Below are 69,218 nucleotides of genomic sequence, written 5' to 3' on the forward strand. Positions count from 1 at the left end.
TGAAAACAATTGAAAAATATGGAATCATTTTATCAAAAAAGAAAGCTAATCTTTTTAAAACAAAGATAAACTTTTTGGGTCTTGAAATAGATCAAGGGACTCATTGTCCACAAAAACATATCTTAGAAAATTTACACAAATTCCCAGATACTTTAGAAGATAAAAAACGTCTTCAAAGATTTTTAGGCATTTTAACCTATGCTGAAGGTTACATTCCTAAACTCGCAGAACTTAGGAAACCTTTACAGGTAAAATTAAAAAAGGATTACATATGGGAATGGAAACAATCCGATGTAGACTATATCAAAAAGATAAAGAAAAACCTAACCAGTTTTCCAAAACTTTATCTTCCAAAAGAAAATGAATTCTTAATCATAGAAACAGACGCTTCACATGATTATTGGGGAGGAGTTTTGAAGGCCAGAACAACCGAAAAAGAAGAAATATGTAAGTATACTTCTGGAAGCTTTAAACAAGCCGAAAAAAATTACCACAGTAATGAAAAAGAATTACTTGCGGTAAAAAATACTATTTCTAAATTTTCTATTTATCTCACTCCTATAAAATTTCTAGTCAGGACAGATAATAAAAATTTTACTTATTTTCTGAAAACAAAAATTTCAGGAGATAATAAACAAGGTCGTCTTGTCAGATGGCAGATGTGGTTTTCAAGATATTCTTTCGACATCGAGCATCTTGAAGGGTCCAAAAACGTGCTAGCTGATTGCTTGACACGAGATTTTCAAAATACGTAAACAAACACGTATTTCAAAAATTTTTCTAAAAATAAATACTTTTCATGCCTATTTAAGGAGCACATACCCTTCAAACTAAAGGAATCACCAATCACTTTCACAAACAGAAAAACTTTTTTTTTTTTAAAAATGGAGAATTTAAAGGCTTTACGCCTAAAAGAAAAAAATTCTTTTGATAGAACTAAAAGCTATTCGAGATCAGATAGCTCTCTATGACGAAAGTCTAGAAACAACTGCTAATTCAGAGCAGGAATCCGCAAGGAAACAATCTGAATCTATTCCCCCTCAAACGGCAAAGGGTAAAGAAAATCAAGTCCGTTCACTCCTGTTGCTTTGGAAAAAAGCAAAAATAGAGTAAATGAAGAACTAAAATCTTCATCTAGCCCAGAAGCAAACGACTCTGGTAAAGGCACATCAAATCCGTTGATGGCTGACAGTTTGCCAAAAACTGAAAAGGTCTCTCTCAGACCAAGTTACTCCCAAGTCACACAAATACCATTTTTGATGGTGACCATAGAGGAATTTATGAAGATTGGGCCATAGTAAAAAATTATGTTGAAAAAACTGACTATCCATTCAAAAAAATTGGGTCGTTACTACAAGCCCAACAAGAAGCCACCCGATATTCAGCAACCTGCGGGAAAAAGGAAATACCTTTAAAGGTGCAAACCCAGAACTAGTTTCTCTAGCATTCTCCGCTGGATTAGCAAAGTTCATCTACCCTTCTCCTAATTTACTTGAAATAAGTAATCTATCTGAAGGAATGAAGAAAACCATCAAGAATTTTCGAAAGAAAATTTCCGCTGCAAGAGATGCAAACATCTTCATCAAGTGTAGTTCTACACTCCCTGACTGGTACCAAGGAAAAACCTTTCCAAGTTACCATCATTTAGAAATTGGCATAGCCAAAGCAAGACGGTCAATCCTTCAAGGGTGATAAAAGAAGACTATGAAAAATGGTTACATATCAGGACTAAAGGATTTTTACAAATCCTAGAAAACCTACAGAAAATTAAAGTAGGAAGCTTTAACAAAGTAAATTATTGCAGCACTAACTGCATAATTACTAGCTATAGTGGAACTCCTTTACCACTACATGAAAAAGAAGCTTTAGAAAGGATGGAGCAACGCATCATCTTTAATAAAGTAGAAGCAGGCCCAGCCACTAAAGAACAACTTTGTCAAAAGTTGCAACGCATCTTTGAGAACCATCAGTGCGAATACTGCAAAGCATCTTCTTCAGAAGAAAACAAAAACCCCACTGAAAAGGACAACTACTTTTCAGATGAAGACACTCGAGAACTGGACCCAAAACATGGGTACATCGATTGAATAAACGTCATCCATGACGATTGATTAAGGGCTATAATGGTCTTTTGTAAAATTCACTTCTATTATATAAAGAAGTTGAATTCCTTTAGTTTAGGCAATCCAATCCCCCATCCCCTTCTCTCGTATCATTTTCCTTTTCCAACTTTTCCTTTGTAACTAGTATGTGTGTTAGTGAGTAATTTCCTTGCTAAAAGAGAATATTATGTAAATATCAAGAAGTTCTTCCTTAGGGAAGAACAATCATGAATAAATATCAGTTTCCTTTTTATCCCTTTGTTCATCTTTAAAGATTTTTGCAAAACCTGGAGCCCTGGAGCCATAAAAGTACCGTTTAGGAAGGAGGCCGCGTAGGGACGAATTGGTTGGGTTGGTCACTTGGAAAAATCAACTTAAAGATTTACCTAGTCAAATAAAAAGGAAAGGTATGTTCTATTCTAACTGTTAAATTACTTCGAAATATTTATATTAATATCTCCTTAAGCATTTTTAAAAACAAATGTTTTTACAAACAAACACAAACATAATCGATTAACCAATATCGAAATCAAATGATTTATACTATCGCAAACAAATGATTCTTGTAATCAAAAAAATCTAGTCAACAAATGACTACTAAAATGGATTTCATTTTCCAATTCAATTCATCGACGAATTGTGTCGACAATTGTCATGTAGATCAAAAATTACCTACTACATCAAAAGTTTTTGTCATGGCATCTATTAACAATTATTTAACGACCTATTTTTTGTCGTTCAAACCAAAATTTACTACAACTATTTGTGTAGTAACCAAAAATTGTGTAGTAAACAAAAATTTACTAATGAAATTGTTAGTCAAAATGACAATTCATTTCTCGACAACTTACAATAAGTTTGTCATCTATACCTTGGTATGGCATCTTTTGGCAAATACCAAAATTATGAACGACATTGTTTGATTGAACAAACCTTCTACTACACAAAAGTCAACAAATGAGGACTATGTTAGTAATAAAAAAATTACAACTATTTGCTAGTAACCAAAAAATTACTACAACTATTGATGTAGTAAAGAAAAAATTACTAAAACCATTCCGCGTATCAGAGCCGTTAAAAAAAGAGTTTAAAAAAAGAGTTTAAATAAAATTACGGTGGCTTGTTTAAATAAAAAAAAAAACCCATCACAACGTGTTTCTTGCCCAAACAGAGATGCAGAAGCGAGAGCTAGGTAAGCAAGGCGGAGGTTCCGGCGGCTCCGGCACACCGGCGGCAAAGAGAGGCCGTCCGGTCGGCAGCACCGCCAGCAATCTGGCGGCGGCGGCGTTGGCCGAGGCGGCAGCACCGTCTACACTCCTTGGTCCGTCGCTCCAAATCCACTCTTCATTCGCTGGTCAGTAATTTCCAAACCCTAATTTTGCTATTACTCGTTTATTATCATTGAAACATTAAAATTGTTTAGTTACTGGCTCTGTAGAGTAAATTGACATAGATTAGGTTGCTAATTTAGCTTTAGAGGTTAGTAATTTGTGGTCATTGTGTTGTTTAAGTTATATTATGTCTTTTTTAGTTGTTTCACCTGCAAAATTTATCTGATTTTTATGCAATGTGCCATAATTATTATGTCTTCTTGATTTGAAAGTTTGTAGCCCTAATTTTGTATTATAAATAGTGGTCTTTAGTGGCCGTTTGGCAACATCTGAATGGTTAAGTGCTGAACCAGTAAGAGGTCTGAACCATTAAGTGCTGAACCAGTAAGAGGTTTGAACCATTAAGAGCCTGTATAATGCTTAACCGTTCAGAGGCAAATGTCTTTCCAATTCAGATTAGAGGTCTTAACCATTCAGACTCTGTATGAATCTTAACCATTCAGAGGCAAATGTCTGAACCATTCAGACATCTGCTCGTGAAACAAACAGTCTGAACCATTAAGTGTTGAACCAGTAAGAGGTCTGAACCATTAAGAGCCTCATTAAGAGGTAAACAAACAGCCCCTTAGCCTATGTAGTTAATATCACCAATATATCAGTGATATATTCTTTATCGGTCTCCTGGTGAGATATCTGTGCAAAATATCGGTCAGAATATCGGTACCGATAATATTGGCAATATGGACCGATTTTCCCGATATAAGTACCTTTCTTCTTAGTTCTACCATTCGTCTTTCTTCTTATTGTAGCTATTAGTGTTTTAAGTCTTAATTGTTAGTTTTTAGTGTTTTAAGTCTTAGTCAGTTCCTACTTGGTACAAGTGTTAGTGTTTTGCAAGTTGTAAAAGGTTAATTTGTTAATGGTAGGAGAGTATACTGAATTGTTAGTGTTAAATTGCTATATATGTAAATTTAGCATGATATTAAAATTACCAGTATCTCACCGCGATAACTGATATCTCAAATATCGGTCATTGACCGATATCCGATATTTTACCGCATTAACTACTTATCTTAGCGTTGTGATTATGTGAGCACCTAAATAAAAGAGTAGCCCGTGGACGTAGATTACACCAACCGAACCATGTTAAATCTCCATGTCTCTTCTTTTTCAGTTTCTTTGTTTGTATTCGTGTTGGTGTTTGATTCCTAATCCTAACATATAGGGATGTTGAATATGGAGGATCAACCGACCTAAAGGGGAAGCCTACCCTACAATAAGCCGGCATTATCCTTGCCAACCATCGACCCTGATTTGAAAGTAACTCAAGTTGGCTGATTTCGTTTGATTTGAATATAGCCGACTTATCTTCTAAGTTTTTCGGCAATCGGTTTGAGTCTAATATGGATTGCTAACTGTTTGGTTTGATATAAATAGCCCTCAGTAATTGTAATTTTAGCACCGTATCAATAATGTCGACTTGCTAGTGTAGCCGGGGATGTAGGTCAGTTCAGACCTAACCACATATAATCTTGTGTGAGGTTTTTTTTTTTTTTTTTTTTTTTTTTTTTAGAGTTTTTGTGTGAGTTTGTTTTGCGATCCGAGAGTTCCAGTTCTGTTTTCTGTTTGCGCCTATCAGTAGTCAGTACCACTGCCCATGTTCTGTCGCTGCTCAGCCGTTAACAACCGTTTACTGTTGAGTTTGTGCCGTCAAATTGAAGCCAATCAAAATCAGCAGGTTGCTGCTCATTTCAGTTGATCAGCAGCAAATTAACACTGCTATTCGACAGCTGTCTAGTGTCTAGTTCTGTTCAGTAGTGATACCTCCTAACAAGTAGCACACGACACAACTCCTGCTTACTTGAGGAGTCTCTTCCTCATTTGGGATGAATATATTGAATAATTATGTGGTGCCTTAGATCCATCACTGGTTTAGTTGTTTATGGATCATTTTCGATTAACAGCAAGTGAAGTTGGGAATTTGAATATAATCGTTCTTCCTCTCATGCAGACCAAAACACCAAAAGGATTGTTCATGCTCTTCAAAGTGGACTAAAAAGTGAGCTAACATGGGCACTGAATGCCCTAACTTTACTTTCATTCAAAGAGAAAGATGACGTGCGGAAAGACGCAACTCCACTTGCAAAGATACCGGGATTGCTCGATGCCCTTCTCCAAGTTGTACGTGACCACTACATCTATCTTTATCATTTTTAGTTTTCATATAATGTAAAAAAACTACTATTTTCCTTACATATACCTTGTATGACAACGACAGATAGATGACTGGCGTGATATCGCTCTCCCAAAAGAGCTCGTAAAGACACCAAGAACAAGATCACTAGGTGTTAACGCCATTGTTACCGGATTCGGAAATGACATACCCCATACGAAGTAAATTTCATGTGACAAGTGAACAATTTTTTTCTAGAGTAAAATGCCATTTTTGTCTCTCGAGGTTTGGCTACTTTTGCGACTTTCTTCCAAAGGTTTATTTTTCCGCATCTGGATCCAAAAGGTTTGAAATCTTGCCATTTTCATCTGACTCGTTAACTCCATCCATTTTTAACGTTAGGTCAGGGGTATTTTTGTCTTTTTAGACATTTTTTGTGATGATTAAAAGGGTTTGGGTGTGAAGAAAGTTAACAGTGGTGGATCTTTATATCTTGTAGTGTTTTTATTTTAATAAAAAATGTCTAAAAAGACAGAAATGTCCCTCATTTAACAGAGAAAAGTGTATGGAGTTAACGAGTCGGTTGAAAATGGCAAATTTCAAACCTTTTGGATCCAGATGCGAAAAAACAAACCTTTGGACGAAAGTCGCAAAAGTGACCAGACCTCAGGGACGAAAGTGGCATTTTACTCTTTTTTTATGTTCTGATATTACGCAACCTTCATATTTGCTCTTTTTATGGCAGCATAGGATCTGGTTCGGTTTCCGAGGTATCCCTGCAGAAAAAAGCAACTAAAGCTCATCCGTCAGAATGGTGGCTTGCGGAAGACGGTCTGTTTAATCTGGATGATGAAGGGCGGGCTGAAAAGCAACTTTGTGCTGTTGCTGCATCAAATGTTCTTAGGAATTTTTCCTTTATGCCGGAAAATGAAGTCATCATGGTTCAACATCGCCATTGTCTGGAAACAATCTTCCAGTGTATGGAGGACCATGCTACAGGTAATCAATATATTTTTATAATCGAGTAAAATGCCATTTTCGTCCCTGAGGTTTGGGCAGTTTTGCGACTTTCATCTAAAGATTTGTTTTTCCGCATCTGGATCCAAAAGGCTTGAAATCTTTGCCGTTTTCATCCACCTGACTAACTCCGTTTGTTTATTCTGTTAACTTGAAGGGTATTTTAGTATTTTTAACTAAACTACAAGTTTATGATGCATAAGGTACATCGTCTCTGCTTCTCTCTCTCTTTCTCTAGAGAGTGCAAAGAGAGAGATAAGCAGAGATGATGTACCTTATGCATTATAAACTTGTACCTTAGTTAAAAATGCTAAATACCCTTCAAGTCAACAGAATAAACAAACGGAGTTAGTTGAGTGGATGAAAATGGCAAGATTTCAAACCTTTGAAATCCAGATGCCGAAAAACAAACCTTTGGACGAAAGTCGCAAAAGTGGCCAAGCCTCAGGAACGAAAATGGCATTTTACTCTTTATAATCTGAATTACTGTTTTTTAATACTTGACAAAAAAAAAGATGAGTAAATTACTTTTTGAGTCCCTGTGTTTTAGTGGTTTTAACCACTTGAGTCCAAAATCAAAAAGTTTAACGCCCTGAGTCCCTAGCCATTTATTTTAGACATAGTTAGTCCCTATGGTTTGCACAAAGTAACATACTTAGGTACTAATAGTTTAAAATCACATTCTAGGGTACTAACTTTTCATTTTGTAACGTTTGGAGGTATTAACGTTATTTGTAGGTTTAAAATCACATTCTATTAGTACCCAAGTATGTTATTTTGTGCAAACCACAGGGACTAACTATGTTAATACCCTAGAAGTTAATACCTCCAAACGTTACAAAATGAAAAGTTAATACCCTAGAAGGTGATTTTAAACTATTAGTACCTAAGTAAGTTATTTTGTGCAAACCACGGGGACTAACTATGTAATTAACTCTTTATTTTATAACGTTTTGAGTCCAATTTTTTTCATTTTATAACGATTTGAGTCCAAAAAATTGGACTCAAAAGGTTAAAATTTGGACTTAAAAGGACTCAAATGGTTAATGAAAATGCTTATAGGGACTCAGGTCGTTAAACTTTTTGCTTTTGGACTCAACTAGTTAAAACCACTAAAACACAGGGACTCAAAAAGTAATTTACCCAAAAAAGATATTTGTTTATTTTTCTGGCTAGTAAATTAGTAATGCATCTTCATTGTTGACAGAGGATGAAGAACTTGTAACAAATTGTCTTGAGACAATCGTGAATTTGGCTCCAATGCTTGACCTTAGAATCTTTAGCTCATCAAAGCCTTCCTACATCAAAATTACGTAAGAATATATATAGCTTTATTCTTGTTTTCCTTTTTTTTTGCTTGAAATAATTTATTTTCGTGTTATTCGGAAAAGGGAGAAACGCGCTGTTCAGGCCATTTTGGGAATATTGGGATCTTCTATTAAAGCTTGGCATTGTGCGGCTGCAGAGTTACTTGGGCGCGTGATAATAAACCCCGACAATGAACCGTTTCTACTTCCTTCTGCATCACAGGTTTATATGGTTGCTTTTAGTTATGAGTAAAATGCCCTGATAGTTCTTGTGGTTTGTCAATATTTCACCTTTAGTCCCCAATTTTCTAAAATTACACTCGTTATCCCTGTGGTTTGACAAGTTGTTACTCGGATAGTCCCTGAAGTGGAAGGAGGTTAGTTTTCTCAGTTAAGTGGGTGTGAAATGACTAAAGTACCCTTATTTTAAAAGAATTAAAGCATTAAAAGTTAAGTGGGGCCCACCACTATTAAAAGTTAGGTGGGGCCGCCACTATTACTTTTTTAAAGTAAGGGTAATTTAGTCATTTCACACCCACTTAACTGAGAAAACTAACCTCTATCCACTTCAAGGATATCCGAGTCACAACTTGTCAAACCACAGGGATAATGTGTGTAATTTTAGAAAGTTGGGGACTAAAAGTGAAATACCGGCAAACCACAGGGACTATCCGTGCATGTTACTCTTTAGTTATTTTGTATTTTGGTTGAATACTTTTATCTGAATATTTAAAGGTTGGGCTTGCAGATTTACAAGAGGTTGGTTGATCTTTTGAGCCTGCCAGCTGTCGATGCACAAGCTGCTGCGGTCGGGGCGCTTTATAACCTTGCGGAAGTCAATATGGATTGCCGATTGAAGCTTGCCAGTGAAAGATGGTAAATGTTTCTTTCACTATGTTTCTATTTAATAGAACCGCCTTGTTTCGTTTTTAAAGATCCTTACTAGGGCTGCAAAGAACCGTACGTTTAGCGAACATTTTGTGAACCGTTCGGCGGGAAGTTCGTTGGTTTAATAAATGAACGAACACGAACAAGAAATTCCGTTTGTTTAGTTAAATGAACGAACATGAACAGAGGCCGCGTTTATTTATTTATATTCGTGAACGTCCAGTAACGTGTTCGTTTGTTTTCGATAGCTCATTAGTGTTTCTAACTTTTATATTTTATTTAACTACTTCAAAATGCCAATCTGTTCATGAACGCTTGTTTGTGTTCGTGAACGTTTGTTACCTAAAATTAACAAACTACCACGAACACGTTCATTTCCTTAACGAACGAACACGGAAAAAAAAAGTCTCGTTCAGTAAGTGTTCATGAATAGCTCGTGAACACATATATCTCCTTAACAAACGAACACAAAGAAGGTCTTGTTCGTGTTCGTTCGGTTCGTTTGCAGCCCTAATCCTTACGTTTTCTTGTATTTAAATGGGAAAATTTTAATGTGGCAAAACGGGCCAAGTCGTTATTGGGTTAAATTAATTGGTTATTAAAAGTTAAAACTAACCGTGTGCATTAATCTAAACTGGTCAGGGCGGTTGACCGGTTGCTGAAAGTGATAAAAACACCACACCCTGTACCAGAAGTGTGTAGAAAAGCCGCGATGATACTAGAGAGCTTAGTTTCAGAGCCACAAAACAGGCCTGTGCTGCTAGCCTACGAGAATGCGTTTGCGGAAATACTGTTTTCTGATGGAAAATTTTCGGATACATTCGCTAGAATATTGTTCGAGTTAACATCAAAGCCCAACAGCAAAGTGGCTACCGCTCGCGGCATTTGGGGCATGTAGCCTTTGGATTTTTTAAATGAAAACAGGTATATTTCTAAAATGTACCTCTACTGCTTGTAGTTTAGGTTAAAACACGGATTTGAGTAAACGTTGTGAATCGATTCAAATGGCGTTATATAAGTAGAGATCAAGACCTTGGGATTTTAGCCTTTGTGGTAATGTAATTCAGCTGACAATAACTTTTATTGCATGTTTAGTTTAAAAAACATTTCATCTTTCAACGTATCGGTGTCGTGAAGAAAATGCAGGGGTGTGCATTTATGACACGACAAGAAAACATGAATACGGACCTAATTTTAAATTCGCGGGTTTGGATTTAGTCTAAGCATGTTCAGGTCAACCATTTAACTTGTTTATTTCTATAAAATTCTTAGCTAGGCTTGTGAGTAGTTCTAAAGCTTAAGCTAGGCTTGTGACTAGTTTTCAAGCTCAAGCTTAGCTCGGGCTTGGGCACGACTCGTTCAATATTTATAAATATATTTTTAATTGTAGTTCTTGTATAAATATATTTTTAATTGTAGTTCTTGTATACAAGTATTGTATATTATTTTATTATAAGTGTATATGTACTTATTGTTATTGTGTGGTGTATATATTCGAACAAAATCATACAAAGTTTAAACTTATCTAGTCGTGGACCTTTGTCAAGCTTGATACTTGAAAGCTTGAGCTCGGTTAAACTTGGCTTGTTTCGAGCTTATCTAGAGTGGTTCATGAGGGCACTATTTGTTTTTGTTTACACGCCTAATCAAGTTTTATAATTTACATATTATGATATTGGTTCTGAATTGTAATTTTAGAGTATTAATACAAAAAAAAAAAACAACATAAACTATTTTTTTCCTGTGTTAAACTAGTCGTGTGCATGTCAACATATAAAAGTTCATGCCGTGTGTGTTCAGATTTATTTGTCCGGCATGGGTTTTGGGTTCGTGTTGGCTTCGACCTGTCGTCAATCCAATAACACAACTGATTTAACCATTTAACCCCAATTTTGAAGAATTACAATACAGCTGAGAACCTATTATGGGAAACATGGTAATATGCGCAGTGGTGGACCCAGAAATTTTTTCATGAGGGTGCAGAACATTTTTAAAAATTTTAGGCCCCAAGGTATATAAGTAAAAACTATTTGGTTCGTATCGGGTCGGTTCGAGTCTGGTCGGGTCATGTAAAACAAAAAAAATCAAACTAAATGGTTGATATGGTCCTCTTAGTAGATATGCCCTTCTAATCTCATCTCGTTGATTCACGTTATATGATTCAATCGGCTTGCGATTATAAGGATCCGAAGAAAGAGTATCCACATCAACGAATTCGGAAGATGTATCAACTTTCCTCTTGAGAAATCGCGCCATAACGTCCCTACTCATGGTTCCTATCGGCTATCACAAACAAATTGATCTATAAGTTCATGGCTCCATAACATATTACATAATGTAACAAGTATTCAAACACTAGAAATCATAATGTAAATCACACTAAAAATCATCTAAACATTATATACACCATTAAAAAAAAACCCAAACATCAGGTCTGATCGTATATAACCCACCACAGAAAAGACAAAATATCATCATCACCACTAACAAAATATAAATATATAACCCACCTCAAAATAAAATATTGTTGATTTGTTGGGTTTGTTTATTGGGATAAGACTTAGTAGTGGGCTAGTTAAAGGTATTGGGTATTTGAGTTTAGTTATTTAGATATTAAAAGTTATATAATTTAGGTAGTGTTTTTAAAAAATAAGAGTTTACTAAAAAAATTTTAAAATATAAATTGATAACACTTTTTACCTAAGGGGTGCGGACAAAAAATTCCAAGGGGTGCGGACGGAAAATTCCAAGGGGTGCGGACAAAAAAATTCAAGGGGTGCGGACGAGATTTTCGACGGAACTTAACACTAATTTTTTTTTTCTCCGGGGGTGCGCCCGCCCACCTTGGGCAACCCTTAAGTCCGCCCCTGAATATGCGCGGAGGGGATGATGATGATACGTGTGTCGAGTTTAACATTGTTTTATATTCATAATTCGATGTTTTAAATGTTTGTTAGTTTTAGTTTCATGCTTTCTTTCTGGTCATCATGACAAATCTCTTTACGTTACGTAGATGGGACTTGTATTCTTCTCTTAGGGTGCACGGGGTGCCTTCGGCAACCCCATGCGGTGACCCCTTTTCCCGCTCGGCAAGAACACCGCCATCCATGCGGTGAGTAGAGAGAGGAGATAGAACCGGTGGCGGCTCACCGAAGAGAGAGGGAGGAGAGAGAGAGGGAGTGACCAATCAATGCTTTTCTTTCTTTTTTTTTTTTTTTAAAATAAACCAATTCACCTAAGAGGGGAGTGCCGCCATCAATTTAGGGTGTTAGGGGAGTTTAAGAGGGGAGTTGACGTGGCACACGAGGATTGGTTGGGCGTAAGAGAGGGGACTCACCTCTTAGGTGAGCACCCCTTACACCCTTTATATAGTATAGAAAAGTTGAGTAGTTTCAACAAATAAACTACTTTTTTCATAAATGTTACTTTAATTGAACAAGTCACAACTTTTTTTTACCTAAAAAGATTGCAACCTCAAAAAAGCCAACGTGTTACCCATTTATTTGGGTTTTGAACAGTTCAACCTCAGTTCTATTTTTAGATGTGTCTTAATAATTACTAAAAAGTCACTGGTCTGTTATATTTTTGAAAGAATTAAACTTTTTCAATGTTTAGTTGATAAAATTTTCTTTGTAATGTTTTTTTTTTTTTGAAAGAAAATGACCGTTTGTTAATCTACTTATGCTCCTTTCACTTATCAGTGGCGGACCAGCAATTATTTATACACGGTGCGAACGAGAGGTTCGACTATATTTTTAAGGGGTGCGATCCTGATTTTTGCCAGTAAAATTCACTAATTTTTTTTAAAGGGGGCGCCCGCCCGCCCCTGTCACTTAGTCAACTTAAAACTCTATGACTTAATCGGCATAGAGGCCATCCGCCTTAGACAAATCCAAAAGTTGACATGTCAAGGCGGGAAGAGGGCCACATACATGTCACTTCACGTCGAAAACAAGAATGAAAGATACTGTAAAATTATGCAAGATCTGTTGTCAAGTTACCAATTAGCACACACTACTCGTGTTTGAGAAATCCAAGAAATATCACACACTAAGATAATATGAAGCGAAAATTGAAAATCAAGATAAAATTAATGAAATCACATATATTATGCTTTAATTTTAACTTGGCGTTAACTTTCACACTGTATGTCTTTACTTACTCGAATTCTCGAAAGACAAAAGACTTAAAAGTAATCATACGACACTCTACACGTAAATAGTTTATATGAAACATATCTACACACATGTTACAAAAATCTACAAATATTCATCTCTAGTTAATTGTGTGGGTTTTGAGATAAGTTATGAAGATTTTATATAAACGTGTTTTAGGGTTTTAGATCCCTGTACTTATATGTTTTACCATAATTTGTAAATGAACCAACAATCTTAGTTTGATCTACGTTACCGGATTAGGGTTAATTCTTGGATCTTTAATATTGTATAGATAAGAGTTAAAGTTTGGTTTTGTAACGAAAAGTTCCCTTCGTGCGACACCCTTTTTCGCACGAAGGGACAATAGTCCTTTCACACGAATGGGAGATGCCCCATTCGTTCCAAGCTCCATTCACACGGAAGGGTCATGTCTATAAATAGTAGATGTGAGTGAGAGCTAAGGTGAAGTTTTGGTTCCCAGAAAGGAAACTGTGGCGAAATTATTTTTTTCGTTTCAAGTATTTGTTTGATTACGACAAATATATGTTTTTTTTATTAATATCAATAAGGATATTGAAAGTTACTATTGAATTGATTTTCGTACTCATTACATACCTTTGTTTCAAGAACTCCAAAAAAAGCAAAAACCATGATATGATATAACAACTTGCAAGACTTTTCTCACAAACTAAAAAATAAATACCTACATGTACAAATCAAAACAATATAACAATTTAAATGTGTTCAGAAAAGACAATAACACGATCAGAAGATAAGTATCTTAACCTAGAATCATCATGACCACGAAATCAAACTTACATTATTGTTATCGATCGAGAGAAAAAAATTACCGTTAATGCCAACGTATGGTGATGGTAATAAGCGGCCATCATCGTTAAGCGAAAGTGTTTGAGGAAACTTAAAAGATACTATATATGGAGAAATAAAACATAGACCGGAAAATCATAATATTTGTTTTTCTAGAACGGCTTCTAATCCTAACTAGTTTTAAGCCCCTCGCGTTGTGGGCGGGGGACGTAAAACCATACTACCAGCGTTGGGGGTGGGAGTAGAACATTGCTAAGTAGCACGCAAACAACGATCAAAACCGAGAAAAAGCGTAAAAGAAAAACATGAATTTATAATACAAAGTAACTCACACGACATAAAACGTAGATAAATTCGCAATTATACCGACACATATTAGGATATTCATGGGTCAAAAAGTTTTTAGAAAATGGAAGGCAAAGGTGAAAAGTTTTAAATTTAAAGGGAGTAAAATAAACTTCAATAAAAAAAATAATAATAATAACTTATCGGCTAGTGGTGATGGCCTGATGGGGGATATTGGTAACTAAAGTCTTAGTGGCAGAATTGTAATTAACATCATATTATTGTCCATTTATTATACTATAGCTAAGAGTAACTCTTATCAATCAAATATAGATGAACCTTGCAAAATTCAAACTAGGACACACCTTACCATCAGAATGAATGTTCATTGTATCATTGAAGACAATTATATAATTTGTTACATTGTTGTATTTCTGAGAAAAGTGAAATATTTATATTATATGCTTTAACCTTAATAATAAGGGCATGTTTGGCTAAGCATTTTGAAACAACTTATTGACTTATTGGCTTTTTGAAGTCATAAGCTGCAAAATGATGTTTGGCAATGAAGGTGTATGTGAGGGGAAAAAGCCAATAAGTCACACCATACTGACTTTTCCAAAAAGCCAATAAGTCAATAAGTTGTTTCAAAAAGCTTAGCCAAACATGCCCTATGTATATTAAAAACCTTTTCTCGGCCATATAAGTATATTACAAACCTTTTTTCAGCCATACGTAATGGGCATTATAGGGGTATGAAAGGGTTTGATAACGCTCCCAGTAGCATCCATCTGGGTGTTATAGGAGCATGAAAAGAGAGTGGCATGTCTAGAATAATGTCCAAAGAGAAGAAAAAAAAATGAAAAATATTGAATGAAATAATCATTAAAAGGCATTAACTATTACATATTTTTTAAAGGGACCTTATAATGTTAATCTTACGAAAAATGCTCTAAAACTAGGGATGACAATTCTGACACGAACACGATAACACGACACGAACCTACACGAAGTTATCATGTTTGACCTTAACATGTTTCGTGTCTAAAACAGGTCGACACGATAAGACCTTAACAGGTTTCATGTCTAAACATGTTAAATGACCTTAACAGGTTTCGTGTCTAAAACAGGTTGACACGATAAGACCTTAATAGGTTTCATGTCTAAACATGTTAAAACCCGTTAACCTGTTAAGACTCGTTAAGTACATGTTAATAATTAAAAATTAAAAAAATATTATATGTAAGTATGGACATGGGGTCATCAGTCGTGGCACCTGGGATGAATTATTCACAAATATACGCGGTTCTTTTTCCACAATCCAAACCCTAATTTTTAAATTTCTCTCACAAACACCACCATTCCCAATTCGGTTCACAACTTTCCCAATTTGGTCGTGTTCGTGTCTTAAGCAGGTCGTATGATACGTTTGTAATTTTTTCATGTCTTAGCAGGTCGTTTCGTGTAACCTGTTTATTAACAGGTTCGTGTTCGTGTTTCGAAAATCTAACACAATAAGATTTCGTGTCATGTTCGTGTTTACGTATTTCGTATTCATGTTTTCTCGTGTTCGTGTATTAATAAATCAGGTTGACCCGTTATGCCAGACCTATCTTATACAGGTGGGTTTATGATAAAAATGTCATAGTATTCAATATATCATTACTTGGTTCAACTACCCTGTCTTTACTTCTCTGATTTAACTTATCCTTTACACGACACTACTTCCAAAAAAAAAAAAGAAAGAAAAAATATTATCCCTTTATACACGAAACCACTAACAAAAACTAAAAAATTAGTATTTTTTCAAATAACTTTTGCCAATTATTTTTCAACTACTTTTAGTATCGGATCTCTGGGCTATTTATTATTTAATACTTATTCAGAATTAAAAATGACTAAGTAACAGTGTCGTGTAGAAGAAAAATCACTCCAACTAATATAAACAATTTTTCGTAACAAACAATTCGGGTATTGCGCAAAATGGTTATATCATAAGTATTCCATGTTCGACAACATGTAAGTATAATGCTTGATGTTTGTCTTTTTACTAAAAGCTAGTTTTTGTTATTTTTAAATAAAATAAATTTAGAGTCAGTAAAAAAAATAATATAATAACAAGTGAACTTAACTGTTAATTTTAAATAAGTCGGTAAAAAAATATATTTTAAAATTTAGGCTCGAGCTCAGCGTGGTTCAAGCTTTATTTTCAAAGCTCGAGCTTGGCTCGTTGGTAATTTCTTGAAAATGATATCTGATTGTTTATTATCTATTAATTTATATATATTTAATTAAAATAATATAAATAATAGACTTGTTTAAGGTCGCGAGCTTGATAACTGAAGTTCGGACTCGTTTACCAAACAAGCTTATTTTTAGGTTCAGGCTTGGCTAGTAAACACGTTTAAATAAGCTCCGCTCGTTTGCTAGACAATTTTAAATAAGAGGTAAATGTTATTAAATATTAATAAAAACAATTACACTAGACTTGATAAGGCTCGACAAGCCTGACGAGTTTCACAAGTCAGACTCAGTAGAAAGTTAGTTATTATCAGCTTCATTTTTTCATTTTCTTTTATATGTTAAAAATTAACTTTGAAACTTAGTGATATGATCAAAACATTTTGGTTCCCCAAAGTTGAAAGTTTATATAATTATGGAATATTGGATTTTAATAATCTCAACTATTCGTCGTTGGCTGCCAACAGTCTCAGCTTCAAAAATAACAACTGGCAGTCCCAACTATTGATATATTGGCCACTAATGGACCCTGACTAACAGAACCCTAAAACCGTTAGTCTCAGGGCACCGGAAAACCGTTTTTGGCCAGAAAAAGGTTTCTAAAGATCCGATCTAAGGTTACAAAGAGGTTTGAGACAAAAATGTAGAGTTTTTCCGCCAAAAAACTGAGTTTTCCGGCCAAAAAGAAGTTTTCCGATGACTTCAATAATTGAGGCTTTTACTAGAAAAAAAGTTTCTAAAGGTCCGTAATAAGGTTACAAAGAGGTTTTGGACGAAAATGTTGAGTTTTCCATCCAAAAACGTTTTTTTTTTGACGGCCGGAGACTAACGGAGTTAGGATTCTGTTAGTCAGGGTCCATTGAAGGCCAATATGTTAACAGTTGGGACTGTCAGTGATTATTTTTAAAGTTAGGACTGTTGACGACCAACAATAAATAGTTAAGATTATTAAAATCCAATATTCCTGTAATTATATAACTTCTCTTTTTTATATAATTCACCCTAAAATTGAAAAATACAAATGTTGACAATATGACAAGGGTAGGTTATGGTTATCCATCACAATCAATATCCCACAAGTCCATTCACATGAGTTGTAAGTTGTCACAAATCAAAAGTCAAGCTGGAGTACGATTATGTTATTAATTATTAAGGCAATGTTTTTAGAACCGGGCCGTCCGGATCACCAATTGTCTACACCGGTCTAGTTGAGTGTTTTTAAACCCTTGATTACACATCAATCCGATTATAAAAACATCAGAGTTAGAAGTTGACCGAACAAAATCTGTTTTTAATAATTGAAGTATAACAATTGTCTCTTTAACCTTCTACACTAGCGTAACAACCGTATATGTATATTTTGCATATACGAAATCCACAAAATTCTAAACAATTTATAAAAATGAACCCTAATTATGTACCGATCTTCTCAATCTTAGGAACATGAACCGGGAAATCATCGATCTCATCCGTCCATGGGTTCTTCTCCTTAGTCGGATCAATCGTCCTCAACGCCTTCCACACCGCACTATTACACTTAAAACCCGACCCAAAAGCTATCTGCCAAGCCCTATCACCCTTTCGGATCCTACCCTTGGCCTCGGAGTAAGCTAGTTCGTACCACAACGAGCTGCTTGAAGTGTTCCCAAATCGATTTAATGTCATTCTCGATGGTTCCATATGCCACTCGGATAATTCAAGATTCTTTTCCATCTCATCATGAACCGCTCTTCCTCCCGCGTGTATGCAAAAATGCTCGAATGCGAGTTTGAAATCCGGGATGTACGGTTTTATTTTCATCCGAAAGACCTTTCGCCCAACTAATGTCGCGAAAAACAATAATTGTTCCGACATAGGAAGTACTAATGGGCCGAGTGTAGTGATGTTCGTTTTCAAGGCTTCACCCGCGACCACCATTAGGTCTTTCGATAGCGATACCCCGATTTTCTTGTTTTCGTCTTCTTTTTGGAACACGCAGTTGTAACACCGGTCGTCCGCACCTTTATGTGTACGGACGGTGTGAATGAGTTGGTATTTCGAACGACGACGATCAAAAGATCGATTCGACAACAACATCGCGGCTCCTCCCACTCGAAACAGACAGTTAGTGACGAGCATTGATCGGTTGTTTCCAAAGTACCAGTTTAATGATATGTTTTCCATGCTAATAACAAGTGCGTATGAATTAGGGTTCACCTGGTTGGCAAAAAACAATAATAATTAATTTATGAATTTCAATTAGAGTGTAAACGAGCCGAGACTATACCCGTCTAAGCCTCAACTCCTTTAACTTACGAAAGCTTGAGCTCAACTCGGTTAACTTACGAGAGTTCGGGCTCGACTCGTGAATAGTTTTTTTTTTCTAACTCGAGTCTGACTAAGACTTTGCTCGGTTGTTATTTTTTAATTAATCGTTTTACATTTATAACTATTTTTATATTTAATAATTATATATACGTATAATAATTATATATTATTTAGTTACTTTTTATCATAGATCTGTATGTAATTATTATATGTATAGGATCCGGTTCAATTAAGAACCACCACGAATTGTGAGAATCATGAGAACTCCTATTTTCCACGCGAGTTGGGCCACCATTTTTTTTGCACAAACGTAAATAAAAATGTTATAAACACATCTGTAAAAAAAGAACAAAAAAAAAATTGTTGAGTCGATAGTTACGGCTGATGTAAACTTATGTTTACGCTTGATGTAAACTTTGTTTACCGCGATGTAAATTTTTTACATCTGATGTAAATTTTTGCATGCAACATTTTTTTTTGTTGGAACAAGTGACTTTTTATAGATTTTTAAGATTTTTTTTAAAAAAAAAAACTTTTTGAAATGCCTAGTTCTCATGGTTCTCACAACTTAATATGGTTCTCATTTTACCCGTTCTCATTATATTAAATAAAAACTATATAAATAATATGTCCGTTTAGGCTCGCGAGTCAACTCATTTATAAATAAGCTTAGTTTTAGGATCGAGTTCATTAAGCTCAGCTCGATTCAAGTTTTTAACAAGCTTATTTTGAGTAGCTCACGAGCAACTCGACTCATTTACACCCGAACATTTATCTACTCTAATTTCAAACAGAAATAGAGACAAATTACTTGAAGAAGTTGCTTTGCTAGATCAATGGCTATCACTCCAGCACTACAACCCATTCCACTAAGATTATAGCTCTTGATATTCTCTCTAAGCTTGTAATGGTTCACAATCATGGAGCTCTGTGATGGTGTAGGACAAAACAAGCTACAATTCATGATCAAAATTCCTATATCTTTCGCTTTTAATCCGGTTTTCGCCAACAATTCATCGATGGCTCCGTAGATCACCATCTCCGCCTCGTTTCTCGCTTGCGTCATACACGGATTCGCCGGAACCTGTTATTTTTAATCAAATCATATCTACTAATTACCGTAAATTATTATTTACGGTAACTATTATTACAGTAACTTTAACTAATATATTCTCTCTAATACCTTTAACATTGCATCCGAAATTATTTATGGTAATTAATATTATAGTAACTTTAACTAATATATTGTCTCTAATACCTGTAACACTGCATCTGGAAAGTACGTTTTCTGACCTAATCCAGATAGTTCCAGAATCTTTTTCTGGAATGCTAAATTCTCTTCGGTAAACGTTCCAGCTCTAATTGACCGGTCCATGAATGTCTCTAGGGACACTATTCGCGAGTTTTCGGCTTTGTAAGTGGCGAAATCGACAAGGTACACCTTCTTAGGCCTACTCATGAAGTAAAGCGAAGCTAGAAACACTAATAACGCCAAGCTAAGCACCACCATGACTAAATTGAACCGGAGTTGGTCCCATAGATAAACTAGATCATGTGTGGTAAGTGAAGATAAACGGATTGAGACAACCGCGATAATAGGGGTTAACAAGAGGTAGATACCGCGTGAAATCAAGTAATGGTAACCTAATTTAACGTATTTCGGTTTTTGGTGTGAATTCGTCATGAGAGTAAGAAGATTAAATTAGGAAAAAATGTAGATGTATTTGAGAGATGATTGAAGAACACACACTTGAGAAATGTGATTTGGAAGGAGGGAAATGAGGAATTTAAAGGGGTGGGGTTGCAATATATTTTAAAGAACTTTTATTTTATTAGTTTTTTTCACTTATCTTTTATTCGTCATAATATTTTAAATATCTACGTAACATCTTAGAGTCAGATCGGACCAGTTGGATCAGGAACCGTCTATGCAACCTGCCCGTTGAGTGTTTTTGAACTGTGTTCGTTAAACCAGTCAACTTTGGGTTTTTCGATAGTTTATGTACGATTTAATGACCGTTTTAGTTATGAAAAATTTCTAACAAAATCTGATTTTAAAATCAAGTATAAAACCCAATGCATCATAAGGTGCCCCAAATTTTAAAAGTTTTATATATTTTTTAGTTTTCTCACTTAATTTTCAGTCATGGTATTTTAAATATCTACGTCACATCTTAGAATCAGACCAAATAAGTTGGCTTAGGAACCATCTATACAACCTGTCTATTGAGTGTTTTTGAACTGTGTTCGTTAAATCAGTCGGGTTTGCGTTCGATAGTTTAAATACAATATAATAACTTTTCTGGTTATGAATAAATTTGAAAAAATTCTGATTTTAAAATCAAGTATAAAATAAAATTCAATACATCATAATTCAAAGTCAAATGCAATTGCCTCTTTGACTTTCTACAATAACAACACAACAATGTCTATATTTTACATACCAAAATCCACAAAATTCTGAACAACTTGGTAAAATTATGAACTGATCTTCTCAATCTTAGGAACATGAACCGGGAAATCATCGATCTCATCCGTCCACGGGTTCTTCTCCTTAGCCGGATTAATCGTCCTTAACGCCTTCCAGACCGCACTATTACACTTAAAACCCGAGCCGAAAGCAATTTGCCATGCCCTATCACCCTTCCGGATCCTACCCTTGGCTTCCGAATAAGCCAATTCGTACCACAACGAGCTGCTTGAAGTGTTCCCAAATCGGTTCAACGTCATTCTCGACGGCTCCATATGCCAGTCGGATAAGTCAAGATTCTTTTCTAGCTCATCGAGAACCGCTCTCCCTCCCGCGTGTATGCAAAAATGCTCGAATGCGAGTTTGAAATCCGGGATGTAGGGTTTGATTTTCATCTGGAACACTTTGCGCGCAACTAATGTTGCGAAAAACAATAATTGTTCGGACATAGGAAGCACTAACGGGCCGAGTGTGGTGATGTTTGTTTTTAGAGCTTCACCCGCAACCGCCATGAGGTCTTTTGAAAGCGCCACACCGATTTTCTTGTTTTCGTCTTCTTCTTGGAACACACAGTTGTAACATCGGTCGTCCGCACCTTTATGTGTACGGACCGTGTGAATGAGTTGGTATTTTGAACGTCGACGATCAGAAGACCGGTTCGACAACAAAACCGCAGCTCCTCCCATTCGAAAGAGACAGTTAGACACAAGCATTGATCGGTTGTTTCCGAAGTACCAGTTTAATGTTATGTTTTCCATGCTAACAACCAGTGCGTATGAATTCGGGTTCACCTAGTTTAATGAAACAAATAAAAGTAATTAATACACGCGTATCAAATCACCATTTAATACGATTAAACCCTTGAATCAGGAGTGTAAACGAGTTTAGCCAAGTTGAGATCAGCCCTCAGCTCGTTTCGAGCTCTAGTTCTAAAGCTCGGATTTGACTTGTAAGAGCATTCACATCCAAGGAATCTAAATATGTGTGTGTTGTTTTTAAAATATAAAGAGTATAAAAAGTGGTTGTGAGTGGAGGAGAGAGAAAATGTTACTGTTCATCTATATATTTGGGGGACACTGTTCACCCCCTATAATTTTTTAATATATTTTGAAAGTGGTTGTGAGTGGAGGAGAGAGAAAAGGTAATGATAAAGGTATAACAAGTATTATTTAATTGGAAATGAGAGATAAAATGTAGTGTTTTTTAGTGTAATTTAGGGTGAAAATACGGTGGGTCCGATGTGAATGCTCTAAGTTATTTTTCAATCTCGAGTCTGCCTCAAACTCGGCTCATTTATCTTTTATCAATTAATTTATACACATTTATAACTATTTATTATATATATTTATTATTCAAGGTGTTATATATAACATAATATATATATATATATATATATATATATATATATATATATATATATATATATATATAGGGAGCCGCTAGAATGAGAACCACCTCGAGTTGTAAGAACCGCGAGAACTACACCCCACGGAGGGGCGTTCGCCGCGATTTTTTTTTACAAGTAGATGTGTGCATTATAAACACGGCCGTAAAAAATCACGTCGAACGCCCCTCCGTGGGGTGTAGTTTTTTACACCTCAAGTTTGGTGAAAAAAAAAAAGAAAAAAGAAAAAAAATTAAAAAACACCAAACTTGAGGTGTAAAAAACTACACCCCACGGAGGGGCGTTCGCCGTGATTTTTTACGGCCGTGTTTATAATGCACACATCTACTTGTAAAAAAAAAATCGCGGCGAACGCCCCTCCGTGGGGTGTAGTTCTCGCGGTTCTTACAACTCGAGGTGGTTCTCATTCTAGCGGTCCCCTATATATATATATATATATATATATATATATATATATATATATATATATATATATATATATATATATATATATATATATATATATATATATATATATATATGGGATGAGTTAAAATGAGAACCACCTTGAGTTTCCGAATTTTTTTTCTCAAAAGTCATAAAAAATCACTTGTTTCAGCAATTTTTTTTTAAAATGTCGCATACACACATTTACATGAGGCGTAAAAAAAATATATCTTCGTACAAAATTGATACCAGCGCGTAAAAAAAAACTTGCATCAGTCAAAACTACCGACTCGACAACTTTTTTTACAGATGTGTTTATACTATTTTCATCTACGTTTGTGCAAAAAATTTTTTGGCTCAACTCGCGCGAGAAAAAGAAGTTCTCACGGTTCTCACAACTCGTGGTGGTTCTCTTTTGAACCGAGCCCTATATATATATATATATATATCATTTAGTTTTTTTTATCATAATTTATACATATATTTTTTTTTTTGTTTAGGCTCACTTAGACTCGCTGTTAAATAAACTTTTTTTAGATTCGAGCTCTTAACAAACCAATCTCGAGTAGTTAACAAGCGGCTTAGCTGGTTTACACCTGTATCCTCAATTTACTTGAATTTCGGGGCGAAAAACAGAAAAAAAAAACAAAGAAATTACCTGCAGAAGTTGCTTTGCTAGATCAATAGCTATCAATCCAGCACTACAACCCATTCCACCAAGATTATAACTCATAATATTCCCTCTAAGCTTGTAACGGTTCACAATCATGGAACTTAAGGATGGTGTAGGACAAAACAAGCTGCAATTCACTATCAAAATCCCAATATCTTTCGCTTTTAATCCGGTTTTCGCCAACAAGTCATCGATGGCTCCGTACATCACCATCTCCGCCTCCTTCCTCGCTTCCGCCATACAAGGATTCGGAGGCACCTGTTATTATTAATCGAATCATATATCTTAACTATGATAAAACGATAAATATTATTTACGGTAACTGTTATTACAGTAACTTTAACTAATATATTTTCTCTAAGATCACCTGTAGTGGGACGTTATTTTTAAAAAAAATTGAAAAAAAAACGTCCCAAAACGCCCCCCCCCCCTCCACTAGGCGTTATAGGGCTTTTTTTTTTTTTTTGAAAATTTGCATGCTAGCGTTTTAAATATAACGCTGAAGTGATCAAATGGTTGCCAATGGGGAGTGGTCAAGTGTTTGACTAGCCAATGAGCAATTTCTTTGTTTTTTTTTTGGTTTAATGATTGGAAGAGGCATTATTCTCACTACACCACTTTTGCAATAACGCCCCATGCTGACTGGGATGACACGTGTCGGATAATGCCCCATGGTGGGGGTATTATTTTTCTTAACCACTACGGGTGGTCTAATACCTGTAGCACTCATATTAATTATGGTAAATATTATTTATAGTAACTTTATTTTTTTTTTGAACGGCCAACAAACTCAATCCCGAGCACTCTCGGGGCACCCACTGGACAAACGGAGTACTCCGAGAGTAAACCGAGTCCACCACCAATTCCGGGGAAAACCCGGTAACCCACCCGCCCGTAGACACGACAGTGATATTACCGGTAAAACCCGTTTGGCTCAAGGATTCAACCCGGTAAATATTATTTATAGTAACTTTAATTAATATATTCTCTCTAATACATGTAACACTCTTATTATTAATCAAATGGTATTTTTTAAATTATGGTAAATATTACAACAGTAACTTTAACTAATATATTCTCTTTAATACCTGTAACACCGCTTCAGGAAAGTACGTCTTCTGACCTAACCCAGACCGTTCCAGAATCTTTTTCTGGAACGCTAAATTCTCTTGGGTAAACGTTCCAGCTCTAGTGGACCGGTCCATGAATATCTCTCGCGTCACAATACGCGCATCTTCGGGCTTGTAAGCGGAGAAATCCACAAGGTACACCTTCCGCGGTCTACTCATGAAATAAAGCGTAGCTAGAAACACTAATAACGCGGAGCAAAGTGAGACGGTGACTAAATTGAACCGGAGTTGGTCCCATAGATAAACCATATCGCGCGTAGTGAGCGTTGATATATGGATCGAGACCGCTACGATGATAGGGGTTAACAAGAGGTACATACCGTGTGAGATCAAGTAATGGTAGCCTAATTTGACATATTTTAGTTTTACTGAGAGGAGGAAATTGGGGAGAGATGTGGCGGTAACCGCGTCCGGTGTTGGTTCGGGTTGTTGTGAAGTTGCCATGAAAATTTCACAGTGTTAATTTAGGGGAAATTGAAGAAATTTGAGAGGTGGTTGAAGAACATACAGTTGAGAAAAAAATGGATTTAAGATGTGAGTTGGAATAAGGGGGGAAATTGGAATTTAAAGGGGTGGGGTGGGGATGAGGGTGCAACTACCCCAACGAACTTTTTAATGCGTATACATGATTCTATATATATTAGAATAAAATAGAATAAAAATAAATAGTATGGTTTGTGGTTTGTTGCTTATGCAATGAATCTTGTACACTTGTTTTATTTTTTGGTTTTTTTTTTCAATTCTTATTCAGGCGAGGTTAAGTTGGCTCGAGTTTGACTCGTTTACAAACAGGTCGAGATTCGAGTGAGATGTTGGTCACGAGATTTTCGAATAGCTTTAGGCAAACGACATAATAGACCTTACTAGTAGGGGTGATCGGCTCGAAAAAAGTTATAGACAAGTTGAGCTTAAAGGAGCTCGAGCCAAAAAATCAGGTTGTTTAGCAAAATGAGCCCGAGCTTCACTTATCGAGCTCGAGCCGGCTTGCGAGTATAAACAAGTCTGTTATTTATATAATTGTTATAAATATATTAGATATATATTTATATTATAGTAATTTATGATAAAAATAGCTAAACAATATTATATATATATATAGAGAGAGAGAGAAAGGTATACACACACTATGTTATATATAGAATTTCATATATGATAAAAATCAAACTAAATGAACAGTAAATTTGGGGTGTATTAGAATATGGGGTATGGGGCATGGGGCGGGGTTGTGGCGTGGGTTGGGTACAAACGCCCAAGTCACCACCCCGGGTGGGCTTGGGTTTCGGCGTGGCCCCTTGGGCGGGGGTTTCAGCCTGGGGGCGGGGGTTGTGGCGTGGGTTGGGTACAAACGCCCAAGTCACCACCCCGGGTGGGCTTGGGTTTCGGCGTAGCCCCTTGGGCGGGGGTTTCAGCCCGGGCGTTGGACGGGACTATAAAGATGACATGGCAGGATCTCATTGGCCAAGACAAATAGCCGTTTGGGCTAGCCGTTGGCCAACGGCTATGTGTTTAAAAAAAATTATTCACTATAAATACTCACACTTCTATTCATTTTTTTACCACAACTACTCCATCTCTTCTATAATCATCTCTATCTTATTTAAAAAAAAAAAAATTCTCATCCAACCACAATACGTATAAAATCAATCCTCATAATCATGGCTTTGACCCGAACAATCCGTGGGCATTCCAAGAAACACTTAGCCCAGCATCCAATCGTCCAATTGCTCCCTTTTTAATACACTCCACGATGCCGGATATGACTGGTTACGCATCATTTATCTCGAATCGTTTGAAGAATGATGTCGGTCGAAAACACCAATGCTTTTCGCGCAACGCGCGTCATTGAAAAACACTAGTTTATAAATAAATATAATTATCTTTAAATATAAATTAAATAATAAATAACAAACGAGCTGAGCTTGAGCCGAGTTCAAGCTTAATACCCATGAGCCAAGCTTGAGTTTTAAAAACAAAACTCGAATCGCGTTTGGGCTCGCTCGTTTACACCCCTAGACTCTTTACTAGTTCGGATGACATATATTGAAACAGCCTTGAGGAGTTGAGGTCATGATAAGGTTGTTACAATATGTCATTTTGTAACACTTTACAATAACCTACATCAACCTAAAGATGATAGGCTATAGGCTAAATAGCTTGTACCAAATTGCTAATTTACTAGGTGTGGGACATTTTGGATTCATGTGAACACTGGATTCCATCAAAACTCCACAACCTTTTACATAGTCTCAAAACACTCTTAGATGTTAACTAGTTGTGAAAAGAAAGGTACACATAATTAGCCACTTACTAATATTTTAGAGAAAATCTTAGGTTTTGTTTTTGTTTTCTATAATTCCCTGAAATTGATTCGTATACAATAGTTTGTTCATACATAACAACTATAAGAACTTCAGGTTGGCTACCCGGTTTGGGTTTGCGTCAGTTTTTAGTAAAAGTTACCGTTCAAAAAAAAAAACACAAAATAACTCAGTTAAAGAATCAATTCAATTCATAAATAAAATAATTACTATAATAATAACTCAGTTAAAGAATCAATTCAATTCATTGATAAAATGATAAAACAAGAATAACTACCACAAAGATATAATAAAAAAAATTTAAGGGTCAATATACATGAACATTTAGAGCTTTAAGCAAAATTATACTTAAAGAGTATTTAACAAAACTAGTTTGATACATTTAAAACAAAACAGCATGCAAACCTTCCATTTTTGGACACAATTTACAAATCAAAAACTATTGTAACGACCTCATTTTTGCATATAATGAGTTTGGTGTATACTACTCTAAATAGATAGTTATAACTTTTGATACTTCTCATTTTTGCATATAATGAGTATGGTATCCACAACCTTTTAGTTATTATTAGTTACTAGTAATATGATCCGCGGGCGTTGCGCCGCGGATCCGTTGCAAACATTGAATGGATTAATTCAAGCGTTATGTGATACGTTAATCATATGAAAACACACGTTTCAACGTATTTGATTTAACTCAATATAACATATATAAGTATTGTGGTTGAATCAAAACGTATAGGTAATCAAAAGGAAAACTGTTATTTGTAATCAAAAGAGTTTAATTAGAGCTTTTAAAAAAGAAAAACAAAACACAAAATGACAAAAGAAAACACATTAGGTAAACATGAGTGTTTTGCGAAGTGAAAGAACCAAAGTCATGAGGTGTAATATTACTTTTTCCCGTCGCACGTTGCGATGGGGTCGAAAAGTAAAGTAACATTCATTTATACTGTCAGATGAAACGTATTATATTTGACCTCACTCGGTTTGAGCAAAATTTACGTCAAAATGTGGACCAACTGAAAACGTACATATAAAAAGTATGAAAACGTATTATATTCGACCCGGCTCGTTTAAAAAAAAAGAGTTTATGTCGAAACATAAACACACTTGAATTTATATCTACACATACATAGAAATACGCACATAAAAGTCGTATTTTTAAAATAAAGGAACAGAATGGGTAAAGTCGAAACATTATAAACTTGAGGGGAGTCGAAATGATATTTTACAAAGTTTGTAAACACTGCGACAAATTAGTTTTTGAAGAAATAAATTATCGAGCGAAAGTTATTGAAGAAAATTTATGTAAAAACTTAATAGGTTGGAAACGTATATTATATATGGTATTGAATTAAAGTTGGAATGTTGAAAACTGAATGAGTTATTTTGTAAAACTTGTAACATAAAGTAAGGGCTATGAATGATAATTTGCAAAGTGGAGGGAGTTTAAGTAAAATGAATGGTATTTTCTTAATATATGAGATAAGGTTGTTCAAAAACAAACATCTATCACATTAAATGAAGTATACTTATTTTGATATTACTGTAAAAGCAGGGGCTAATTATGAAATGTGTAGATACAATATAGATGTGCGTAGAAAAAGGAGGGGCTAATTATGAAAAATGCACCGAATTTCAGTTTTAAGATTATGTATGGGTCTACATATTCACACACCCAAGTGCCTATTCACACACCCTTATATACGACTCGTATAGGTTTATACGTCGCGTATAATCTTTTTCAATTTTCAAGAGAATTTCTGATTATGTCATATTTTGTCTTATATGACCCGTATATGCCTCGTAAGGCGTATAGGACAAAAAAAATACCATTTTACCTCTGAGTTAGGGTTAGATTGGGGGCAAAACAGGGCTATAATGGTCTTTCGGACAAAACTAGACGCCCAGTCTAGGCCTATACGGGGAGTATAGACAAGAAAGACCATTTTACTCCTGAGTTAGGGCTAGACTGAGGGCAAAACATGGCTATAATGGTCTTTTGGACCACACTAGACACCCAGTCTAGCCATGTATGCGGCGTATATTTTTTTTTGTTTTCTCTTTTTAATATTGATAACACTAATATTAATTATAAAAAAACTCATATTAATATCAATAACACTAATATTAATTATAAAAAACTCATATTGTATAAAATGTTTGTAAAAAAACTAATATTGTATAAAATGTTTGTAAAAAAACTAATATTTTTAAAAAAGTTTGCTAAAACAAATAATATTGTATAAAATGTTTGTAAAAAAACCTTATATACGCCCCATATTGGCCTATACATGGCATATATGGGGCATGAGTCATATATGAGACCTATATGAGGGGTCCTGTACGCCACGTATAGACTTGTACGCGGCGTATCCTATACGCCCCTTATAGGTCTATACAAGGCAGAGGGTGTGCAAATAGACAGATAGGGTGTGTGGATAGTTTGACCCTTATGTATAATGTAGTATATGTCTTTATGCATATAATAATTTTTTGTATGTATATAATAAATTTCTGTATAACTGGCGGAACCATAATGCAACGAGCTGTAGCACGGGCTACGGCTCAACCGTAGTGTTTTTATTTTGTTTTATACAAAGGATACCCAAAAAATACGATGATACCCTTAACAAAAAAATAGGATACTTGATATTTACTAAAGTCCCATTTTTATAAGCCCAAACATTTTACAACCCGAAAACTTATAGAATAATTAAGCCCGAATGATAAAATAAGCCAAAATTAATAATAATAGAATTGATATGAGGCTCTAAATATAATTGATAAAGTTAGCCGAAGACCCAAAACAATATTATAATTGAATAAGTGATCTTGGCCGTCATATGGTGGAAACCGGAACACAATTATTGAAAGATGTTTTTCTAAATTGAATGGGTCTGAAATATTTGAACAATGCTATGGTTTGTGAGGTCGAAAAAAAAACTTTTGATGAAGTAAAAGACGACAATGTGATGGAACGATTTCAAGCTATGAAAAAAAAAAGAGAATAAATCTATTAGATATTTGTTTTACTTATTTATTACCGTTTATATAGTATAACATGTTTTATCTTCTTATACATAAATTAACAATATACTTTAGTTCTTATCGTGTAATGAATTAAAATAAGTTGTTTAAAGGACACGAAAAAAATAGTGGTGGAGTTTGAATGAAAACTTAGTGAGGGTTGAACTCCCAAAATCCAAATAATTGGGGGCGGACTTTTAAAAATTCAATATTTTACATTAAAAAATTCGGAAATATTTGATTAAACGAACACTATGAACGAAAAATCGGTAGGGGCCAGACACCCACAACCCCAATAAAGGTTCGCCAGTGCCAGGAAATAAAATACCTTGAGAATTAACTGAAAATATGTTTTATTTTTATTTCTATTGGTTTAACCACTTATTTTATATAATACATAGTACATTATTTTCATTACCAGTGGCAGATCTAGGGGGTCACTACAAGAACCCTCTCGGTTGGAAAAAAAAAAGGAAAAATTTAGTGGAAACTTTGAATGATCTGGAAAAAAACTAGTGAGAATCTACCAAAAGGAACTCCCTAGAAAAAATTCTGGATCCGCCAATGTTTATTACCTTCCATTTTACGAAATTATGTTCAACCATTTATACAGCATTATTGTATTTAGAAAATATATCGGGTTAAAGGTTTTAAAGTTGAAACAACACGACTGATTTTCATAACAATCAGACTTATCAAGACTCAGTCGTATTTTAGATCAGAGTTGTTATCAGATGAATTTATTGCTAGATTTGAAACTAGATATCGGTTGCGACACGCCAAGAGCAAAAGAGGATGATGTTTGAATGTTGGTGAGAATGTTGTTCGAATTGGTTACGAACAATGCTGGCCAAGGAGGTAGCAAAACTTAGTAAACTAACTAAAAGATAGCAACGAGTGTATACAAATATTTGGTGTATAAAAAAACACTTTGACCGAATATAAACACCATAATTAGTTTACCAAAGAACGACATGTGGAAACCAAACACAACCCCACACACCCAACACCAAACTAGAAACACATACACAACAAGATGCTAACCAACTCCAGCGCTACACATTTAATATAGTCGTTGACCATCAATGATCTCTTTCTCTAGTGAGTAGTGATCAAGGGGAGGTTGTAAGTTTTGCTTCTTTTGGAGTTAGAAGTTCTTGGTTCAAGTCTTTAGTGATACTAACATACTAATTACTAACCCGGTTAACGACATCCTAACCGTACACCGTTACAAAATAAAAATAAAAAAATATACCCGTTGACCACTTCCAATAAATAAATAATATACATAGTGAGACTTGCTCGTGATAAGGCTATGTGTCACGATTACAATGTCCTCACGCGGGATTTGATGTGGCAACAAGGCAACACAGTGAAGACCGCGCTTATGGTTAGCGCTAGGGATAGGGCCGTTCAAATCGCTCGCCGCTCGTCGCTCGCTCGACGCTCGTTTGAAAACTGCTCGGAAAATGCTCGTTCGATTTGTCGCTCGGTTGCAAACGAGCCGCTCTGCTCGGTTCAGTTTGTAAACGAGCCAAGCATGAGCAAAGGTCCGCTCGGCTCGGTTCGGCTCGAATTATTATTTTAATTAGTATACATATACATATACCTATACACATACATATATAAACATGTATATACACACACATATATATACACAAGTATAAATTATACATAATACATACACACCTATATATGTATACACACTTAGACATACATATATACTTAAACATAAATTAAATTGATAGTTTTATATGTACCACTCTATTAGATTTTGGTAAACGATATACAAATTTACAACTATATCTATACGTACTAGCCCAACCACGCCAATAAAAAAATTAATATTAGAACTAAAAGGTAAACCCTAAACTGATAAAAGATAGTTTGTTCATCGCCTCAATGTTTCATGTCGTTACCCTAAGTCGATCATTTCCTGCTCTCAACGTAATTGTTTGTGCAATATGATCATCGCCTCGTCGGCCTCAACATTGTTATTAATAAGAAAAATAGTGTGCTATTAAATGTGCATATTTTTAAAGACATAAAAACTTGAGACCTAACATTGTCAATTTCTTTCTCAGCAAATTTAAATCGGGCAACACGGTTGTCCAAATCGCTCGAATTTCGCTCGGCGCTCGCTCGAAATTTTTATTGCTCGAAAAATGCTCGATTGATTTGAGGCTCGGTTTTAAATGAGCCGCTCCGCTCGGTTCGGTTTGTAAACGAGCCAAGCACGAGCAAAGGTCCGCTCGGCTCATGAACAGCCCTAGCTAGGGATGACAATTGAACTCGAAGACATATTTGGGACGGGTTTGGGGTTTGTTAATCAGGTTTGAGTCGGGTTTAGGGTTGGTTAATCGGGTCTGAGACAAGTTTTTATTTTTTTTCACAGGTTTGGGATTTGCTGATATACCCACTTACTCGACCTGATTACCCGATAAAGCATACCCGTTTACCCGATATAATTTCTTTTATATTTTTAAATATGTGTATATGTGATACATCCATTTTTTATACACATAGGTAGGGGCGGATTTACTTGATCATTAGGTGGTGCACAGGCACCGACTGAAAATTGCTAATTACACTAAAAATAGGCTTTATTTCATCAAAATTAAATAAGCATCAACGTGGTAAAATATAATACTTGGTCTACGTTTTCAATAGGGGTAAAGTTCGAACTACTTTACGTTTTGATGTCGTCGCAACGCGCGGTACCATTATTTAACATAAAATATTGTTTTCTTTTGTGCTTATTTTTAAGTATGTTTCATATAAATCAAAGTTGGTTTACTTTTCGTTGTAATTTTTTCTTGGTAATGAGTTAGGTCCAATATTATAAGTTTATGTGCCTATTTTTATGTGTGATTTCAGTTAGTCTACGTTTTGACGTAAATTTTGTTCAGAAACAAGTTAAGTCTATTATCTGACGGTATGAATTCGAGTTACAATAACTTTCAGCATTGTCGCCGCAACGCGCAGCGGAGTTTAAACACTAGTTCATAACATTATACATATATTAAAAAACAAAGCCAATGAATAGTAACTATCAACAGTAACTACTCCATTACATCATTATATATAATTACAGTAAATTAAAAAACAAAGCCAATGAATAGTAACTATCAACAGTAACTACTCCATTACATCATTATATATAATTACAGTTTTATTTCATCATTTAACACATTTGGGCATTTGGTAAAGTGGTTGGTATAACCTTTTTTAACACAAAAAAACGCCGGTTCGATCCCTCTTTTTCCTCTTCCCTTTTTGGAGGCCACGATGATCTCATAACACCAAAACACAGCTCTCCACCCCAGTTTCATCTTAGAAACCCTAACGGCTTTCAGAGAGAGCGAGAGATGGCAGGTGGTATGACACCACCACAAGAAACACCACCATCATCTCCAATCGCACCACCACCGCTAATTATGAAATGAAAATTTGAATTACAATAACTTGAAATTGGTGACATAGATGCATGTATGGTGGTCTAAAAGATAAATGGATGTTTCTATAAAGAGTTAAATGTCATTTTAGTCCCTGTGTTTTGGGTCATTTTATCAGTTTAGTTCAAAGGTTTCAAAGGTTCAAAAAGGTTTCACCATTGCCATTTTAGTCCGATAGGTTAGCTTAATTCATTTTCTCTGTTAACGAGAAGGGCAATTTGGTCATTTTATATGGCCGAATTGCCCTTCTAGTTAACATAATTACATATAAAATGATCGAATTGTCCTTCTCGTTAGGATAAATAGCTGACTTTTGATTTTGTCTTTTATGTGTTAAACTTTAAGGTTTTTTTATTTTTGATTTTTTATTATTTTGCTATAAGAGTTATACGAGTTTATTTTTTTTGTTAGTTTTGTTCTATGCTTTTTTTGATCCGTTCATTCGGTTGCTACTTAATGCGGTGTTTGTTGGTCACATTTGGCCCCTCAAGTTTTTTTACCCCATCAACTTTCTAATACGTGTCGGTATAAATTTAACTTCGTATACATTTTACGACATGTGAGCTTCTTGGTGTTCGAAATTCGTGTTTTTATTTTACGTTTTTCTCGGTTTTGGTCACCATTCGGTTGCTACTTAGCATGATTTTACACTCTCCCTGTAATGTTGGTAACATGGTTTTACACTCACTTACCGTAATGGGGGCCAATGACTAGTTCTAATTAATGTTCCTGTGGCATTTTAGTTGCAATAAAAAATATATGAACTAAAAGTACCTAACTCTTCTAGAATAGAATTTAAAATACCACGAGAATCATCTACTATTTTGATGTAGTCATTGACATATCGGGTATCTAGCCATACAGAAAAGAAATAAATATGAAACTATAAAATATTAAAACAACATTGAAATTATGTTTGTTGTCTTGTTACTTGTGTGCTATCTTTGTCTTCCATGCATTGTGGTTTTATAGTGTATAATAATAAGGGTAATTGAATTTTATCACCCTCAATTATTGACTATTAGCTGCTATCATCATCAACTATCACTTTGACGTCCGTCATCCCAACTTAACACTTAGTGTGTTCTATCACCACGTCTTTAACTAATCACTAACATTTGATCTTGTTACTATAATTTTGAGGTGTCCTTAGATCCCTAAAACATTCCTGAGATCCCTATGACACCCCCAAAAGTATAGTATCAAGATCAAAAGTTAGTAATCAGTTAACGATGTGGTGAAAGAACACACTAAGTGTTAAGTTGGGGGGTGACGGGCGTCAAAGTGATAGTTGGGGGTGGCAGCAAATAGCCAATAGTAGGGGTGATAAAATCCAATAACCCTAATAATAATTTTACTCGCAATATTCCACTAGAGATGAGTATGGTACAGGATCGGTAATGAAAATATCAGTATTGAAAAATAGGGAAAATGAGTATCAATACTGATATCGAATATAACTGTACGGTACTGATACCAAAGATAACCGGTATGGTATCAAATGCTCATTCCCTATAATTACATTAAAAATAACCTTTTTTTCTCCTTCATTTTCAAATTTTTTTTGAACGGCAAATTTGGATCACTAACGGACTACTGGAGTATCATTGTGCCACCAGCAAAACCACCCGATCATATCCATCTCCACTAGGGATAACGCCTATACACCAATTCAAGAGAAAACCCAATAAATATGGGAAAAACCCCCTTGTGGGAATCGAACCCAGGACCTATTCGTCCTAAAGTCTTATCCCACCACCAAGATGCCACTAGACTATAAAGCCATGGGCATAATACTATTTTGATACATTTATCATTACATTTTATCTCTCTTCCATTCACAACCACTTCTAAAAATATTAAAAAAATTATAAGGAGTGAATAGTGTTTCTTATATATTTACATATCAACAGTAAAATTCTCATATATTTTCTCTCTCTCCTCTCCTCACAACCACTAAGAGCATTCACAATGAAGTCCTTAAAAATATGTGAAGGAGTTTAGTTATATTATAAGGAATGGTTGTTAGTGTTTTTAAGTGGAGGATAAAGAAAATATACGAGAATTTTACTCTTCATCTGTAAATATATGAGAAAAAAAATCTGGAGAGTGAAAACCTTAGAAATTTTTTAATATTTTTAGAAATGGTTGTGAGTGGAGGGACAGAAAATATAATGATAAAGATATAAAAAATATTATTTAATTGAAATGAAGGGAGAAAAAATAGTTGTTTTTAACGTAAATATATAGATACGGATAAAGAACTCATTGTGAATGCTCTAACAACTTATAAATATAATTACTCTCATATTTTTAGGAGAACCAATGAGAATGCTCTAAGTACATATCTGTAAAACATATGAGATAAAATAACAAGAAAAATAATAAAAATGATGGGTAAAACATATGAAAAATAATAAAAATGATGGGTAAAACATATGAGATAAAATAACAAGAAAAATAACAAAAATGATGGAAATAATTGACGGAGACTTGAATTTATATAATTATAAGACGCAAATTTTTAGTCCACACAACAAAACTTCACGTGTCTTATCCATATCTTCGTACAAAAATTTTAGAGTAAACTGCTAAAATCATCTCTAAGGTTTGACTCAAATTGCTAGATCAGTCCAAAATCAACTTTTTTTGCTAAAACAGTCCTTGAGCCTAGTTTCTGTTGCTATTTCAGTCCAATAAATTAACACCGTTAGAACCTCCGTTAATGAATGGGTAAAACTGCTAAATTCGTCCCTGAGGTTTGATTTAAGTTGCTAGATCAGTCCAAAATCAAGTTTTTTGAATTTGTTAATTATAAACTTATTTAGGTATATAATTTTTCTAGACTTGCATTAATTTTTTGAATTTGTTAATTATAAACTTATGTAGATTATAAACTTATTTAGGTATATAATTTTTCTAGACTTGCATTAATTTTTTGAATTTGTTAATTATAAACTTATGTAGATTATAAACTTATTTAGGTATATATATCACTAGTCTAAATACCCGTGTAATACACGGGTGGCTAAAGAACAAATAAATTATACTTTGAAACGTAAATTCTTTATTACAGCTTCGTTTGAATGTTATGATATATTTTAATCTACATAAATGTAAAGTTACTACCTTAGAACATTATGATAAATGATGTCGATTGATAATACCCGCGAATATTGGAGTGTTGAACAATGACATGTTTCTTACTTTTTGAAAACAGAATATGTTGTTATCATATAAATTTGAGGTTATAATATAAAAAAAACATATTGATCGTACTACAAATGTAAAAAAAGTGGATAGATGATGTGTATGTAAGAAATATGATTCTCAGATGTCAGTATATATTTAAAATTTTTTACTCTAAAACTTATGGTTCATGGAGTTTTGTAACAAATAACTTCAAATTCGGTTTAGACCAATTGAAAAAACAATCAGTTGTACATTACTAAACTTGTAAATATATTTACAATTAGTTGTAAAAAAATTGAACATCTAATATCTAATAATCTAATAAGAGTTTTATATCCTAAAATAAACAAAACAATAGGTATTAATTTTTTTTGAGTCAAAAATATAAGAGTAAAAAATTATTACCAAACTTACCGTCCAATTACTTTTTGTTTAATAAATATTTCCGGCAAAAAAATATGAAAAAATCTTTTAACAAAACAATCATCATCATCACTGCAAATATATCAAATCAACTTCTTGAAAATAAGCTCACCTTCTTCACATGGTTCAAGACAAACTTCACCGGCGATTCGAAAAATTGGTAAAGGTATGTTCCGACTTCATCTCCGATCAGTTGTAATAACATGGTTACTTTCATTTAGAAACTAAAATTAACAACGGTATTACAAACAACTCAAGAATTGTGTTTATTTCCATCGATTATTGAAGAATTAGACGTGAAATCAGAATTAGGTTTTCATTAATTCGAAAGTTCTGTATGTTATCTGTGTTTAAGAAAGAGTATATGTATTGCATGTGTTTGAATGTATATAATTTCGGTTAATAGTTTGATTTGGTTGATAGATTTTGGTGATATTATTATGAAGAAAAAATGTTAGTTAATAGTGTGATTTGGATGATTGAATAGATATGATTATCATCTTAAATTTATGATCCAGAATTTTTTTTGTTGAATTGTATTCAAAGTAAGATTATATTTAACTCATCTTGAACACTATAAAATGATATTTTTTGGTAAAAAATAATTGACTCATTTATTTATTTATAATAATCTATATAAATGTAATGATCAGGAAAAGTTGTTTAGTCTTGTTTATATGTATATTGTAGATAATAATTGAATCAGCAAAATGTTTGTGAACATCTGTTTAAAATATAATTTTCTTATTGATATGAACATATATGTATCAATTGAAGTTCAACACTAAATGTTTATACAATATGTTGGTATAATGCAGGTTTAAAAAAATGAGTTCCTCATGCATTGCTATCTTAGAAGAGCCATCTTCGTTAAAAATTGTATGTATAAAGCTTAAAAAATAATATATATAACCTGTATTACGAATTATGTAAAGTCTAACTTTATCCGCAGGTGCTGCCAATTGATTTCGTTAAACATGTATACGGAGTATATTGGCAAAGGAAAAAAATAATCATAACTCATGAAAGTCGTGGAAGTTGGCCAGTTTCCTTAAGAAGTGTTAGTGGGGAATCTATTATAACAGACAGATGGAGTAATTTAGTAAGAGATCTTGAATTGACAAAGAGGACGATATTGCGATTAACGACAATGGAGGACAAAAGTATGGAAATCAGTTGCTTTGTTGAAAACATAAGTGGTGAATCTTTTGTAACATTCAATCGTTACAACGTTTTAAAGATAATAGTAAGTATACTATTATTTCTTAATGATTTTTTATATTGTCATACTTGAAATATAGATGATTTACATAAATATATATCAATAAACTGTTAAATTACTTTTCAGGTGCTTCCAGAAGCTTATGTCACAAAATGTTTCTCGTACGAACCAGTGAAGGACTGTTACAACATAAATGCAGCAGGTCATAGTTGGAAAGTTGAGACGGAAAAAATTAATGATAACTATGTTCTTACAAAAGGTTGTCCGAAGTTATTTCATGATCTTGGAATAGAAGAGGATGATTTACTGTTGTTCACGAAAACTGACAACGCAACATTTGATATAAAGATATATCGTAGAGGAGTTGAGTTAGATGTGAACGTCAAAGAAGAAAGTGTTGATGAATCTGTGCTGGAGATACCTAAAGACACATACTACAAAAACGTTGACTTTGTAAGTATTTTAAACTAAATTATAAGAGTTTAGTAAAAAATCCGACTTACTTACGTATGTTATTGTATGACAGACATTATGTGAAGACGATGATTCAGTTGATCTGTTTAGGTGTGAGGTAATAAGCATCCATTTATGTAGATAAATATAAATTGTAATTAGCTTTTGGGATTTTAATAAGTATAATTGTATGATAAATAGATGAATGAAAGTGGTTACAAAGATGAGGGGAGTAAGAACGTTGGTGGAGAAGAAGTCTCGAAGGGGGAAACGTCCAGTGTGATAAGAGAAGAGATAAACAAACTGCCAACAAAAAATGTAAGAATTTTATTTTTTACTACTTGGTTACTGATGTCTAAAATAAGAAATTGTGTAAACAGGTAAAGAACAAAGGAAAACGTACTGAGGGATATTGTAAGGCATACGAAGGTAAGGCGCAGAGATGCGGAACAGAAGTGGAAATGCAAACCGTTTCAACAGTTGGAAAAAGAACACGCAGTCGGTTGGTACGTATAACAACATTTTTTTATGATGAACTCAAAGAGATTAAAATATATCTTACATTTTTTATTATAAACATTATGTGTGTCTGTAATAATTAGGAAAAAGATATTAGAAAGATATCAGGCAGTAAATTGGAGATATCAGATGTTGCACCAAAACGTGTTGCAAGGAAGAATTCTGTTGATAAAGATGGTTACTGTGAATTTACACAAAAGGGAGGTAACAGAATGGTATGTTTTTTAAACACTAATTGATAAACGGTAATACTATTACATTCATAAGGCTGGTTTAATTGTTAATTATCATATTCATGCAGAGATTGCCTGCTAATGTTGTAAGAGTTGGCGGATTAAAAAACAAAGTGCACGTGTTAAAAGTGAGGAACATGAAGGGAAAAACAGTGGATATGAATGTTAGGCGCCAAAAGAACGGAGATGATGTGAGGTATGCAATCGAAGGTTGGCCAATGTTCATGAAAGAGAATGGGCTTCGTCTGGGTGACAAAATGCATTTCAAATTCATAAGCACAGGAAATCTGCTGATCTTATCAGACGTGGATCAAGTTAATGCAGGTTGAAAGGTAAATGTTTAAGCTAATGAAGAAGGTATTTTGAGTACTCGAATTCAGGACTGTATTCTGCTACTTATGTTATGGTTACTTTTGTTTTAGACATGTAATGAGTGGTTATGTTGGTGTGTTTACTTTTATTATGGACATGCAGCTAGTGGTTAACCTTAAAGACAATTAGTTATATATCTTTAAAAAAACCATATTTTGGAATGTAAGTAATGTTGGTATCATCTATAAAAGGTAGTTGATTAGTATGTGTATGTATATATATTAACATAATAAGTTATTGTTGTTTATATCTGAATCGGTTACATTATATAGTTTGAAAGTAATTAGTTTGTCGGACGGAGAAATATGGATCCTTGGAATAAAAGATCATGTACCAATATTAATACCATAAATAACTGTTGATTCAATACTACATAAGAATGTGACTATACTTTAATGCGTAAATACTTCGTTATAAGTTTCTTCGCATATAATAAAAAATGATACAAATAACGTAAAGAAAAAAAAGGACAAAAATATAAAAGTCACAATCCATTGAATATCTCTTTATATACGACATTGGTTGTTTTATTTGTAGGCCTGCCATCATTGTCAAGTATTAGTAACTTGATTCCATCTCGTCTTGTAACCCTAGATAAAGCTACGTACAATTGACCATGTGTGAAAACTGGTTGTCTTAGGTACAACCCAACCTTAGATAGCGACTGTCCCTGGCTTTTGTTAATCGTCATTGCAAAACATACAGTTATTGGAAATTGCCTCCTTTGAAATGCAAAAGGAATCTTTCGGTCCGAAGGTACCAAATTAATTCTAGGTATGAATGTCCGAGAACCAATATTACCACCAGAAATTATCTCAGCTTCAATAACACGGCTGTAAAGTTTTGTGACCTTTAACCTTGTACCGTTACACAAACCATTTCGTTGGTCAATATTTCGCAACAACATTACTGGAACGCCAACTTTAAGGACTAACCTATGATTTGGTAAACCAGACACTTTGAGACCATTGAGCACGTCAGGAGAATATATATTTTGGTGATCAACATTGCCATCTTCAGTAGGGCATAGACTGTCAGAACTAAGATACTCTTTTTCTTCACCAGGGAAAACTGCCAACAATCTGTCGTTAATCTCGTGAACAACCTCATTCTTAGGCGCAAGTATAGCTCTTGTACTAAAGTAATTAGGATCATTGTAATTATCCAAGATTGACGGATAAACAAAATCAATCAGGCTAGAAATTGGATCAGATATGCTATCAATTAAAAGCTCAGGTGGTATTTCAATTATTGCTTCTCCATCATTGGAACCACCAACATTTCCCTCGCCAACGTCCAACAACCATTTTGCAAAATTACTAATCTCCTCAACTTCAGATGATGGTCTTCCAACAGTTAACCTCATGTTTCTAGATAACGTCAACAACTTACACTTACTCCACAGATAAGAAGAACATAATGAGGCATTCACAATTTCTTGACGTCCACCGTTTGGAACAACAGGTAGTATTTGCCTAAAATCACCACCAAATACAATCACCTTCCCTCCAAATAAAACATCAGACCTGGATGGATTAGATATATTGAAAATGTCATGCATAGTTCTATCCAAAGCCTCAAATGCATGTTTATGAACCATAGGAGCTTCATCCCATATAATGAGTTTGGTCTGCTGTAGTAATTTAGCTACATCATCGTCTGGTTTTATATGACAAACGGAATCCTCATTAAGATTCAAAGGTATATGAAACCTAGAATGAGCCGTTCTTCCTCCCTCCAACAGCAATGATGCAATTCCGCTAGATGCAACGTTTAATACAATCTGACCTTTTGACCTAATTGCAGCAGATAATGTTTTCCATAAAAACGTTTTACCGGTCCCGCCATAACCGTAAACAAAAAATACTCCGCCATTGTCTCCATGAACTGCGTTCATAATTTCTTCATATACTGCACGTTGTTCATCCGTTAACAAATTCACCTGACCTTGATAAACATTTTGTAACTCAGTTCTGTCATAAGCAAGCTCTTCGTTAATCAATCGGCAGCGAAAGTTATCTAAAGATGAAGTATCCGGGTAAGGCATTGATAAAAATCTCCGAAGCGATGAATTATTCCGAGTTAAAAACTTCTCTATTTCGCATAAAACGTAGTTCTTTAGTTGCTCATCAGGAATTGATAAACCTGTGAAAAATCAAAACCACATATCAATTTAATGGTAAATTCTTTGTAACTGTCAAAAAACAATAATATGAAATTTATAATTTTACCTGAAACACGATGATACTTTGAGAATCTGTACAGAAAATCATCTGTCATATACTTCCATGTGCTTTCCCATACAACTTCAGGTCTAGATAATGTGCTTGACAGTAACATGGTGGCAAATAAATTGCGAATATAACCTGCACTACCTGATATATTTGCTTCTTTGATGGCCTCAATATACTCAGAGTCGTCATCCAACAAACCAAGCGCATAGCAAGAATCTCTAAAAGTATCGTACACTCGACCATTAACTGTTTTAATATCATCAAACGATGTTGGTCCTTTAACTTTGTTAAGAAGAATTCTTAAATAGTACGCTTCACCGGTAGAAGGAGAAACGGAATGAATTCTTCCAATTGTTTTTCCTTTTATTCTCGGAACCCATATACGCTTGTCAAGCTTCCAAACATAAAAACGCGGAAACTGTACATATGTTAGTGTACGTGCAACATGGTCGTTAGGATCTTGATTACGTTGCATCCAAGCTAAAAACATTGATGAGTTCACAGATGGTTTGTTTAGCACTTGATTAATATCTTCATCAGGACCGAAACAAACTGTTTGTTGTCCAGGAAGATGGAAAGGAAGACGCATAACAGAAGGACTCCTATAATTAACTTCATTAGAAAAAATCCTCCAAGACGCTTCACACGCAGATATATACCTACAGTCATAATACTCTTTAATTTCATCATTTTCTGGTTGTTCGTTTTCATTGTTGCTCGGAACCACAACAACTGTTGCTCTATCAGGACCTTTATTAATATACTTGAACAAATACTTTATTGACGCCGCTTGGTTGCACCATTCAACGTTTATATGCGCCTGATATCTTTTCAAAAGCTTTTTGTTATAAGGTACAACACTTCTGTTGTCTAACTGAATTTTATTTTTTAAAACGAAGGAACCGTCATCTCTTCTTCTGTATAAGGGAAATCCGTTAGAATCCAAGGTTGAGTGATCTTGAAATTTCTTGGGAAAACCTTTTGAACATTTTCTATCAACCATACATGGAGAGCTCATTCTAGCATTACCACATGGACCGTGAATCATATGGTCTTTCACAAGCGTATATAGTTCAGGGTCTTCGTTTAAATCAGGGATTTCTGCAGAAATAAACTGATCAACATGGTCTACAGTTGGAAGTTTGTAATCATTCTCCATGAATAAGCACATATGTGCATGAGGCAATCCTCGCTTCTGAAACTCAATAGTGTAAACAACTACAAAAAAAAAAAAAAACGTTATAAATGTAATTAAGGTTATTTTAAAAAAGTAAATTTATAAACATACCAGCGGAAGCTTTTCCAAACAAATCACGGTCTTTCAAATCTTTACAAATTGCATCCAGCTTTATTTTAAAAATTCGAGATAAAATATCAGGCCTATCCTCCGGATTAAGATTTGTGTCCTTAAGAAACCTTTGAACCTCCGGCCATTTAGGATTGCAGGTAATGGTTATAAAAAAGTCTGGATAACCATACCATTTACAAATTGCCATTACGTCAAGATAGTTTTGCATCATATATCGTGACCCGCCTGTAAAGGAAGATGGAAGGAAAATACGTTTTCCAACCTTAGACAAATCTTGTTGGCCGTTATATCTTAGTTTCCGGATATTCTCATATGTATCAGACCTGAGATCTTGTTGCTGAAATCTTATAAAGTTAAGTCGCTCGCTCTCAATCATCGTATAAGCATCAACCAAAAACTGTTGGAATAACCGTCGAGAATTTAGAATCAATGAAAACTGGTTACTACGATCTTGTACACGATACGCAAAAAACTCTCTCATTGTACAATTCGGACGTTTCTTGTTAGTAACATCAATGACACCCCTATGTGGTATGTCAATTCTGTAACCGTCGTCTCCATATGGGAACAAAATGGGATACTGAAGTGCAAGATAGGATGGATGCAATTCACTTATTCTTTTTAATGAACCTGTTTGTGTCTCGACAACGATATCTCTTTTCTCAAGTGCATTATCGATATCTCCAACAATAAGGGCAGCAACCTCTGAGGAAGTAGGTAAGTTATAAGTCCGACCATCTTGTTCTCTTTTGCCAATAAGGCGAAGCTTTAAAGTGGTATTAGGATTTTGTTGGAAGCAATCTCTAACCATCCTATAAATTTTCACAAGCACATTTTCGGCATCAAACATTGCTTTGATTTGTTGTATCAGCTTGTTATCGGTTTCATCTGAAGCGGATGATGAGGAAGCATTGTCTGAATACCTGTTTCATGAAATTGATATATTAAGTAAATATACACTTAAAATAAATGTTATTAATAAAATAAGTTCATGACTGGTACCTAAAAACTGATTGCCTGTTTGCCAACTCATTTTCAGTATCGTATATGTATAACTGACTAAATTTAGGCTTCCCTCCGTTTGGTGGCACAAGACTACCAATAGAATGGTAATTTTCACCACTTATTCTGTAGCAAAAAGGAGCATTACCAGTATTCACAGTATGGTCAACCTTACCACCCATTGAGGTAAACGCGAACATAGAATTGTAACGTCGAATGTTCTTCAAAAAGTGCTTGCTTTCATTGTCATTTGACATGAATAGACTTTTATAATAAGGTGTCGCGGTTTTGTAATCCGGTAAGACAACTTTGGCATAACCACAACATAACATATGACATATTTTGCCACCCTCTTTTTTTCCGCTTCCTTTCTCTGCGTCCCATAACTTTGCATAACAAACTTCACAAGTAATAACTTGATCACCGTGATCCAAATAATCTGTTAAAACAGACAACATTATAGTTATATATACAACATTCATTACAATAATAAGATATACGTATTTAAGACTTATTAGTTATACAATATGTAGCACTACTTATCAACAAACCTAACTTGTAGAAACACCTTTATAAGGATCTCGTACTACGGTTTCATCTGTGGTCAAGTCAATCATTGGTATAGGAGACGAAATACGTGGTTTGGATACCAACTTACGTTTACCAGATGATAGCCTTTTCAAATTACGGTTCAATGATGATGTGCAGGTGGTTGATGTGATGCCAGTTGAAATATTATTCCCAATAACGTTTTTTGTAGTTGTACGATTGCTGGTACTACAAATATTGTTACCTGCTACAATTGACAAAAAAACATATTAAAAATATCGATGCAAAACAATAAGAACATATTCCCAATTATAAAAAGATTAAGAAAAAGAAATACTTACTTGTTACAATACTTGAAAGACTTGAATTAACATTATTAGTCACCTCAGGAGTGGATTCAAAATTGTGAAAACCAATTTTGTTGACTATGTTATCAGATGTAACACACGGAGTGGAGGTGGAATTAATATTAGTGGAATCAATATTGAGGGATGACGATGTAGTTCCCACATTTGATTTCTTATTATCCAAGATTAATTTTCTTAATTTTCTTCTATGAGATGCCTCGTCTCGAGTAACAATTGGGAGGACAACTAATATAAAATCGTAGACAAAATGAAAAACTTATAATGAACAAACAATAACAAATCAAAATAGTTAGTTGTAGATAAGGAACAAATAATTCTCATTTTGTTAAAAAAAATATATACATAAAATAATACCATTCGTTATGCTTGATAAAGGTCTTCTGCCTCGTCGAACTTTTAAGAGACACAAAAAAAAAATGAAGAATTAATAAAAAATTATAGCGTAATAGTGAACTTAATAAGAAGGTCTAAAATAATAAAAAGGGACAATAAAATAATTAGTGCTATACCGTTAACAATGTCGGAGGATGTGTTTTCATTCCGGGGAACTGCGTATAAAAAAAATATACATCTCTATCTATATACTCAAAGAACTAAGAAGGTAAAAAAACTGTAAAACTTTAAATAACTTACCATGCTGAGTGTTTTATTTATCAACGTCATTGGATACGGACACAATTTTTGGTCGTTTAGGCATTGCTATGAATTTAGCAAAAGAATTGTTAAATTACATAGTTGGTATGTTGAAACACGTATTAAGTAATATTTAATCAATCAATCGTAAATAAAGATTCATATAAACAATTTAACAAAAATACTTACATATACAAATAAGATTCTAAATTATTAAATAACAATAGACAAAGATACAAACTGAACAAACTAACCGAGTTGAAATGTTGAATACCGAGGTTGAAATAATCAAGATAAAATGAGTGTTTTGATCAATTCTTATTGAATCATCCAATACGAAATGAAAGGGGGATTTTTGATCACAAATTGGAAGAAGTCTTTAATAATATATAGGGATAGAGATAGAATATAAAAATATGGAAATATATTCATGTAATACGTTAATTTTAGAAGTTTTTAAATTGTTATGATTATGTTTCCATAAATGAATTTGATTGCCATATATATTAAAAATTTTTTTAGGAATTTTAGATTTATAACATCTTTCAAAATAAATAAAAGATATGAACTGTGTAACTATGAAGATTGTAATTAATTACTATAATAGACATATAAAACACTAACAAAATCTAAAAACTACTACAAAATAAGTCATATTAGTATCATTACAAAAGATATAAATAAAGTGAACCATGGGAAACGACGGAAATTTTTCATGTTCATAACCACAACCAACAAAAAAAATCCATTCAAAAGACTAACAAACAACTAACCAAACCATGGCTGTTTTAAACACACTTTATAGCAGTCTTGATTATATTGAAGTTACATCGTTCAGCACAATCTTCCTCTGTGAAGTTACAAATGTGAAATGCAACATGTGTCCAAACTGCAGCTGGTTATCATCCATAAATTTCCTCCATCCATCCAAAGCATAACGTAACGTACAACGGTTTAACTCTGTCTTTGTGTCATAAAGTTCAACATCACCATTCAAGTTCTGGACAGATATAGGTTGCAATCTATCAGACAGGCCGGCTCTATTAACAACCTCCACCGGAAGCCGCTATATGCGTTGAAAGAATAAAAACTATAAGCAAATATAAACAATAATAAAAGTTTTATTGGTTGATCAGGTATAAAAGAAAAAGTACCAGCCTATATTCAGCTTTACGGCTAAAGTCGAAATATTCTGGATGAATGCCGATACGGGAAACTTTGGTTGCCTTCGTTGAACCCTTCTTTGGATGCTACACATTTTTATCAACAGTTAAACATTTCTTTGCCTTTTATAAGGAAAATAATGTAAAATACAAACGGATATTAGTACACTTAATATAAAATACATAATTTATTTAATACCTTGACAGTTTGATCAGATGTTGTATAACGTTTTCGGCCTTTGCATTGTTGGTTGAAATTATCAAGTTTGACGGATCGGTTGACAGAAAGTTTACCTTTTCCCTTTCCTTTGACCTGATATGAAATAATATAGTGAGAACATGAAATTTATTTCATTCATTTATGTTTTTATAATTTAAAGCCAAAATCTGTCAGCATCAAATTACATGTAAAAACTGTACTAATATTAAAACAAAAAAAAAGGAAAATATACATCCAAGACACACCTTCTAATTGATCTAATAAAGTTCGAGGTTATTTTTCAGACGTAATAAAGTTGTTAAATTAATTGTACATTGTCATGTTTATTTAATAAATATTTGACTTATAAACCAAAGAAATAAACAATGAAGTTCCAAAAAACTCGAATACAACTATTATGCTATTTGAAACTATTCCATGGTGTTACTGGCATGGTAAGTTATTTAAACTATGTATTTGTACAAAGAAACAAACAAACAAAGTATAAAAGTAATAATATAAATGCAACCATTGGTTTAGTATCAGTAGTAATGTTCGTATGTGTTAATTGTAGGTTGAATTCAAATAATTAGTTTTGTAATAGGCAATTGTCATAAATAAATTAATATAACAATATAATAGAGTATGTGAACTTACATCTTGTGTTGTCGTGAAATGTAAGCCATCACCTACTTTCAACGTCTCTTTAACATGAACCTTCTTCGGTGTACTTGTCGGGAATGTTACTGGTGTACTTTTAACAGATGTGGGCTGGTTATCATCTACCTCTATGTCCTGAAAAAATCATATTAAAAAAAATTAATAGAAGAATATAAATGAATACAAAGTATAATACCTAATAGATTCGAACCTCCAAAAGCGCTTTATCGTAATCAGCCCTGGATATCTGAATTACATCATCATCATCATCATCAGATTCAACCTTCTTGCTCAACCTTATCTCAACCTCGTCTCGATACACCGTTAAACCAAACATAACATCATTAATTTTTTCAAAAACCAATAAATCATCTTCTTGAACGCCAAGATCGTTGCAAAGTTGAGTCCAACCTTCTGAGAAAACATAGTTTGAATTAACCTTACTTGTTGACACCGTCCACGGAGAACCCTTATAATTAACCTCATATGACCCAGCCATTCCATCGTCTCCAAAACATTGTTGGACAAAAGATTCTTCAATCATCTACTTAATATGAAACATAACAAATTGAATGTTGACTATGTAGGTTATATTATTAACAAAGAAGTACATGCTAAATATAAAGTTTAAGGAAAACTTAATGAAATTACGTACCGTATAACCCAATGTTAGATGACGATTAATTGTGAAATAAGATTGCTCACATACGCCATTAACATAAGATGAAAGATAGAGACCAAAATGGTTCATGGGACGAAATGACAGGAGACAATCTTTCTGAAGTTTGAGATCTGAAACAACTTCTCCCCAGCCGTCAGTTAAGACTGGCATACGTTTTAATCGTTTCAACATTACGACCCAAATTTTCCCACTTGAGTGATATATACGCATCTTCCGATCGCCCCAATCCTCTCCGTAGAATTGATTAACAAATCTGATAGGGACATCCTGTATATATATTAATATTAATATTAAGTATATTTAGTATTGTAAGTTTAAAAAATAACTTAAAAATTAAATTAGTCTAGCAGCGGAATTATAGATTAAATAAAGATTACTTACTATACTCAATGAGGATGGGTTTAGAAGATACTTTACAAATGAAGTATACATTTTGATACCTGCAACAATAATTTATTTTGAAATTTTCGTAGTTTAGCAAACAATAATATATACAGTATAGAAGCAAAAAACAATATATAAATAACACTGCTTGGACTAAAAAAAATGACGACTAAAATAATTAAAAACTAAAATTTATATGATTAACAAATTATAATTTTATATGAATATAGATACAATATTATAAATAAATTTGGTGCATCAGCAATTAAAATTTTTAATACCAGTATCTATCAAAATTTAAGCAAATGATTACATACTTCTTCATGAACAAACATTTATAATAAAAAGTTAAATTGCTGAAGATAGCATAACAAAACTAAAGTACAAAAGTATATTTTCAAACAAATAAAGAATCAATCTTACAAAAAACAACAATATTAATGGTTAACTTTAGAAACACATCAATGAAGTGGTATAAAATCAAAGATGGAAAAGATTTAAATTAAAGTTTATGACCGATCACAGGAACATAAATGTTGTTACCTTTAAGTAAAGATTAGAAACCCTAGTTTCGGTTGCCGGAAACCATTATATCTGATGATTCCGGCGATAATCCGATATATAAACAACCTTATAAGTACAACAATGAAGTGGTATAAAATCAAAGATATAAAATATTAAAAGTAAAGTTTATGAAAATAACAGGAACATAAATGTTGTTACCTTTAATTGAAGATTAGAAACCCTAGTTTCGGTTGCCGGAAAAGTAGATGAATGATGATTCCGGCGATAATCCGATGATAAGATCCGGTGACAATATTGAGTTCTCCTAGGGACGATAAGAGTGATAAGAAGGATGATTTGATGGTAGAGTATGGTAAGGAGAAACTCATTATTTACAACCGCCATATTCAAATTTACATATAGATCCCCTATAGTTTGATTTATGACAAAAATAAAATTGATTTAATCTATAATTACCACAACAACCTTTTACATTACATAATAGAATTGAATAATAATTATATGTTTGTAAATATATGAAAAAGGAAGATATCACAAATAAGTAAAGTATTAAAAATAATTTATGGTAAGTGTATATTAAAAAATTTATAATTTATAAAATAAATTCCTTAAATACATTAAATTACATGTATAATAAAATTTAATTCAAATATCAACCAATAATATAATTTTACGTTATATTTAAATAAAATAAAAAATAATATAAAAATTTAATATAATAAAAAAAAATATCTAGGTTTGCCAAATCAACGAATTCTCATATTGGGTACTATATTTTAAGTAAGATTCATTATTTAAAGAAGGGATTATTTTTTAAAATATTTAAATAACGTTAAAAGTTGTTATCTTATTACTATGTTATTTTTTCTAAATACCAATTTATACATACGTAAGTATTAAATATGAGTAAACATAAAATTTAATTACAAAATAATAATGTTACTAAACATTATAAACAGATCTGGACTTAGAATCGGACTTATGGTTTCATACACATAACAATATGAAGTTTATTAAATAAAAGTAACTAAAAACATAATAGATAAACCGATTTAGTGATATGATTAAACACAAAAATGCATAACAAAAACAAAAAGCAAATAATCATAAAGAACAAATCTATAATGTTCGAAATAAAACAACCATGTTCATAAAAATCAACCACACAGTTATAACCATTGTCAAAACAAACATAAATATCCAAATACTTAAGAAAAAAACAGACGATTTCATCCAACAATGTTCGAAATATAGGTGACTACTTTTCTTTCTTTGGAATTAGAAGAACTGCATCCACACCACCATCTTTACGCGACTTCGAAGAAGACTGAGAAGATACATCATCCACGTCATACACGGTTTCCAAATTGCGCTTCAAGTCACGCTCGCTGCTCGTATCAAACTCAGCATCCATCCGATCCAACGATGTTGTAAAGCCAACTTTAAACACATTTGAGCAAGGGGTTACATCGTCTCCCGTTTGGGATATAGAATCCTAGTTAAATATAATGAATAATAATTAAGTATGAGTTTGGAAATACAATTAACATATAATGAGTTAAAGTTGAATAATAAATAAGGTAAACGATACTAAACCTTAACAGGCAAATAATCATTACGATTTGAATCGGATGGTTCGACATTGACGGCTTCCTCATCAATAGGCTGTTTTTGTAAATTATTTTAAGTTAAAACAATATATCATTTTAATCAGTAATTAAACATTGATGGAAGATTGTAATAATATTATAAGGGTGAATTGGAATAACTATACCTGAATAGTGTCAAAATGTTTATCCAGCTCGGACAAAACAACCGGGTTATCAGTCATCTTGGAGACTGAATATCCATCAGACTTCTTGCTGATGTTAAAAGAAGAAACAGCAATCTTGAATGCAAACTTCATATTGAGTAATGAATTTAGCTCATTTGGAAAGCTTCCTTCGTTTGCTAACTGTTGAAAAATAAAATATAATTAATATTTTTAAAATAAAAAAAATATATGATAAAATGAATTATTTACTACATACTTCAATGTTGTTGTCTAAAAGCTGATTAGCATTAACCTTCAAAAGCTTTGTCACCTCACGCTCAAACAATGTCAGACTCACAATACCAGTGCAATCTTGGACACGTATATAAAGCCTAATTCTGAAAAAAATAGAAATGAGATTAACTTATTTTGACAACAAAATAAAGAAAAAATGGTTAATATTTACCGTGGAATTGATGTAACGGTCCTTGTATTACAAATATCAGTCTTGCATTCTAAGACAGTAACCTCTTCAGAACCATCAGTACCATCCTGCTTTTCTTTAACAACAGTAACGGTTGAAACCTTTTTGTTGCAGTTTGTGCACGCGTTGTAAAACCACTCATTGTTGGATGCAAAACTCTTGATAGTGCCAACAATGACAACAAACCTAGTCTGTGTTTAAGATATATATAATGTATTAAAAAAATTGATAGTGTAAAACATATAAAAAGTATATGTTATCCGTGTTACCGTATCTATTGAGGTTAACGACCCAATGGGAAAAAAGGTGAGGTCAGAAAGAAATTCTTCAGTGGCAGACTTCGCAACAGAAGAACTTAGGCCAGAATAACTGGAAGACATTTCGGGAGAAAGTTTCTCGATAAATCTATTAAAAAAATAAAAATTAAAAATTTAGATTCACAGAAATGCATAGGAAATTTAAAATAACTTATTAGGATAGTGAACCTTTGTTTAAAGTCAGCAACCTCATCAATATCACTGTTAATTAAGACTCGGGTGACAGTATACAAATTTGAAACAGACAAATGACCTGAACATATATATACAATTATTTTAAATAATGCAAAGAATTATTCAAAATGTAACCATAAAGAAAAAAGAAACACAATATATTTGAAGTAATACGATACCTCCCCAGAATCTGTACTTCCCAAACTGAATTATTACGACGACATTTTTTTCACCTCGATTGTTGCTCTCATACTCCATTATTTGATCCGCATAACCGTCCCAAAGCGTCACGAAAATCTGCTTATTGCTGGACATTATTGAAATGAATAAAATCAAAATAGCAGTTCAGAGTACATAATATAGAAAAATAATATATAAACAATAAAATAGAGGAAAAAATAAATAAATACTTCAGGTCTTCAAGCATAAAGGTGACTTTCTTCTGGTTTTGTCCGTTATTAGTTTCTGTGTCTACCTCGAAGGGAAAACTTTTGACCACAAAACCGATTACATCTGTTTATAAAAATGAAATAGTGTCAATAAAGTAAAAAATGTGTTGTGTTTAGTTAAATAGTTATAATTGTATATCATACCAATTGGACTTTTAAAAAACTTGTTGTCAACTGTTGGATCCTCCACAACTGAATCAAAGGGAGTAAAATCAAAACCCCATTCAGAACCAATAGCCTCGTGGCATTCCTCAACAACGGTGTTGTTATTAAGGTTAATCTTCAAACCACCGTTAGCGTACTTACCTTCTGACGATTCTCACCCAATGAAGGATTTCTAATAGTCAAACAACGCTTTTCTTCCAAAAGATGTTGATATCCAGCTGCATTTTTAGCCAAAACAAAAGCTTGCATTTTTGTTCCCTGCCAAAACAACAACATTATTTTAGACAAATAATAAGTAATTTGACAACTAACAGTATATAAAGTTAAAATATAACATACGTATATGAACACTTACCTCACTGTCCATGAATATCATATCATAACAATACACTTTTCTAGCGTTATTGAAATCAGCTCTTGTCCACAAACGAACAATGCGTATTCTTATGGTATAGTTATCAACATTGAGGTCCAAATTATTCAACAATGTGATTGCACCTTCTTCCATTTCTGCAAAAAATTCAAAGTAAAGATTAGTAAACAAACACTATATAATAACACATTGTAATTGTAATTGTAATAAATTATAAAGCAATATAGTCTAGAAGTCTCATTGGTATTCTTACCAAAGAGTATGAAAAATGATGTAGAAAATGCTGAGTAGATAAAACTGAGTACAATTTGAAATGTTTAAAGAATATTTATAATAGGTAGACAAATTAAATTAAGAAAAGATTGTGTAGTATAAATGCAAACAATATCGAACAAAATCAATTATACTATAAGATGAAAATGGAAATATGTAATATGGAGGTGTTTTCTAAAAATAAAGTCAATCAAAATAAATTTCCAGAAATATGGTAATATGTCATTAAAAATTATAAAAAGAATTGTAACTAACTAACTTATTATACGCATTGTCAATATTAAATTCATTATTAACCTTTTATTGAATTTGAAATTAAGGAACATTTTAAAACTTTAGCAGTTTTAAAGTCAGCATTGAACTATGACATATTAAACATTGATGAACATATCCATATAATGTGAATAACTAAGTATACTACATGGTGGTGTTATTCGGTTTGTTCGTACTGCCGGTGATGCTTATTTTGTAAGTTTTCATATCATCTTGAAAACTGTTAAAACACATAAGTTTGATGCGAATTTAATTTACTTAATGAATATTAATATTAATTTTCAAAAAAATGAAAACATTTATAAATATGCAAACTAATATGTCGTACACGACTTTCGGCAATTATTATATATAATAAAAAAATTATTATGGTATGTTTAAAAAAAATGTTTATAATGTAACATCATAGTGTAATATATTAAAGATATAATACTAAGTTCATAATACTTTTTAATATATGCAGAGTTAGTTTATATATTGTTCTTTAAATATATTCAGTTGTAAAACAATAATCAGCAATAATCAACAATACCATACGTTTATCTATGATAAGATGTTCCAGTGGGAATACAAATTAGTAAAACAATAGATTATACTCTTAACTATTTTCTGACAGTGGTTAAAAAAAAATAGATCGAAAGATATATAAAATCTTGAAATAAAAGTCAAAAACCAATGTTATAACCCAAAAAAACTGCGAAGGACCAAAAAAACCTGCCATAATTGTCATATATCTAATTACTACGGTTAACGTAACGTACAACCCTCTCAATAGTCAACACCTGCTCATTTTCATCAAAATAAAAGTGAACCTGGTCACGGGCCTTAATTTGAGCAGCTTTCATGAACTTCTTCCAAGAGGTTAAAGCGTAACGATAACCACGACCATTGGGTCTTCTTTCACGTCTGGTACCGTTAGTAATCTGCTGTGGCGGGTCCAGATGCAAAAATTTTATGGTCAAATCTTTTAACCCTTCATGAAGCTTAGCCATATGTGAAACAGGATTAGGAATTCTCTGTATTTAAGTAAAATTGAATAAAAATATTAATATTCATTAAGTAAATTAAATTCGCATCAAACTTATGTGTTTTATAAGTTTTCAATATGATATGAAAACTTACAAAATAATCATCACCGGCAGTACGAACAAACCGAATAACACCACCATGTACTTGTTCTTCAACTTCATCGTCAACATCTATTGGAGCAACATCAATCTGCAAATTAATATACAAATGATGAATTTCAGGCTGATATGTATAAAACATAGAATTAAGTACATATATTTAATTACCTCATCAACATGTAACTTAGGATATGTGATTTCAACCCCGGTTTTTCCAAAGACTTTCATATAGAAAAAATGTCCAAATCCTTTGGTGAATAAGAAATAACAACCAACCTCCAACTGAAACATACTAATAATTACATCCATACCAGCGGAAAAACCGACTTTGCCGTCATTAGTTAAAATGGAAACGTTAAACATTTGGTTGTCGATCATAACCGTAGAGATTACATCATTTGACGAAAAATCGTAACTTTTGGGGAAAATACATTCAGGAATGACCTGTAGCATGTTAAAAAAAAGTAAAAAGGTTAGTATCTATAAATAAATAAATAATATTTGAATATATCAGGAAAAGAAAATCACATTTAACTTACATAAAAATTGCATGATGGAGGTTGCATATATGTCCAGAAAGACCCACGACTAACACCATCTTTGTAAGTCATTAACTTAAACGTAGCATGATCTAAAGGATTAAATACTACCAAACATCCCTGAGTTAGTCCCAAGTGTTCAACAACATTGGACCAACCACGAAAGAAAAAAAAACTTCCCTTTAGACGCGCTTAAGAAAACATTAAAGTCACGACCATCTTCACTGTGTATCATAACATTAGTAGGGCATTTGTCAACACCCCACAGTTTGGAAGCCGCATCATCCGGAATGGACTAATCATAGAATTTAAGGGAAAATGAATTGTAAATACTTTCAATTGATTTAAAAAATAGAATAATAATTATATGTTTTTAAAAATATGAAAAAGGAAGATAACACAAATAAGTAAAGTAAAAGTATCTTCCTATACCAGAATAAGTTGGTTTGCTCGATTCATTACCCTACAGAACCAGGGTCCACTGTAACCGAATTACACAATACAATGTTAATAAAATATAACACGTCAAAGGGATTGTTAGAAAATTAAAAAACTATCCACATAATACCTTGATGAACGTTCGCCCATAGTAAAAAACTGCAAAAAAACAGGTTACAATAAAAAAAAGACATCAAATCTAATATACTTCAAAAAAAAAAAAAAATAAGTAACAAACAAAGGATTAATGAATAAGTTGAAGAATGAGTTGTATACCATAAAAATAACCATACTAAGAAAATAAATAAATTGCATAAATAGTAAAATAGTTAAATATAAATTTCATAAACATACATAACATACTTTTCGTTTCAAAAAGTTGAATCAGAATTTTTATAAGACATGTATTTAGCAAAATACAAAATAGTTATTAGGGTTAATGATATCAATACCATTTGAAATATCAGTTACACAGTTAAATAGAACATAAATAATACAAAAAACACTATTTGTGGTTATATATAATAAATATACAAATGTTAAAACAGAGGTGCAATATACTTACCGATGCTTGTATTTGGAGGTATGATGATGAACAAAAAAGAGAAAACGCTTCTCAAGTGAAGGATTGCAACATTATACTAAAAACAATTTTGTATATATATGGAGTACAAATGGAAACGGTTCCAAAATTACCTAAAAAAATTAAAGATTATTCATTCAAAAAGGCAAGTTTCCATATATAATGAAGTTAGGGCGGTTAAGGAATATACAGGAAATCTGTGATGAGAAAAAGAAACAATCTGTCGACGAAGCAATCAGTAAGAGAGATTCCAAGAAACTATTTTGAGGAGTCGTTGACATTGCCGAGGAGTGTAAGAAAATTATATAGCTTAACATTTCCTGAGACTCCTTGGCAACATCAACGACGCCTCAATGTTCCAAGCAAAAAACTTTCACTGATTTTTCATTCAACATGATTTCTTATCCTTCATAAAAGGTTTAAAGGCGAAATATAAACTGCATATACCTTAATGAAGAAGGGACAGGCATAATATAAACCTGCAAAAACAGGTTTGAATGCGAATAAATAATCATATTTTATATTGAAATTCAACAGTAATGTTAATCATCATAAAGCACCAGATATTGATAGAAAATCAGATACAGGATAAAATTAATAGAAAAAATTAAAAAAAAAAACAACAAATCAAACAGATCTTATGTCTAAAAACAATATATTCAAATACTTTATGGTGCATACAATACAGAATCAATCAAAATTAAACGTTTTTTGACAAAGAACTGTGATATCAGATTATCATTATATGGATTTGAATAAATATAGCACCAAATTCAATGACAATAACATAAATATATGGAATAGGAATAAACTACAAATTTTTTACTATGAAACTCGGATATCAGCTAAACATTTTAGGGATTTTAACAAATCTAACATCAAGTTCAATAACAATAACATACAGATCTGGAATATGAGTAAACATAAAATCTAATTACAAAATAATAATGTTAATAAACATTATAAACAGATCTGGACTTAGAATCGGAATTTGGGTTTCATACACATAACAATATGAAATTTATTCAATAAAAGTAACAAAAAACATAAGAGTTAAACCGATTTAGTGATATGATTAAACACAAAAATGCATAACAAAAACAAAGAGCAAATAATCATAAAGAACAAATCTATAATGACAACCGGATCTAGGGTTTGTTGTACAGAATAACACTTTTGAAGAACCCAAAATAAAATTCAGACAAAAAAAAGGATTAAACTAAGAAATAAACAATCTACACTTACAAAGTTTCGATATGGATGAAAGAAAAGTATCAGGAATCGATTGAAGAAGATGAACTTGAAAAGGATCGATTGAAGAGAAGGCGGTGGTAAGAAACATAATTGAAGAGAGAGAGCGGTGATATTTATTAGCATTGAAGAAAATTGAAGAAAATGAAGGAATAGGGAAGAAAATAAGAATGGCGCCCAAAGTCAGAATTATCTGGCCAAAGAGACCTGCCACATCATGGTCAAATGGTCAACCTTTATTTTGCTTTAGTATAGTAGATAGATTAATATCACAAGATTATAAACTTATTTAAGGCGGGTCCAGTTATATTTATGTTCGTTGAATAAATCATTAATATCACAAGATAAAAAAAATGGTAAATGACAGGTTCTTAATGCATCAATACTTGTACCAAATGCATTATATATTTTCTTAAATGTCTTAAAATTTAAGATAAATTACAAGTCTACCCTAAATATATAATTTAAATTTGTGTTTAGTTATAAAAATATAAACAGAATGTAGCTCTTTTAGAGAGCGCAATTTTATTTGACCTGTCTTAAACACTGGTTTGACCCGAACCCGTTTTGACTCAAACCAAAATAATCTTTTTTATGAGACTTGTTCTGGCACGACATGTTGTCCGACCTCACCTGAATGATAAGTATTATTAAATAAGAAACCACTTAATTAAGTAGAAAAAATGAATAAAAGAACTTTATAATACAAATATTAAATTAAAATAATTGATAAATATTAAACATTAAATATTACAATTTAAATAAAAACAAATAAAAATTATGTTAATTTCTTAATATTTAAATTTACATATAATGTTTGTATTTTTCATAACTAAATATTGTTTAAATTAACTGTTGTCTTATTTAAATCCTTAAATAAATTCTAAATATTTACATGGTAACAACAACAACAACAACAACAACAACAACATCAACATCAAAATAAAATCAGTATTTAAGGCTGGGCTGGTTAAATTACGCTCTTCAAAAAAAGCTACATTTATATTTTTAAAACTAATTTTATTTAAATTAAATTAAGTATTGTCTTATTTAAATACTTAAGTATATAATTAGTAAACATTTAATGATAATAATAATAATAATAATAATCAAAATAACTAACAAATAATTTTTCAAAATAACTAACAAAAGGATTTTTTTTCTCTTGTGATATTAATGATTTATATACCTAAATAAGTTTATAATCTAAATAAGTTTATAATTAACAAATTCAAAAAATTAATGCAAGTTTAGAAAAATTATATACCTAAATAAGTTTATAATTAACAAATTCAAAAAACTTGATTTTGGACTGATCTAGCAACTTGAATCAAACCTCAGGGACGAATTTAGCAGTTTTACCCATTCATTAACGGAGGTTCTAACGGTGTTAATTTATTGGACTGAAATAGCAACAGAAACTAGGCTCAGGGACTGTTTTAGCAAAAAAAGTTGATTTTGGACTGATCTAGCAATTTGAGTCAAACCACAGGGACAATTTTAGCAGTTTACTCAAAATTTTATAATACCAAATATATCAGGGTGGTTCTGATATCATCATAAAGAAATTGTTGAGAATTCCAAGTTTACTATCTTTATTTAATAAAAGTGAGGAATTTGTATTTTCTCAAATTAAATTTGAGAAGCATTGTAAATTAGAGCATTTGTGCAACATCCCTAATATTTTCCCGTTTTTGTTAAAAGACCTCTTCGGAATTCACAAGAAGCTCAGGACGTCGGATAAAAAGAAGGAAGCGGTGAAAGGCATAAGACTATGGGGTATGGGGCTTGGGTTGGGGGAAAACGCCCAAGCCACCACCCCGGGTGGGTTTGGGTTGGGGCGTGGCCCAAGGGACGGGAGTTTGAAGCCGGGCGTGGGGCGGGTCTAGCAAGGTGACATAGCGGGCTCTCAATGGCCAAACCAAACTAGCCGTTGGCCAACGGCTATCTTAAATTTTTTTTTTCACTATAAATATCACACTTCAATTCCTATTTTCATGCATTGTTGGGAGATTTGTAAGTTCCATCCAAAGTGGGCGAATATCCCCAGTGGTAGCGAAACGAACACGTCTTCCAAAAGGTCAAGGGCCTCGTCCCAAGCCCAATCTGATGCACGAGATCAAGAGTTTGAGGACCTTTTGGATGATTCGCCAAACCGGTCTGAATATGGAAGAGATGCCGCAAAAAGGCGCGCTCAAAAATCAAGATCGGGTACGGCATCACCTTCAGCTGGGAGTTCGGGCTCGCGTAGGGGAATATACAGCGATCAGTTGGATGACATTGCATGCAAGTTAGATACATTCAACGTATTCCAACAACAAAGGGCCGAACTTCGAAAGAGCAAAGATGCTAGAGATGCCCTAAAACAAAAACGGGATGATTTGAAATTTCTATCCCAGCCCATTGATCACCTAGAGGGTGACGAGTTGCAACTAATCTTGGAGATGAGAGAAGAGATAAAGAACAAATATAAGCGTTAGGAATTTTTTTATGTAATTTTCTTTATTTAAAAATATTATAAAAATTAAATTTGTTGTTTTAAAAAATATTCAAATATTCAGTTTGGGTCAGCCCAGCAAAGCCCACCCAACCCACGCCCCAAACCCCCGCCCCAGCATACCGTCTTCAATGTGGGTCAGCCCAGCGAAGCCCCACAAGCCACGTGTCAACCCATGCCCCAAACCCCCGCCCCACCATACCCCACGGTCTAATTATGATAGTATGTTGGATTTGGCGTGCTAGGAACAATTTGATTTTTTCTAATAAAGCGATTAAGATTGATTGCATTATTAGTGAGGTAAAGGCTTTGGGATTTCTTTGGTTTGTCAATAGATCTAAATACAAAGATATAGGTTGGAACGAGTGGTGCTCGTTTGTGAATATGTAATTCTGCTGTTGTTCTTTGGCCGTCCTGGTTTGGGTCGGCTTCTTTGTTAATGAAGTTTACTTTTCAAAAAAATATCTTAAACTGTTGTGGCTAAACATTAGGGAAATGGATTTTATCACCTTTAACTAATCAATTTTGGCCGTTGACACTTCTAACTTTTACTTTGGCTCCAACCATCCTCTACTTAACATTTAGGTTGCTTTGTCACCCCTTCGTTAAATAATCGCTAACTCGGTTTGTTTTTAATCTTACGTGTCAAAATATTGTGACCTGGCACGCCTACGTGGACTCACCCCTGTATTGTAACATCCCAATATTACCTGAAACAACCCACACCCACCTCCGTGAGCCACCAACACCATCTCTTAACAACCACCACCCACGATCATCAAACACCATCGTACAACCTATCTTTGACCCACCAGATCCACCTCCACCACTTCTTCCAACTTCAAACAACTTTTCATCCAAAAATTCGAACGAGACCAACATGAGGTGAATGGGTCCTAATCTCACATATCTCTCTCTCTCACACACATATATGTGTTAAAACCTAATTGAAAATTTATAAACTTTTAAATATAAGTTTAATATAAACAATAATTATCAATATTCAAATGTTCAAACTTAAAGACATTGTGACTTAGGCCCAAATTGGGCTAATGTCACACCCCAACCGATGGCGGAAACATCGGGGCGGGACGAGGACGAGATTGCTCGAGACTTCATAACACTATTTGCGACAATATTTAATTGAACAAAATTTCATTTCATTAATAAAAGTCAAGTACAACATTTGAATCAGAAAATACAACAAGTTCATAAGACAAATACAACATAATTCTCGAAACAAATACAACAACAAATCTAGATTTCTAAAGTGTGTATCTAGTCAATCCTACTAGATTTCATCATCATCGTCCTCATATTCCTGCAACACATTTCAAAGTATAGTTCAATACAAAATGTATTGGCGAATATACAAGTTTGAATAATAGCATAAGTATAAAATGTTTAAACAATCAACATGGCAAAATCTGTTATCTAAAATTAACATACGACTGGCATGCAACTATAGTTGTCAACCCAAAGATTACCGCTAGCGTAATCCTATCGTAGCAACGATAGGACCGTTCTGCCTTAACTTAACATGACCTCAAGAATACGGGCGGTGCGTTACTCCTATAGCGCTATACATATTAAGAGAGGCTTGTACAAAGTTAATGACAAGTATACCACATAAGAATGTTCCAGCAAGTATGAATTAAAGTATAACGTATTAAGCATGTATGAATGATGTTTGTTTGCGAATAAGCATCAAGTATGTGTGAGTTTAATAGCATGAATGTGTTGCACCCAAAAAGTGTAAAAAGTAAAACGAGGTCGAGTATACTCACGGTTTTACAAAGCTTCCTTTGTTAATTCCGCGAGTTGAAAGTTGAGAGTGTTGGAACACCGAGGTTACCCTACAAGGGGTAAACGAAGGTGTGTGAGTCGTTTGGAGTTTAAGGAAGGATTCGAATTGGAATTAAAGTACAAAAGTATGTAGCAAACACGAAAGTATATCTCGTCCAAGCACTCGTCGTGACACTAAGTTTTACTGTGATTTCATGGGTCCTGATTTGCCCATTAGAATCAACAGACGAGGAACTTAAAAACTGAGATAAAAGGATAACCGAAGCTCACAACACTGTTCGTGCGAATGGAAGTTTCATTCATGCGAACAGAGTCCATTCGTGCGAGTGGGAAATTCCCAGTCGTGCGAAAGGCCTGTTCGTGCGAAGGGGTTTATTTGAGACACTTTAACCATTAACCGGTTAACATTCTGATTTCTGTTATGTTATATATTATATTATATTATATAGTATTAACAGTCCAGTAAGTCAGAGAGTTCATAGAAGTCATGTATGGAGGTATAACACCTCACTATATGTTTCACCAAAGCACAAATTTTATCAACATCATTAACAAACCCAGTTGGTCACGAATATAACAGAAATAAATACACATATACCAACAGCCGAATAAGGACAACCCGGGCGTGTCATTCCCAACATGGCAAGTGTTGGAGGCGAGGCGGGGTTAAGTTATTCTGGTTCTAGGAGACTGTTGGGTGTTCGATTACAAGGTATAAGTGAGGCATTGGAACTAGTTTGGAAAGCCAAGGCTCCCACGGTTCACACTTTACCAGTACACAGGTTCGTCCATATCGAAAATAGCGAATCCGGGATGGTTTCAGCACTTGCAGTTTGTAAGAACGGGAAATAAAACAATAGTATGCTCGTTTCGTGCAAATGGGCTCCAGTTGTGCAAATGGAGTCTGTCCGTCCGACTGGGACTTCATTCTTCGCGAAAATTACTGTTTCGAGCTCGTTTCTTGGTGAAATTCAACCTTAACACAAACCCACAGCTATAGTCTAAGTTGTGAGCTCGGTAGGTTCCAGTTTTCACTAAGTTTCAAAACAGGAAAGTATTGTATATGAACTTTTATAAAAACAAAACTTCAATCTCATTTTGGACCTCAATATGGTGAGTTTCATCATTAGACTGCCAAGGCAAGTCTGTGAAACATCCGAGAGGTTAACCAAGTTATGAAGGATTTGAAGAAAATGTAGAAGAAAGTAGAAGAAATTAGGTAAAAGTGATAGGGTTATTGAGCTTAGAACTTACTTTGTAGCTGCTGAAATGCTATCTTCGAAGTGTACAAGTGCAGAGAATTTGAGAGAAGTGACAAGTGAGGAAATGGGTTCGTATTTATAGATGCGGAGGGTGTTTGTGCGAAAGGGTTTGGGCGAATGAGTCAATCACACGAGGGGCAAGGCCTCTTCGCACGAAGAGGTTTGGTCCAGTCACACGAAGAGTTAAGGTTGGCCGTTTTCGCGTATTTTAGACGGTTTTAATTATTTTAAGCATACAAGTGTAGTGTATATGTATAAGTATAAATAAAATGCATGTGTAAACTGATGTTACAAGTATTCCAAGTATGTGTTTGTGTATAAGAGTATGTAGCAATGTTTGCAACGTATGACAAATATGTATAAAAATAATTGAGTTTTATTATGATCAAAGCTTCGGATTACAATGTTTGGAAAGGAAATACGAATACAATAAGATTACAAGTTTCCAAAAATAGAAATACAAACAAACTTTCTAAATAAGGAAAGTACTAAAAACCAAAGCTTTACATTTAAATCTTATTAGCCCATTGAACATAAGTTTAGGCCCTTTACCCGTCACACCCCAACCGATGGCGTAAACATCGGAGTGGGATGAAAACGAGATTGTTCGATACTTCATAACAACTATTTGTGACAATAATTTAAGTAACCAAATTTCATTTCATTTCTAATCAAAAGTACAACATTGGAAAGGAAATTACAACAACTTGTCTATAATATAATTAAACAACAAGGAAGCACAAAACAATTTATAGGTGCGTTTCTAATCCACCCTAAGTAGATTTCTTCGAATATCTTCATCAATTTCCTGCAACAAATATTAAAATCAAATCAACACAAAAGTTGGCGAGTATTCAAGTTTGATTACAAAACATATGTATAAAAATTGTCTCAAATCCAACATAGCATATTGTATACTAAGGTAAATTACATACTAGCATGCACAACCTCATTATCAAACCATAGATTCCACGAGCGTAATACTGTCATCGCAATGAACAAGACCGTTATACGATTGAATACTTAACATAGACCCTTCTCAAAGGGGGTGTGTTACTCCTATAGCGCTATACATGTTAAGGTAGGCTAGCGAAGTTAATGACAAGTAGTTTGCATGTATGAATGGTTGAATATCTAGCATGAATAACCTAAGCATAACAAATAGCATGTTTGGTGGATTGAGCGATTTCATAAGTTTGATTGTGTGCATAAATGTGTTTGATTAAGTCATACATGTTACACTCCAAAAGTGATTAAAGCGTAAAATGGGAATTCGAGTATACTCACGGTTTGCATAGAAATTCCACGAAAGTGAGTTTGACAAGTCTTGAGATTTGGAACATCGAAGTCACCCTAAGATGGGGAAACGAAGATGTGTGACCTGTGGATTCGATTGACGGATTGGATTCGGAATTAAAAGATAGAAATTAGATGTTTATAGTTATAAGTACAATGAAATGGTCATGAAAGGTGGTAGGACGATCAACATCCATTAAACCTCATTATATGATTCACCAAAGCACAAAATCATCAACTTAGTTGATGATTTTGGTTGGTCATGAATATAGACTAAAATTGAAAGTACATAATTTACTAAGTAGCCAAATGAGGACAACCCGACGAGTACATACCCAACATGGTAAGTGTTGGGGACGAGGTTCGTTAGCTCATTTTGGTTCTTGAAAGCTACTTGGAACATTGTATCATCTAGATCACCAAGCAACCAAAGGATCTCAAACTAGACTATTACATTCTAATCATGTCAAATGTTTGGAGACCTATGTAGTTTGGTCATTTTGTTACTAGTAAGTTTACTTGGTAACTTAGGTGTAAGATTGGCTAACAAATCAAGCAAGTGAAGTCGTGGAATCATAGTTGGAAAGCCAAGGCTCCCAAGGTTCACACACTACCAAAACACAAGTCTCACCACTTCGAAGGTTGTGAACTTGGATGGTCTCAACACTTGTTTAGGTTTATTTGGAACCTTTAGAGCAGAAAGTTTAGGAGGTATTTGTACCTCTAGTCTTATGGAGATCAACCATACTCAAGCCCCACAACCATGAGTTTGATTGGGAACAAGGTAGGCATAAGATTTCCACAAGAATAACATAAGCAAGAACATGTAGTAAAAGTTAAATCAAAACAGAAAGTATAACCACATTGGACATCTTTTCTGGAGTTTTACCACCTTGTTACACCACGGTGAACATTGGGTAACAATCCTAAATGTTATCCAAGTGTCTTGAAACAAGAATTCATGAAGAAGAGAAGGAAAAGTGAGTGGAAACTCACTTATAAACTTGCAAAGTTTCTGCTAAAAAACTTGCTGAATTCAAATGTTTGAGAGTGTTGTAAGTTTAGAGTGTGGGAAAAGTAAAATGAAGGTGTGGAGAGCTTGGTTATGTAGTGGTTGATTATGGTTAGTGTTTTAATGAAGGTTGAAGGTGCTTGGGTAAGGAGAGAGGTGAGAAAAGTGACCAATTCCCGTCCACAAAACAACTTTCTGCGGATTAGAGGTCCTCGTATCGCGCGACGAGGGAGTATGGGCAGCCTGCGCGACGCGGTGTGTTAAGTTCCAAAGTGTGGATTTTGTTCAAGTTTGGCCCTTGTACTTGTGTGTTGATGTTATTTTATGTCGTAAACTTCCATTTTAGCATGTTTTCGAGTATAGGAAGCGTATGTATGTGATGCGTATCGTATATGATGCGTATCGTATATGATTGATTTACAATTCAAATGTATAATAACTCTAAGTTTTGCATGAAAACACGTGTTTGACGATTGGTTGCATATAACATAAGTATGATTGATATAAATATGAATTTTCCATTATGATCGAAGTCTTAGACTACAAGATTGGAAATGAAATACGAATAGAAGTTGCTAAAAATGGAAATGCAACTACAACATTCTAAATACAGAAAGTACAAAAATGCGGAGCATTACATCACCCTTAGGCCTTTGCCTGTGATTTTAAATGGTTAAACCTTATTGATATAAAAAAAAGATCCAACGACAATTGTAAACAAAAAGAACAACGGGTAGCGACAGACAACGCCCAGATCCACTGTAACACCCCAACCTGGACAGGCTGACGTGTCACTCATACAGATATCAAAACTAAAACCAATCCATAACGTTGAAAACAAAAGATCCTAATTACATTTTCATTACATTACCAAAATAAAAAAAATCTTTATCTTCAGAACACTCTTCACTTATTCCCCACGTTTTCCCAAAATTACCTGTCGAACACATAAAACAAACACAAGAAAGAAACTACGGCTGAGCCAAAAAGTTGCTCAGTAACGGAGAAATCAACAGTAAAAGCAAGGCATGCATACAGAAGCAAAACGGATCGGTACTGACACTAACAAATACAAAAGATGGCACTGAAACAAATACTTTTATAACTTGAATCCCAAAACTTATACTAAACAGATAACAGATACTGAACATAATCAGAGGCATATAATCATATCAAACATATCATAACAGAGACAAGACATACGTGACAACATATAACAATAAAACAAGTCACGTAATATAGAAGCACCCACGAGCCTAAACAGAGGCATGCATGGCTATAGTCCATGCGCCGAGATGGTGCATGTAGGCGTACACACATTATTCCATCTCAACAGGAGTCAGGAGTCAGAGCTAAGATCGATCTATTCGCCTCTAGGGGCCATATGCTACACAAGCACATACTAGAGACGCCGTGAACTTTAGTTACGCACCGTCACGATGAGTGCCATGTCGTTGACGCCCCAACGACAAGTAACTTATAATTGCTCGGGTGACAGAGTACAAAGCCGTATCAGAAATAAATGTATCTTGACATAAGTCTAAGGGAACATGCAATAATGAGCACAAAATCTAAAGTGTATTGCATGCTACAAGAAATACTAATCATACAACAATACGAACTGAAACATCTAACGAAAATATCCGTACTGCAAAGTAACGGATTGAATAAAACACTATGATGACAAGGACAGGAATCCTTACCAACGAGTAACGAAAAATAAAAGTATACTACAATGAAAAGAAAATAGAATCCGTACTAACAAGTAACGGAAAATAAAAGTATACTACGATGTAAAGGGTCACGAATCCGTACCTTATTAGCAAGCAAAGCAAAATCAATAATCAAGTCGACACCGAAAATCAAGAACCTATAATCCCGTTACAACCCAAATTAGTTTTATGAAAATTATTTGATTCGACTATACTGAACATACTTTCTATTTTGCAAAAACTCACTGTAACCCATATTATAAACCTATTTCCTCACTTGGTTTCACTACATAACCTTCTACATTGTTTTAAAAACATCATAATTATTAGCCACCAGGTTGATTAGTTCATGAAAATGAAGCTTTTAATATTAGTGTACTTAACTACTACTACTACTGTTATTCTTTTAAACAATTTCATTAGCATATACCGACTATGTCTCAAATTCTATAATAACTAATTAGTTTTACGTAACTAGGAGATACTTATCCAAATTATGAGAGTTTCGACCACAAGCATGTATATATGTAAACATATCAGTATTAATTCCCCCTCTAATTACTAGTTTATTTTTCTCAAAATTGAAAGTGAATGACAGTAGCGTTAATGTATTTTATTCTCTTTCATATACTACTAAATTCTAGTAGTACTCTTAGATTAAATAATATATAAATATATTATTATATGTGTGGATTGCCATGCACCATGGAAAAATTATTTCATGTTTTGAACTCAAATCACCACCTGATATGATCATTAAATGAAACGTAAAATTTTCCCGGTTTCGATTAAGTTTTAGAGCCTAGCCACAGGATCGACTACAGAACTCGTACCTTACGCCGGGGATCAAAATCAACCGATTGTGAAACGATCAGAAACGAGAATCGTCCCGACACCGTTCGGTGGTCAACAAATAGCTATAACAGCTGCAAACTTGGGTGGATGCTCACGACGGAGTAACGCGGCGACGGAGCTGTTGGATCAGTTCTGTTTAAATGTAATGGAAAACATGAATAATACCTGTTACAGCAGACAGGCCAGCAGAGAATCCAGTCAGAGATGCAGCCATTGAGTTCGACATGATTGTCAGGATGATCTGGTTCCTCCTTAGGGTGTAAGTTAATGATGGTGATGAAACCGAAAGTAGGGTAATTTCGGTTATGGGGAGAGAGAGACGAATTCTTGATGTTATGAGGGTTTATGATTGTGTAATGTGTGTAACCCTTTAACTCTCTAATAAGCCCCTTATTTATACACCCAAGAGGAAACCCAATTAGTTAATAAGGGTAATATGGTCCATCAACAATTACCAACTAATTATTAATAGGTTATTAAATATATTTTGATCTAATATAATATAAATGATTATATAGGCTACAAGATTAAATATTACATTTATATATTTAATCTCACATTCTCCCACTTAGCCAAGTAATCATTTATCATGAGTATTAGGTAAGCCTGGCCAGGAGTTAACACTCATTTTAGCTTTAAACCAAGAACTATAGCAGAGAAATACAGCCGTTGAATCATCATTCGACTCAGGACCCCCATTAATCATACTATAGCCTCAATTTAAAACCTAATAGTTACGATCAAAATATGTATAAGCCCTTTAGCGTCTGATTTGTATTTATATTTGTCTATATGTCATTACACCGGCAGAACATATGTTAGAGACATACAAAATCAAACTGAGGAAATTTTATTAATTAAAACATAAGCTAGTACAATATGCCATTAAATAAGGTCTTTAGTAAGTCCCA

General features: G+C 33.7%; 5 protein-coding genes and 1 long non-coding RNA gene across 6 annotated transcripts; 1 reads left to right on the forward strand and 5 right to left on the reverse strand.

The window, feature by feature from the left end:
- Positions 1-3,244: 3,244 nt before the first annotated feature.
- Positions 3,245-9,937, forward strand: LOC110900141 (armadillo repeat-containing protein LFR). Its single transcript, XM_022147038.2, has 8 exons — positions 3,245-3,456; positions 5,445-5,614; positions 5,712-5,827; positions 6,352-6,605; positions 7,831-7,936; positions 8,015-8,153; positions 8,679-8,806; positions 9,461-9,937. Exons 1-8 carry the CDS (start codon positions 3,276-3,278, stop codon positions 9,714-9,716), a joined length of 1,350 nt encoding a protein of 449 aa, XP_022002730.1. The 5' UTR covers positions 3,245-3,275; the 3' UTR covers positions 9,717-9,937.
- Positions 9,938-17,611: 7,674 nt separating this feature from the next.
- On the reverse strand, positions 17,612-20,402 carry LOC110903515 (3-ketoacyl-CoA synthase 20). Its single transcript, XM_022149406.2, has 3 exons — positions 19,895-20,402; positions 19,448-19,720; positions 17,612-18,525 (listed from the first exon to the last, which is right to left on the reverse strand). The coding sequence occupies exons 1-3, from the start codon at positions 20,318-20,320 to the stop codon at positions 17,743-17,745; spliced, it is 1,482 nt and encodes a 493-aa protein (XP_022005098.1). The 5' UTR covers positions 20,321-20,402; the 3' UTR covers positions 17,612-17,742.
- A 564-nt stretch (positions 20,403-20,966) lies between these two features.
- LOC110900142 (3-ketoacyl-CoA synthase 20) lies at positions 20,967-25,279 on the reverse strand. The gene is made up of 3 exons (XM_022147039.2): positions 24,699-25,279; positions 23,596-23,868; positions 20,967-21,897 (listed from the first exon to the last, which is right to left on the reverse strand). The coding sequence occupies exons 1-3, from the start codon at positions 25,182-25,184 to the stop codon at positions 21,115-21,117; spliced, it is 1,542 nt and encodes a 513-aa protein (XP_022002731.1). The 5' UTR covers positions 25,185-25,279; the 3' UTR covers positions 20,967-21,114.
- Positions 25,280-40,444: 15,165 nt separating this feature from the next.
- On the reverse strand, positions 40,445-50,052 carry LOC110902224. Its single transcript, XM_035982447.1, has 13 exons — positions 49,867-50,052; positions 48,733-49,026; positions 48,289-48,621; positions 48,075-48,212; positions 47,418-47,531; positions 47,210-47,305; positions 47,004-47,121; positions 45,396-45,647; positions 45,164-45,298; positions 44,521-44,944; positions 43,483-44,426; positions 42,192-43,412; positions 40,445-42,105 (listed from the first exon to the last, which is right to left on the reverse strand). The coding sequence occupies exons 1-13, from the start codon at positions 50,050-50,052 to the stop codon at positions 40,445-40,447; spliced, it is 5,916 nt and encodes a 1,971-aa protein (XP_035838340.1).
- Positions 50,053-50,793: 741 nt separating this feature from the next.
- LOC110902280 lies at positions 50,794-53,140 on the reverse strand. Its single transcript, XM_022148980.2, has 10 exons — positions 52,990-53,140; positions 52,807-52,909; positions 52,576-52,703; positions 52,391-52,475; positions 52,175-52,310; positions 51,888-52,096; positions 51,699-51,819; positions 51,443-51,622; positions 51,265-51,333; positions 50,794-51,163 (listed from the first exon to the last, which is right to left on the reverse strand). The coding sequence occupies exons 2-10, from the start codon at positions 52,821-52,823 to the stop codon at positions 50,927-50,929; spliced, it is 1,182 nt and encodes a 393-aa protein (XP_022004672.2). The 5' UTR covers positions 52,824-52,909; positions 52,990-53,140; the 3' UTR covers positions 50,794-50,926.
- A 17-nt stretch (positions 53,141-53,157) lies between these two features.
- LOC118485525 lies at positions 53,158-55,149 on the reverse strand. Its single transcript, XR_004876517.1, has 4 exons — positions 55,052-55,149; positions 54,742-54,945; positions 53,366-53,520; positions 53,158-53,268 (listed from the first exon to the last, which is right to left on the reverse strand). It is a non-coding gene; the product is annotated as an uncharacterized LOC118485525 (long non-coding RNA).
- Positions 55,150-69,218: the final 14,069 nt, after the last annotated feature.

This window comes from Helianthus annuus, chromosome 13, assembly GCF_002127325.2.
Source record: "Helianthus annuus cultivar XRQ/B chromosome 13, HanXRQr2.0-SUNRISE, whole genome shotgun sequence".
Taxonomy (NCBI): Eukaryota; Viridiplantae; Streptophyta; class Magnoliopsida; order Asterales; family Asteraceae; genus Helianthus; species Helianthus annuus.

Excerpts from the sequence above, each read along its gene's own strand:
- LOC110900141 (XM_022147038.2), top strand. The coding sequence starts at position 3,276 with ATGCAGAAGCGAGAGCTAGGTAAGCAAGGCGGAGGTTCCGGCGGCTCC. Across the intron at positions 7,937-8,014 it reads CCTTCCTACATCAAAATTAC|GGAGAAACGCGCTGTTCAGG; the intron begins GTAAGAATATAT and ends TATTCGGAAAAG. Across the intron at positions 8,154-8,678 it reads TACTTCCTTCTGCATCACAG|ATTTACAAGAGGTTGGTTGA; the intron begins GTTTATATGGTT and ends TTGGGCTTGCAG.
- LOC110903515 (XM_022149406.2), bottom strand. The coding sequence starts at position 20,320 with ATGACGAATTCACACCAAAAACCGAAATACGTTAAATTAGGTTACCAT. Across the intron at positions 19,721-19,894 it reads TTCCAGATGCAGTGTTACAG|GTTCCGGCGAATCCGTGTAT; the intron begins GTATTAGAGACA and ends TAAAAATAACAG. Across the intron at positions 18,526-19,447 it reads TAGCAAAGCAACTTCTTCAA|GTGAACCCTAATTCATACGC; the intron begins GTAATTTGTCTC and ends TTTGCCAACCAG.
- LOC110900142 (XM_022147039.2), bottom strand. The coding sequence starts at position 25,184 with ATGGCAACTTCACAACAACCCGAACCAACACCGGACGCGGTTACCGCC. Across the intron at positions 23,869-24,698 it reads TTCCTGAAGCGGTGTTACAG|GTGCCTCCGAATCCTTGTAT; the intron begins GTATTAAAGAGA and ends TAATAATAACAG. Across the intron at positions 21,898-23,595 it reads TAGCAAAGCAACTTCTGCAG|GTGAACCCGAATTCATACGC; the intron begins GTAATTTCTTTG and ends TCATTAAACTAG.
- LOC110902224 (XM_035982447.1), bottom strand. The coding sequence starts at position 50,052 with ATGGCGGTTGTAAATAATGAGTTTCTCCTTACCATACTCTACCATCAA. Across the intron at positions 49,027-49,866 it reads TTTCTAATCTTCAATTAAAG|GATGTCCCTATCAGATTTGT; the intron begins GTAACAACATTT and ends ATATATATACAG. Across the intron at positions 45,299-45,395 it reads TCTTTCAAGTATTGTAACAA|GTAACAATATTTGTAGTACC; the intron begins GTAAGTATTTCT and ends CAATTGTAGCAG.
- LOC110902280 (XM_022148980.2), bottom strand. Across the intron at positions 52,097-52,174 it reads CGTTAACCTCAATAGATACG|ACTAGGTTTGTTGTCATTGT; the intron begins GTAACACGGATA and ends TCTTAAACACAG. Across the intron at positions 51,820-51,887 it reads ACCGTTACATCAATTCCACG|AATTAGGCTTTATATACGTG; the intron begins GTAAATATTAAC and ends TATTTTTTTCAG.